We start from the raw sequence: 72,089 nt of genomic DNA on the forward strand, positions 1-72,089 counted from the left end.
TGTAACCTGCTCCTTCATACCTGTAGATGTGACTTTATTTGAAAATTGGTTCTCTTGCAGATTTAATCAAGTTGACACGAAGTCAGGATCATTAGAAAGTGAAAGTGAAGTCACTCAGTCCTGTCTGACTCTTTGTGACCCCATGGACTGTAGCCTTCCAGGCTCCTCTGTCCATGGGATTTTCCAGGCAAGGGTACTGGAATGGCTTGCCATTTCCTTCTCCAGGGGATCTTCCTAACCCAGGAATCGAACCCAGGTCTCCTGCATTGCAGGCAGACGCTTTACCATCTGAGCCACCAGGGAAACAAGATGATTAGAGTGGGCCCTAATTAAATATGATTGTTCAATTTGACTGATGTCTGTATCAGAAGGGAAAATTTGGACACTGCTACTGCTACTGCTAAGTCACTTCAATCGTGTCCGACTCTGTGCGACCACACCAGACATTTACAAAAGATGTAAAAACCCAGAGGGAAAACACCATGTGATGACACAAGAAGAGACTAGAGTTACTCATCTGCAAACAAGGAACGCTGATGATTGCCAGCACACCACTGGAAGCCAAGAAGAGGCCAGGAAGGGTGTTCCTGCTGGTTTTGGAGGGAGTGTGGTCTTGCTGACAACTTGATTTTGGACTTCTAATTTCCTGCACTGTGAAACAATAAATTTCTCTTGTTTTAAGACACCCAGTTGGTGGCACATTTTTACAGCAGCCCTAGGAAATTAATACAATCTCCTACTGTGTCTTATGCACCATAATATACTAATTTGTTTACATGCATATATGTGCAGTAGAGGGTAAATTTATTTTAAAGCTTTTTTTTAAAAAATAAAAATCATCATCCAATTTAATTAATTAAATATGTATCAGTGAAGTAAGGGGCTTTCTTACTTACTAGCAGGTGCTAGTGGTAAAAAACCTACTTGCCAATGCAAGAGATGTAAGAGATATAAGAGACGTGGCTTTGATCCCTGGGTTGGGAAGATCCCCTTTAGGAGGGCAACTCACTTCAGTATTCTTGCCTGGGAAATCCCATGGACAGAGGAGCCTGGCAGGCTACAGTCCTTGGGGTCACAAAGAGTCAGGCACGACTGAGTGACTAAGCACAAATATCAATGAAGTGAAGAACTTTGCCTTATATCATACAATTAGTCTGTCAAAGTCTGAAAGGTCCATCTAGTCACAGCTATGGTTTTTCCAGTAGTCATGTATGGATGTGAGAGTTGGACTATAAAGAAAGCTGAATGCCAAAGAATTGATGCTTTTGAACTGTGGTGTTGGAAAAGACTCTTGAGAGTCCCTTGGGCTGCAAGGAGATCCAACCAGTCCATCCTAAAGGAGATCAGTCCTGAATATTCATTGGAAGGACTGATGCTGAAACTGAAGCTACAATACTTTGGCCACCTGATGCAAAAAACCAACTCATTGGAAAAGACCCTGATGCTGAGAAAGACTGAAGGCAGAAGGACAAGAGGACAACAGAGGATGAGATGGTTGGATGACATCACTGACTCAATGGACATGAGTTTGAGCAAGCTCCAAGAGCTGGTGATGGACAGGGAAGTCTGGTTTGCTGCAGTCCATAGGGTCACAAAGAGTTGGACACAACTGACAGACTAAACTGAACTGATCTGATACAATTAGTCAGTAAGAAAGAGAGAATATTACCTCGGTCTCTTTGCTCACAAACTCATATTTTCCCCAGTATTCTAACTACTTTTTAGAGTTTTTTAGAGTTTTTATACGTTTAAAAAGAAACTTTTTATACTTTATTTCTTATGTTGTGGTATTATGAATATTAAATGATAAAAAATAAAACACTTTTCAAAATATCTCACAAATTGTGGGTCAAATTTTTAATTACCTCCTCTCTTTCTCACTAATCAGTTCTTTAATGCAACAGCTATTTATTGAGCTAGGCACAGTCCTAGAAGACTGTTGATTCCAGGTTAGAATAGCTTAAACTCAAAAGCCCTTTCAAAGGGCCTCCCTTTAGTCTTTGGTTTTCCTTTAGTTCAATAACCTTTCAACTAACTCTGTATAAATTGTCATGTAAATAAAGACCAATAATCTCTCATTATTCTCCAATTATGGTTTATGAGAAAGAAAAAATAACAGTCACATTTTATAAACAGTCTGGGAAAATCTTTGTCAAATCAGTGTTCTGCCTTGCTGCTGAACTCTGAGTTATTTTGGGTGAACAATAGGGTTGCCTTATGATCTAAAGTCCCAAAGCATCAGTCTTTTTTTCGTAGAAGCCAAAGAACTGACATTCTTCATAGCACAAGGGGTGGCAGTAGCTATAAGTGGGTTGCCATTTCCTTCTCCGAGTATCTTCCCCACTCAGGGAACAAACCTGCGTATCCTGTATTGCAGGTGGATTCTTTACCACTGAGCCACAAGGGAAGCTTTCTTTCTGTTATTTACAGACAGAAATAGACCCATTATGTATATATATGTGTATATATACATATATAATATATTTATATCATGTATATATGTATTTGCATCAAAGGTGTGTTTCCCCAGTATGAATTTTATTATCTGCCCAGAGACTTGTACATACCACAGAAAAGGATGTGACAACAAAAACAAACTTGCATCATTCTCATTCCATGGCCTCAATGACATGATGGAAAATCTCATTAATCTTTGTTGTTGCTGTTTTAATTTAATTTTTATTTTATATTAGAGTATAGTTAACTTACAATGTTGTGTTAGGTGTACAGCAAAGTGATTCCATTATATATATCCATTCTTTTTCAGACTCTTTTCCTACAGGTTATTACAGAATATCGAATAAAGTTCCCTGCACTATGCAATAGGTCCTTGTCAAGTATTGATTTTATATACAGCAATGTGTATATGTTAATCCCAAACCCCTAATTTATCCCTTTTCTCTACCTTTTCCTTTTGGTAACCATAAATTTGTTTTCAGTCTGTGAGTCTATTTCTGTTCTGCAAATAACAGAAAGAAAATGTTGTTAATCTTTTTGTCTTCTTAATTTAGGACTACTGTCACAGATTCCAGTGAAATGCTACGTGTCTTTATTGACAATGAATGTGGCATCATCAAAGACTACACGTTAAATGACTGCCCTCTATTAAAATATCTAGCCAGGTATAACATCTCATGGCTGTTCAAAATAATGGATGCATCCTTCATTGGATGAAGTCAATATCATGGAAAATTTCCCATTTTTAAGGATGAAAAAATGTGTTCAAAATCCCCAAGTATGCCACTTTTCCACTTCACTGTGCTCCATTAAGATTTTGAACAATTTGCTTTTTCCCTCCTAAAATTGAGTTGCTTAAACACTTGACCACAATCAACTTACTCCTTTTCTTTTTATGAAAGAAATAGTGGTATTATTTTTCACAGCACACTTAACAGTAGTTTTCCAAAGGACTGACAGTGAATTTAGCATTAAATATCCATTCAATTTATTTGATTGATTGTGATCATGTGAGAATTCAGCATAGATTCTTTTTTGGCACTTGATCTTGACTTTCCAAAATCATCAGCAAAGAAAACATGATGAAAACAACTGTTCTAACTCAAGACTCTTATTTAGATTCTTTAGGAAAATGGAACTCTGTCTGTTTGTTTGTTGTTTTTTTTTTTTTAATTTATTTATTTTAGTTGGGGGCTAATTACTTTACAATATTGTAATAGTTTTTGCCATACATTGACATGAATCAGCCATGGGTTTACATGTGTTCCCCTTCCTGGACCCCCCACCCACCTCCCTCCCCATCCCATCCTAAACAGAACTCTGTCTGTTTACCTTTATGTATTATTTGTTTGGGGCTTTTCAAATTTGTTTGTGTCAAAGGAAATACAAACCAGTGGGAAAACAATCAACGTTATTAGGATAATTAGGTTTTCTCTGGTAGCTGTCAACTTATTGGACCACAATTTCAAGATTAAATTTATAATACATCATCAACAAGACAAGGATTTTAATTATTTAGTGGCTATTAATTATTAGTACTAGAAAGATAACACAAAACAACAGTTTCATTGCTGATGAGCCAACAGGAATCATTTTTACATTCAAAACACAAACTGTGAATTTAAATTATGCATCAATTATTTCATGAATGAAATGAATGTTATAGGTATGAATGGTAGAAGTGTCAATATTATAAAGTTCATCTATCTAAGACATATGTAAGTAAGCCTTCAGAACTATAAACCTTTGATCCTTTAATGTGAAATGCCCTAAAATGACACAAATTATGTCTCTTCCTTCAGGAACTATCAGACACAGGATTAACCAATGTGAAACACACATGATAAAGAGGAAATTTCTTTGACCTACTGGGAAAAATAGATTTCAGACTTTTCATTTTTAAAAGCAGTAAAATTTCATTTGAAAGAAATACTTAGCATGAATTTTTTAAACATTCTGTATTTTTCTGAAGAAGCTAAACTAAAAGCCTTTTGCAAAACAAGTTATTCACAAAAATTAGTAATTTTAAAACACTTTCACATGCATATCTTCCTTTGTTCCTATCAATGACCCTCTCATTTTTGCTGAGAAATATTATTTTCTTCATTTTATAAATGTACTTTGCTTTTGGAAGTAGAGTTTTACAACTTTATAATTTATGAAAGTCTAAGGTTTTCTAAAATTTATATAAGCAAATAAAGAGATTTAGTGTGATTCATATCAGTTCACCCCAATTCAAATTATCTGAAGGAAATATATAAAAAGTCAACTTTTAAGAATCAAAATATTATAGTTAAGAATACAGTTTGGTTTCTCAACAGGATTTGGAAATCCATTTTCAATCCTTTGACCATTTTTCAGCAAGTCCTTTAGCTCTGTTTTTGAAGATTTTATTAGGTGATTTATTTGGATCACAAAATTCTATTATTTTTTTTTTTTATTTTAACAAATATTCGTTAAGCACCTCTCTGCATTTGGTATTATATTAGCATAAGGGGGTTCATACAGACCTTGCCATCAAAGCCTGTCCTATAACAGAAATATTAATTTTCTAGGCCACCAATCCACAATTAATATGAAGGACACTAACAAAAATATTCCATATTTCTCTAATCCAGCAAGCAATCACAGGACAACTCATTTTAGATCCAAATAAGCTATCTTAATAAAATAGGGACAATTGTATTTCACAAAATTTGAAACACTTAACTATTAAAGAACAGCATACATTTTTTCAGCATTTGAAGGTTAAGAGAAAATTTATTTTATTAAAGGTGATTTCCTTATCGATGTATTTGAAAGAAAAAAATCAGCAGTAACATGAAGACTATTTGAAGAATGAGAAATTATTTTACCAGTTTTATTTTCAATTTTATTTTAGCAAATAAATAAATAAGGCTAAATGATTTGCAAGTTCACCTAAAACCCAGTTTCCCCAATAAGCATGTGTAAGGAGATTCAACCAGTCCATCCTAAACGAAATCAGTCCTGAATATTCATTGGAAGGACTGATGCTGAAGCTGAAACTCCAACACTTTGGCCACCTGATGTGAAGAACTGACTCATTGGAAAAGACTCTGATGCAGGGGAACATTGAAGACAGGAGGAGAAGGGGACGACAAAGGATGAGATGGCTGGATGGCATCACCAACTCGATGGACATGAGCTTGAGTAAGCTCCAGGAGTTGGTGATGGACAGGGAAGCCTGGTGTGCTGCAGTCCATGGGTTCGCAAAGAGTCGGACATGACTGAGAGACTGAACTGAACTGAACTGATGTTAGAATTAAGTATGAAATCAGATCCTCCAAAAGCTCATCAAAAAAACCCTCTTGTGGGAAAAGGCAGTTGAACAAGAAACTATAATATAAATTGAACAGTGCTACTTTCATCTTTATTAAGAACTTGTTTGAAATATACACAAGAACTATCCAGACATGAGGAGAAATTTCAGTTTGTTATTTTGTCTTTAAATGTAATTGTCATATAAGAGCTTCCCATATCTTCTTCCATTTGTACCAAGTCCTTGTACTAATTTACAGAAAACATGCTCTTGAGAGTGCAAAGCATCTGAAAGCTACTGCAAAACATTGTTCATTGGGAAGACGGTGGGAGTAGAAAGTGATATCAAGCTTTGCTATAACAAATTGAAGAGACCTTGGATGCCTCCTGAAACAGTGATTTTCCAAGAAAGTTTTGACTAATAGAAAGTTTGAGAATGAAACAAACCTATTAAAAACAAATTATCTAAGAGTACACCCAAGGAAACTGAATTGTTACATCCACTACAGGAGTTTTCTATTCAGACAATCCCTGGGTTTACTTTTGAGAAAAAAATACATTTTGAGAAGTAAAATCCTCCCTCTATAGGTAGGAAAACAGGAAATCCAATTAAATAAATTAACTTGTCAAAGAAGTGTAGATTCATATGCATATATATGAAACGCAAAATGTGCTTATTTTAAGATACAAAATGACCTGATTATATAAAAAACACTCAGTTCAGTTCAGTTGAGTCAGTTAGTGTGTCTGACTCTTTGAGACCCCATGGACTGCAGAACCCCAGGCCTCCCTGTCCATCACCAACTCCCACAGCTTGCTCAAACCCATGTCCATCAAGCTGATGATGCCATCCAAACAACTCATCGTCTGTCATTCCATTCTGTTCCACCTTCTATGTTTCCCAGCATCAGGGAGTCAGCTCTTTGCATCAGGTGACCAAAGTATTGAAGTTTCAGATTCAGTATCAGTCCTTCCAATGAATATTCAAGACTGACTTCCTTTAGTATGGACTAGTTGGATCTCCTTGAAGTCCAAGGGATTCTCAAGAGTCTTCTCCAACACCACAGGTCAAAAGTATCAATTCTTCTGTGCTCAGTTTTCTTTATAGTCCAACTCCCACATCTATACATGATTACTGGAGAAACCATAGTATTGACTGATGGACTTTGTTGGCAAAGTAATGTCTCTTCTTTTTAACATGCTGTCTAGGTTGGTCATAGATTTTCTTCCAAGGAGCAAGCGTATTTTAATTTCATGGCTGCAGTCACCATCTGCAGTGATTTCGGAGGCCCAAAAAATAAAGTTTCTCACTGTTTCCATAATTTCCTCATCTATTTGCCATGAAGTGACGGGACCAGGTGCCATGATCTTTGTTTTTTGAATGCTGAGGTTTTGTTTTTTTTTTTTTTTATAAATTTATTTATTTTAGTTGGGGGCTAATTACTTTACAATATTGTAATAGTTTTTGCCATACATTGACATGAATCAGCCATGGGTTTACATGTGTTCCCCTTCCTGGACCCCCCACCCACCTCCCTCCCCATCCCATCCCTCTGGGTGATCCCATTGCCCCGGCCCTGAGCCCTTGTCTCATGCATCGAACATGGAATGGTGTTCTGTTTCACATATGATAATATACATGTTTCAATGCTATTCTCCCAGAACGTCCCACCCTCACCTTCTCCCTCAGAGTCCATAAAATTGTTCTATGCATCTGTGTCTCTTATTCTGTCTCGCATATAGGGTTATCGTTACCATCTTTCAAATTCCATATATATGCATTAGTATACTATATTGTTGTTTTTCTTTCTGGCTTACTTCACTCTGTATAATGGGTTCCAGTTTCATCCATCTCAGTAGAACCGATTCAAATGTATTTTTTTTTAATGGCTGAGTAATATTCCATTGTGTATATGTACCACAGCTTCCTTATCCATTCGTCTGCTGATGGACATCTAGGTTGCTTCCATGTCCTGGCTATTGTAAACAGTGCTGCGATGAACATTGGGAAAAGACAGCCTTCAGAATGGGAGAAAATAATAGCAAACGAAGCAACAGACAAACAATTAATCTCAAAAATATACAAGCAACTTCTGCAGCTGAATTCCAGAAAAATAAACGACCCAATCAAAAAATGGGCCAAAGAACTAAACAGACATTTCTCCAAAGAAGACATACAGATGGCTAACAAACACATGAAAAGATGCTCAACATCACTCATTATTAGAGAAATGCAAATCAAAACCACAATGAGGTATCATTTCACACCAGTCAGAATGGCTGCTATCCAAAAGTCTACAAGCAATAAATGCTGGAGAGGGTGTACAGAAAAGGGAACCCTCTTACACTGTTGGTGGGAATGCAAACTAGTACAGCCACTATGGAGAACAGTGTGGAGATTCCTTAAAAAACTGGGAATAGAACCGCCATATGACCCAGCAATCCCACTGCTGGGCATATACACCGAGGAAACCAGAATTGAATGTTGAGTTTTAAGCCAACTTTTTCACTCTCCTCTTTGACTTTCATCAAGAGACTCCTTAGTTCTTCTTCACTTTCTGCCATAAGCGTGATATCATCTGCATATTTGAGGTTATTGTTATTTCTCCTGTCAATCTTGATTCCAGCTTGTGCTTCCTCCAGCCCAGCATTTCTCTTGATGTACTCTGCATAAAAGTGAAATAAACAGGGTGACAATATACAGCCTTGACCTATTCCTTTCCCAATTTGGTACCAGTCTGTTGTTCCGTGTCCAGTTCTAACTGTTGCTTCTTGACCTGCATACAGATTTCTCAGGAGGAAGGTCAGGTGGTCTGGTATTCCCATCTCTTGAAGAATTTTCCATATTTGCTGTGATCTGCACAGTCAAAGGCTTTGGCCTAATCAATAAAGTGGAAGTAGATGTTTTTCTGGTATTTTCTTGCTTTTTTGATGATCCAAAGGCTGTTGGCAATTTGATCTCTGATTCTTCTGCCTTTGCTAAATCCAGCTTGAACATTTGGAAGTTCATGTTTCACATACTGTTGGAGCCTGGCTTGGAGGATTTTGTGCACTACTTTACTAGCGTGTGAGATGAGTGCAATTGTGCAGTAGTTTGAGCATTCTTTGGCATTGCCTTTCTTTGGGATTGGAATGAAAACTGACCTTTTCCAGTCCTGTGGCCACTGCTGACTTTTCCAAATTTACTGGCATATTGAGTGCAGCACTTTCACAGCATTATCTTTTAGGATCTGAAAGAGCTCAACTGGAATTCCATCACCTCCGCTAGCTTTGTTCGTAGTGATACTTCCAAAGGCCCACTTAACTTCTCATTCCAGGATGTCTGGCTCTGGGTGGGTGATCACACCATCGTGATTGTCTGGTTCATGATGATTTTTTTTGTATAACTCTTCTGTGTATTCTTGCCACCTCTTTTTAATATCTTCTGCTTCCATTAGGTCCATACCTTTTCTGTCCTTTATTGAGCCCATCTTTGCATGAAATGTTCCCTTTGTATCTTTAATTCTCTGGAAGAGATCTCTAGTCTTTCCCATTCTATTGTTTTCCTCTATTTCTTTGCACTAATCACTGAGGAAGGCTTTCTTATCTCTCCTTGATATTCTTTGGAACTCTGCATTCAAATAGGAATATCTTTCCTTTTCTCCTTTGCTCTTCACTTCTCTTCTTTTCACAGCTATTTGTAAGCCCTCCTCAGACAGCCATTTTGCTTTGTTGCATTTCTTTTTCTTGGGGATGGTCTTGCTCCCTGTCTCTTATACAATGTCACGAACCTGTGCCCATAGTTCATCAGGCACTCTGTCTATCAGATCTAGTCCCTTAAATCTATTTCTCACTTCCACTGTATAACCAGAGGGATTTGATTTAGGTCATACCTGAATGGTCTAGTGGTTTTCCCTACTTTCTTCAATTTAAGTCTGAATTTGGCAATAAGGAGTTCATGATCTGAGCCACAGTCAACTCCCCGTCTTGTTTTTGCTGACTGTATAGAGCTTCTCCATCTTTGACTGCAAAGAATCTAACCAATCTGATTTAAGTGTTGACCATCTGGTGATGTCCATGTGTAAAGTCTTCTTTTGTGTTGTTGGAAGAGAGTGTTTGCTATGACCACTGCACTCTTGTTAAATGTCTTAGTTAAAACGGTCTAAATCTGCTTAATAGCCTCTGTACGTGCATGCTAAGTTGCTTTAGTCATGTCTGACTCTTTTCGACTCTATAGATTGTAGCCCACCAAGCTCCTCTGTCCATGGGGATTCTCTAGGCAAGAATACTGGAGTGGGTTGCCATTTCCTTCACCAGGGTTCTTCCCAACCCAGGGATCAAATTCGCATCTCTTATGTCTCCTACACTCTGAGGCAGGCTCTTTACCACTACTGCCACCTGGGCAGAGCTTCCAGTGGCCCTGTAATTACATAACCTCAGATTGCTTTTCTTTTTAATTTGTATTCCACTGTCTTTCTACTGACCATTGGCAAAACCCAAGAGATTTTATCCATGGTGATCAGGGTATGGTCACAAACTCATTATTCGAGTGATTTCCAGATAGTCAAATTGAAGAAAAGAAAAGAAAAAAAAAAGTCCTTTCTTTTCTATTTTGGTTTTTGTTATTTAGTTTGTTTGAACTTTCCTTGGCATTTGCCCTCCTAACCAAGGCCGACTCGTCAGGGAAAATGACCTAACCTGAACTTTACTCCCACTCTTGACCACTTCAATCTCCCTGCCTAGACTAAGAGGGGGAAAATACAGAGTCTTCAGGGGTCAGAACTTCAACTAAACTTTTGGGTAACTCTATGGCCAGTGAAGACAGTAAGGGGTGTATACTAAAGAAACATTGCAATGTTAGCTTTGAGCACAAGTCCACTGAAATATTAAGATTTAATTATAAGATTATAGAATGATTCCTTTCCCCTAAACCTTATCATCACACCAGTGAGGGTCCAATATAATAGTGGGTTACAACAGAAAGAGCTACAAGACATAGACTCTCTCTGAAGGGCATTTAGAAATTCCAAAGCCAAGAGGAAACCACCTACCTGCGCTTATACCCCTGCCCCACCTAACTCAGTCCAACTCCTAGTCAGATTAATACAAATTCTCACACTAAAGACCTCTTGCCTCAATTCCCAGTACCCAGTAAATATATCTGACTTTCAACAGCAAAAAACTGCAAGGTATGCTGAAAGGTAAGAAGAAACACACTTAGAGAAAATCAATCATTAACATGTGTCAGATATGATAAGGATATTGGAATTAATAGGCTGAGAATTTGACAATCTATGGATATGATAGTATGCTTTTTCCATTTATTCTATTAATATATTGATTTCTGTTTATGATTTTCTAATGGTAAGGTTTTCTTGCATTCTTCAAATAAAGCTTGGTTGTGATATATTTTCTATTCCATTTCTTACTAGGTTAAATTTTCTTATATATTCTTAAGAACATGTGCTAATGAGAAATACTGGCCTGTACTCCCTGATAATGCTAATATATTTTTATTTTGAAATATTGTTGATTTCAAAATTCATAGCAGTATTCCCTCTTTCCTTATTCTCTGGAACAATGTTTAGAATTCACCAGTGGAACTATCTGGTGTTAAATTGGTATTTTGGGAAGATTTTTAATTATAGGTTTAATTTCTATATGAGAGAACTATTCATAGTTTTTTCCTCTTGGGCCAAGTTTTATAAATTTAACTTATTACTTTAATATATACTTGAGTTCAAGATAAATTATTTTGCTTTTATTTTAGACCTTTTATTTTATAAAGTATTTTGAATATATCCAAAAGAAGAAAGAATAAGTACTTCAAAAAACTCTATAGATTTAACGATTGTTAATATTTTGATATAATTCTTCCATGTTTATTTTCTCAAGAGTGTTAAAAAAATTTACTGCAAGCTAAAGTTTTTCCCTACTATTTTCTTTGAAATTAACATAATTTTCAAGAAAAAAATGAATTTAAAAAATAAACTAAAATGTGATTGTCATTACAGGGCCTCTTCAACCTTTAGATATAGAGTTCCTATGTATGGCTGGTGAAGAAAAAGATGCATATTGACTATAATGATGAGGAGGAGAAAGATCAAGGAGAAGATAAGGAAAAGGAGGAGAAGAAAGAAGTAAGGGAAAGAAGAAAAGAAAATAAAGAAAGAGAAAGATAATTATGAAGCAAAATATATTGGTAAAATTCTTAGCTATAAGAAGAAAATGTTACCATGATTGATGATTGAACTAACAGAATTTAATGTGATTAAAAAATTAAAATTTAAAACATATTTATGTGATTTTCTTGGTCATCAAGTGAATAAGACTCCGAGATCCCAATATAGAGGGCCCAGGTTCAATTCCTGGTCAGGAATTAGATCCTACAACTAAGAGTTCCCTTACCACAACTGAAGAATCCACTTTCCACAAGGAAGATCAAAGATCCTGTGTGCTGCAACTATGACCCGGTGCAAGCAAAAAAATAAATATTAAAATAAAACACATTTACTATGTCAGAAAAAGTTTATTGTTAGACAGTAAATGCTGAAAGACAAAGACTTGCAAGATTTGAATAACTCTTCCTCCTATAGAGCAGAAGAATCCCTCAGAGCACCACTACAGAACAACATCTAGTTCATCAAGTTTTCTTCATATTAATGTCAAAAGTCAGGAGGTCCAAATAACAGGTTCATCATCAAGAGAGGATAAATGAAGCATGTAGGCAATGGAAAAAAGTTTTCTAGATGAATCAGAGTTTCACAGAAGGTCAAGTCCACAAACTGTAAATCTTCAAATGTTTATTCAGTAGAAGCCAGAAGACCAGCATCTTCTATAGTAACATGGGCGGTAGCAGCCATATCCATAGCCTCCATAACCACAGCCATAGCCCAGCCTGCGGAAGCTGCCACATCCATAGCCATAGCCAAGGCCCAGGCCACCAAAGCCTCTGTTGCCGTAACCCAGGCCTTTGCAGGAAGTGCCGTAGTAGCTCATGGTATCAGGATGGTGTTTGACTTGCTGCTGCAGATCGGCTTTTTGACTGTGACTACACAGGAGTATTTATATAATATGTGCTGGTGGGTGTGGAAAGCCACACCTCTAAATATCACCCAATAGAGCACACTATTTGAAAACTCTGTCAACTATCTTGCTTCCTAACTTGAAACCATGCTTTCCGCTTGGTTGTGCCACTCCTTATTTGAAAGCTATGTGACCCATTTTATTTTCTGCTTTATTTGAATTCCTAGAGAAAATTATTTCACTGCTAATAATATACTATAGTGTTTATATCTGCTTACTTGTTTGGGTTTCTGAGTTTCAAACTCCATAAACAAACATCTATAGCTTTCAGTCTTCAAACTGTATCACCTGAGATTGCATTTACCATGTAATTGTCCCGTTCCCTTTGCCATTCCATGACTGTTGACTCCTTTCTAAGCATGAGTGTTATTTTTCTTCTCCCAAGAATTCTCATAAATTGAACCATAATTTTTCCCTGAAATACTGGCCCAATGAAAAACGACAATCAACTGACATATGTCTTAAAACAAAGCTTTTAAAGTCAGCTGAGAACCACACTTAGCAGTGCAATGCTATTTAATTTTTAAAAGAGCCGCAGATTGACGTCAAAGGAATTTCTCAAGCATCATGTTTCATGCAGAGTAAATGTGCTTGGTAGATACCATTGAAAATTGCTTAAGAAGAGTTCCTCCTAAGTTGCTATATAGGCCAGGGAGCCCAGCTCTGTGCTCTGTGATGACCTAGAGGGGTGGAATTGGGCTGGAAGGAAGGAGGGTTCAAGAGGGAGGGGATATGTGTACACATATGGTTGATTCACTTCATTATACAGCAGAAACTAACACAACCCTGTAAAGCAATTATCCTCCAATTAAAAAAATAAAAAACAAGCAATAAAAAAAGAGTTCCTCTTAATCATTATAAGTGGCTCCCTACCCATAGCAATATTCTTATTCCAAATACTAAATTCCATATTATCATAAATTTCATATGTTTATAAGATCGCAACATTTCAGAATTTTGAAAAAACTTGAGGCACCATTTACTTGTGTCTTTTATTACTTTTTTTTAACCAATGAGAAAACTGAAACTCAGATGAACAGAATTATGCAACAATGATCTTTAGTGATAGTTGAGGAAAAAAATCTTAGTTCATCAGGTAAATTTGAAATTTCCACATTACAAGTTAAGGAGTTTTACTCTCCCATAGTGTGCAGTTGCCTTATATTTTTGTTTATTCCCACTATTATTAGAAATAAATGCAAGTGACCTAAAATCAGTTAGCCTGTATATTCAACTGTATAGTCCCACTTTCCTAAAAAGCATAAAATAACTGAATATTCAAAAAGAGTATTGATGATTTTTGAACTTCATTTATACTTATTATGCTAGTTTCCCTACCAGTTAATTAAGAATATAATGTGATTAGGTACTCTATATTAGGTACTATATATATGTATATAAATACATATATATATAGATGGAGCTTTGCAAACTACAAATTGAAGAGAATTATTAGTGATAAAGAATTGCTCTATTTGAATCTACTTTAGTTAGAAGAATTTAGTTTCAATACAACTAGTCATTTTGCCTTATCTTCAATAACAGAGGTTCTCATAAGATTTAATGCGGGGATTACATTCTATGTTCTTCTGCTTTGACTCCTTAAAGAGAAGCAAAGCTCCAGCCTTAAGTTTTGTTTGTGCATGAAACACCAAGTTATCTGCCTCCTCTTCTCATTCTCAGCCAACACTACCTCCTACCTAGAACAGTAAGGACCAGACTCCCCATTCACTCTGTGACACTTGCTTTTCTTCCTGTAGAAAGACACTCTTCTCAGTCTTTTATTTTTCTGAGATACTTCTGCACATACATCTTGAGATTTTGGTAAATATCAACGTTAAGAACTCCTTTTATTTCTTAGAACAATTCTTTATTTTCTCTGTAATCTACATATATATTTAAACTATATTCACCTAAAAGTCAGTCTTATTTTGTGGTTTTGAAACAACCGTGAAAAAACCAAACACACAAATGGGTAAAGAGAAATCCCAATTCCTTCAAAACGTATTTCAACTCAACAGACTCTGGACATCAGCCAATTTGTCGAGGCAAAAATACATAAACTTTTCTGTTCCCATCATTGTGCCTCCAATAATTGCAGAGTATGTGCAGGAACTTATAGACAGTTTAAAAACTGCCACAGAACATTTACTTTGGATATTCAGAAAAAGGAATTTTGGGGGATAGTTCTCCATGAAGAATACACATGTAAATGACACACTGATGGGGAAATAACCAGATAGGATACTTCTAGGCCTCATGTGTTATCTATATTTTTATTTTAAAAGTAAACAATGCCTGGAGAATCCTGTGGACAGAGAAGCCTGGTGGGCTGCTGTCCATGGGGTTGCACAGAGTCGGACACGACTGAAGCGACTTAGCATGCATGCATGCATTGGAGAAGGAAATGGCAACCCACTCCAGTATTCTTGCCTGGAGAATCCCAGGGATGGGGGAGCCTGGCGGGATGCAGTCTATGGGGTCGCATGGTGTCGGACACCACTGAAGCAACTCAGCAGCAGCAGCAAACAATGATAATAGACAATATTTAATAGGTAATTGGTTTCCCAGGTGGCTCAGTGGTAAAGAATCTGCCTGCCAAGCAGAGACGCAGGTTGGATCCCTGGGTTGGGAAGATCCCCTGGAGAAGTAAATGGCAGCCCAGCCCAGTATTGTTGCCTGGGAAATCCCATGGACAGAGGAGCCTGGTGGGCTACAGTTCATGGGGTCTCAAAAAGAGTCAGACATGACTAAGTGACTAGACAACAACAACAAGCAATTGATCAGGGCCAGGCACTATCTGAGATTCTTTATATGCATTGAACTCCAACTCATAACAATTCTTTGTAGTACTATCACTATCCTGCTTAATTATCTGCATAAGGTCATGGAGCTAATTGATAACTGAGAGTAGTTTCAAAGCCAGTTTTCTGGCTCCAGAACCTGTGCTTTTGAACTTGCTATGTGGTCTGGCAACCCACTCCAATATGATTGCCTGGGAAATCCCATGGATGGAGGAGCCTGGTGGGCTACAGTCCATGGGGTCATAAAGAGTCAGATATGACTGAGCAACTAACACTTTCACTTTTTTCTTTTTTTTTTTTTTTCACACAAGGAAGTTATTAGCTACTAAAGGCAGCCTGAACAATCTTTTAGGGGTTAATCCATTCAGCAAATATTTACCTAAAGATTACTATATTTCAGGCACTAATATATTCAGGGCAAAAAAGGAAAGCTAGCCCATGAACTGCATGGACACTACATTCTAGCATAGGATGAGATATTAAATCACTGGCATACAAGTAACATATAACAAAAAGATTTTCTGTGAAAAAATGAAAATAAAATAGTTCTATTTGGAGGTCTGGGTAAGTGGCCTTGCCAGTGGTATAATCTGAAAGATAATCATGGGATATTGACTTGTTGGAAGACTGAGTCACTGTCCTTTAGCTGAACATCTACAGAACACTGTGTGATTCCACATTTGTGTTTCTATTTCTCCATTACCTCGAGGACATCTCGGTTTTTCATTGTTATTTCTTGGTATTTTCAAATGATTTGACATAAATACAATGATTTGTTTCTGTTAATCAGAATTTTTTCCTGCTGCTTCATCTTTCTGCACTTGAAAATTGTGTTTTGTTTTTTATCTATGTTTTCTATTTTAATGTGATATTTTTAATCAGTTCAGTTCAGTCGCTCAGTCATTTTCCTTCTTTATTGATCTTTCTCTTCAAAATGTCAGTGGGGTTTATACTAAAAACACACTTCTCTCTTTGGTTTCTTATTGCATCTTATGAAAATTGTAAATTGTTCCTCTACAAACATTTACTGGATGCCCGATATGGTTCAGACACAGGTTATATCTTTTGTATACATCAGTAAATAAGTTACCCTCACTCTCTGCTTTAAAGAATACCAGTAGTGTAACTTTCCAATTGTTACCTCTTTGGTTATTCTTTTTCCCTTCATATAATCCACAGTATTTTAGGAACTTCTACATCTATGAATAGATTAATATTATAAGGAGTTTCATGTCTTAGCACTGGCTGAAAAAATTATTTCTCACATACATACACACTATATTTAAAGAAAAACATTTATATTAATAAACACAAGTAGTGAAATATATTGGGCTTCCCAGGTAGCTCAGTGGTAAAGAATCCACCTTCAAATGCAGAAGTTCAGTTCAGTTCAGTTCAGTTGCTCAGTCGTGTCTGACTCTTTGTGACTCCATGAACCACAGCACGCCAGGCCTCCCTGTCCATCACCAACTCCCGGAGTCCACTCAAACCCGTGCCCATCGAGTCAATGATGCCATCCAACCATCTCATCCTCTGTCATCCCCTTCTCCTCCTGCCCTCAATCTTTCCCAGCATCAGGGTCTTTTCAAATGAGTCAGCTCTTTGCATCAGGTGGCCAAAGCATTGGAGTTTCAGCTTCAACATCAGTCCTTCCAATGAACACCCAGGACTGATCTCCTTTAGGATGGACTGGTTGGATCTCCTTGCAGTCCAAGGGACTCTCAAGAGACTTCTCTAACACCACAGTTCAAAAGCATCAATTCTTCATCACTCAGCTTTCTTCACAGTCCAACTCTCACATCCATACATGACCACTGGAAAAACCATAGCCTTCACTAGATGGACCTTTGTTGGCAAAGTAATGTCTCTGCTTTTTAATATGCTATCTAGGTTGGCCATAACCTTCCTTCCAAGGAGTAAGCGTCTTTTAATTTCATGGCTACAGTCACCATCTGCAGTGATTTTCAAGCCCAGAAAAATAAAGTCAGCCACTATTTCCACTGTTTGCCCATCTATCTGCCATGAAGTGATGGGACCAGATGCCATGATCTTAGTTTTCTGAACGTTGAGCTTTAAGCCAACTTTTTCACTCTCCTCTTTCACTTTCATCAAGAAGCTCTTTAATTCTTCACTTTCTGACATAAGAGTGGTATCATCTGCATATCTGAGGTTATTGATATTTCTCCCAGTAATGTTGATTCCAGCTTGTGCTTCCTCCAGCCCAGCGTTTCTCATGATGTACTCTGCATAGAAGTTAAATAAGCAGGCTGACAATATACAGCCTTGACGTACTCCTTTTCCTATTTGGAACCAGTCTGTTGCTCCATGTTCAGTTCTAACTGTTGCTTCCTGACCTGCATACAGGTTTCTCAAGAGACAGGTCAGATGGTCTGGTATTCCCATCTCTTTCAGAATTTTCCAGAGTTTATTGTGATCCACACAGTCAAAGACTTTGGCATAGTCAATAAAGCAGAAGACACAGGTTCAATCCCTGGTCCTGAAAGATACCCTGGAGAGGGAAATGGCAACCCACTCCAGTATTCTTGCCTGGGACAGAGGAATCTGGTGGGCTACATTCCATGGGGTCTCAAAAGGGTCAGACATGGCTTAGTGACTAAGCAAAAGCAAGTGAAATATATTAATCAGTTACTTTGGATTTATCTGCAGCTGAGGGAAAAATGTCATCACCTCAAAAAATTCTGAGGCTTTTATGATAAATGTGTTGTCTCTTATCTAAACTGAATGCTTAGCTCTGCCCATTATCCTGTTTATATTGGACCTTTCCCCCATGACCACAGTCATACCTAGCATCTGTCTTTCTTTCAGAACACCTTTTCACTCTCCTCTTCTCTTCCTCTGGTCCATCCCCACTTGATTTCACTAAGCAAGCTGCCACCATCAGGCAGTAACTCTGGCACCTCCTCACCTTCTTTTTTCCCCCCTTTTCCTGGTTTTATCTTAGCACACAGCTTCAAAAATCACCAGCTATCTAAGCCAGAAACTGGATTTATATGGGCTTCCCTCATGGCTCAGCTGGTAAAGAATCCACCTGCAATGCAGGAGACCTGGGTTCGATCCCTGGGTTGGGAAGATCCCCTGGAGGAGGGAAAGGCTACCCACTCCAGTACTCTGGTCTGGAGAATTCCATAGACTATATAGTCCATGGGGTCACAAAGAGTCGGACACAACTGAGCATTTTGTTCTTTTGTTCTTTGTTCAAGCTTTTTTCTACTTCCTCTAAATTCAACTTAATTTTCATTCCTTCATTCAATAAATAATAGAGAACATTTACCCACTTACCTTGGCAAAACAGCAGTAAAAAGAAAAACAAATCCCTCATCCCCAGTGGGCTAATGTTTTACTGGGAGAGAAAAACCATAAACAAATACAGACTTAACTGAGTCATTCATCAAATACTTACTGAATGGCTACTTTGTGCTCAGTATTTTTTTTTTTTTTTTTTTAGGCACTGGGGTATTTCATGATAGTAAACAAAGCTGACAAAAGCTCTGTATTCCTGAAGGTTACATTTTATTGGGGAAGAGGGCAAATGACTAATCAATCAGGCTGTCAATCAAAACAGTATGCTCCATAATAACATAAGAACAAAATATAAAGCAGAGGGGCAGACAGGCAATGGGCTATGACTAACAGGGGACTTGAAATTGTATATAGATTGGTAGGGAAGGCTCACCCTAAATAAGGATATTCTAAGTGAAGACTTGAAAAATGAGGGACTTCTCTGGTGGTCCAATGGTTAAGACTTCACCTTCCAAAGCAGGGGTTGCTAGTTTGATCCCTGATCAGAGGGCTAAGATCCCACGTGCCTCATGGCCAAAAAGCCAAACCAAACCAAAACAAAAAGAAGCAGAAACAATATTGTGATATAGTCAATAAAGATTTTTTTTTTTTAATGGTCCACATCAGAAAAAAATAAAAGAAAAACACTTCAAAAAAAGGACTATAAAGATGAGAACATGAGGCATGTAGCTACCTGGGGGAAGAGTGTAGTAGGCAGATGAAACTAAAGGCACTCTTAAGAGCACTATTTAAGAAATCATTTTACACAAATACCTAAAGAGATCATAGCAAGGGCTTTGTGGTTGCTATGAATCAGACTGGAAGTGGTTGTTCAGGATTGTGTGAGAACGTCTCTTGGTTAGGCAGTATGTGAAGATGGACCCCGAAGTCATCCCCCTTCCTGGAGTAAACACCCTGCACTGCTCCAGCACCACCAATATAATGGGTCTTACACCTCTGATTAGGGGCTGCCCCCGTGGCTCAGTGGTAAAGAATCCACCTTCCAATGCAGGAGTCCCAGGAGATGCAGGTTTGATCCCTGGGTTGGGAAGATCCTCTGGAGGTGAAAATGGCAACCCACTCCAGTATTCTTGTTTGGAAAACCCCACAGACAGAGGAGTCTGGCAGGCTATAGTCTATGGGGTCACAAAGAGTCAGACACAACTGAGCGATCAACACTCTCACTTTTGATGTTCAGACTACCTGTCCAGTAGTCATTCACTATTTAGTGGCTGAGCACACATCCCTGTGATTAGGCTATTTCATATGGCAAGGTTAAGAAATGGAGATCATCTGGATGGGCCTAATCTAATCACAAGAGCCCTATAAAAGTAGAGTTGGCTCTAGAGGAATAAGTCATAGGCTCAGAGCATGAGGAGGATTTGACATGTCTTTGCTGGCTTGAAAATGGAGGGGGCCGTGTGGCAAGCCATGTGGGTGACATCTAGTTATTGAGAGTAGCCCCCAGTTGACAGTCAGTATGGAAATGCAGCTCAAGCGTACAAACATAGGAACTAGTCAACACTAGTATGAGCTTGGGAGCAGATTCTTCTCCAAATCCCCTAGACAAGAACTCAGCCCAGCCAATGCCCTGTTTCACCTATAGGATACCTGAGCAGAGAACTTAGTGACCCCTTGGCTGACTTCTGATTCACAAAAATGAGAATAAAGAAATAGTGCTGTTTTAACTTGATATATTTATGCTAGTTTGTTAAGCAGCCATAGAAAACTAATAGAGTAACTTTAACATTTTTACCCTGAAAGCTCTTCACACCCAAATAACTAAAATTAAATCATAGCTATAGTCCTAAACTTCATCATGTAAGTTTTGTCACACATAAATTCAGAAGATTCAAGAAGAATTTAATATCATAGTAAATTTGGAATATTATTTATATTATTATAAATCTCAAAAGTAAATGTATTAGAGGCTGAGCTTTATGACTTTTTAGCATGAGTACAAAATAAGTGATCAATGCAAAGAAATAGAGGAAAATAATAGAATGGGAAAGACTAGAGATCTCTTCAAGAAAATTAGAGATACAAAGGGAACATTTCATGCAAAGATGGGCACAATAAAGGACAGAAATAGTATGGACCTAACAGAAGCAGAAGATATTAAGAAGAGGTAGTAAGAATATACATGCTAAGTCACTTCAGTCGTGTCCGACTCTGTGCGACCCCATAGACGGCAGCCCACCAGGCTCCGCCGTCCCTGGGATTCTCCAGGCAAGAATACTGGAGTGGGTTGCCATTTCCTTCTCCAGCGGATGAAAGGGAAAAGTGAAAGTGAAGTCGCTCAGCCGTGTCCGACTCTTTGCCACCCCATGGACTGCAGCCTACCAGGCTCCTCCGTCCATGGGATTTTCTTCATGACACAGATAACCACAATGGTGTGATCACTCACCCAGAGCCAGACAACCTGGAAAGCAAGTCAAGTGGGACTTAGGAAGCAGCAGTATGAACAAAGCTCGTGGAGGTGATGGAATTCCAGTTGAGCTCTTTCAAATCCTAAAAGATGATGCTGTACTCAATGTGCCAGCAAATTTGGAAAACTCCATAGTGGCCACAGACTGGAAAAGATCAGTTTTCATTCCAATCCCAAAGAAAGGCAATGCCAAAAGTTGTTCAAACTACCACACAATTGCACTCTTCTCACACACTAGCAAAGTAATGCTCAAAATCCTCCAAGCCAGGCTTCAATAGTATTGGAACCAAGAACTTCCAGATCTTGAAGCTGGATGAAGAAAAGGCAGAGGAACCAGAGATCAAGTTGCCAACATCCACTGGATCATCAAAAAAGGAGGAAAATACCAGAAAAACATCTACTTCCACTTTATCGATTATGCCAAAGCCTTTGACTGTGTGGATCACAACAAACTGTGGAAAATTCTTAAAGAGATGGGAATACCAGACCACCCAACCTGGCTCCTGAGAAATTTGTATGCCGGTCAAGAAGTAACAGTTAGTACTGGACATGGAACAACAGACTGGTTCTAAATAAGGAAAGGAGTACATCAAGGCTGTATAATGTCACCCTGCTTATTTAACTTATATGCAGAGTACCTCATGTAAAATGCTGGCCTGGATGAAGCGCAAGCTGGAATCAAGAATGCTGGAAGAAATATCAATAACCTAAGATAGACAGATGACACCACCCTTATGGCAGAAAGTAAAGAACTAAGGGGCTTTTTGATGAAAGTGAAAAAGTAGAGTGAAAAGCTGGCTTATAACTCAACATTCAAAAAATGAAGATCATGAGATCCAGCCCCATCACGTCATGGCAAATGGATGGGGAAACACTGGAAACAGTGAGAGACTTTATTTTGGGGGGCTCCAAAATCACTGTAGTTAAATCACTGAAATTGAAAGATGCCTGATCCTTGGAAGAAAAGCTGTGACCAACTTAGACAGCATGTTGAAAAGCAGAGACATTACTTTGCAGACAAAGGTCCATCTAGTCAAAGCTGTGGTTTTCCAATAGTCATGTATGGATGTTAGAGTTGGACTATAAAGAAAACTGAGTGCTGAAGAATTGATGGTTTTGAACTGTGGTGCTGAAAAAACTTTTGAGAGTCCCTTGGACTGCAAGGAGATCCAACCAGTCCATCCTAAAGGAAATCAGTCCTGAATGATCATTGGTAGGACTGATGCTGAAGCTGAAACTCCAATACTTTGGCCATCTGATGTGAAGAACTGACCGACTTGATGGACATGAGTTTGAGGAAGCTGCGGGAGTTGGTGATGGACAGGGAAGCCTGGCGGGCTGCAGTCCATGGGACTGCAAAGAGTCGGACACAACTGAGAGACTGAACTGAACTGAACAAAATCGGTACTGCCTTAATGCCACGTGCCATCTGTCAAATTTCAAAAAGAACACTGTTCCTTATCCAAAGAAAGTTTTATTCTCTGCTTATATCAGTAAACCAAAGTTAAACAATTTAGATTTTAGTTCTGGTTATGTCACTTAATGTGACATTGGATATTATGCTGAAATTGATTTTGAAAACTAAGATCAAAATGAGGATGTAATTCAAAAAGCTATTGTCAATATTGAAGAAAACACACAAGAAAGTGAACTGAAGAGAATACAACATCCTTTACTAAAATAAAACATCCTTAAAGTAATATTTCACTTAAGGAGAATCCAGTGAAAGCCTAAAGCAATATATTTCTGATTAAAATCTATGACCATCAAAATAACACCTTTCTAATACAATTGGTTCTAGAATCTTAATCTTCTTTAGACTTATAATGGTGCAAACCAGGTCACCGATTCTGCTGTTATCTCTCTTCAATTTCATATGCCCTCTTGCAGCCATTCCTAGATAACACATACTATAATTTTTGATGATGGTTGTCACCTATGACATCTTATGACAATCTAACTTCTCCTTCCAATTTCTAGTTTCTAAATGAATGTCTACTGGAAATGTTGAATACATACATGTCTACTAGAGAAACCTGCATCTGGATATTGGTTATGGGGAAACAAGCTGTCAAAAGTAATTAGGCTAACACAAATGGTATGCCCCAACACATTCTAAAGCCTCTCTTCTTGTTTATTTCCTTAATATTAATATCAGGCAATATCATTTTGGGGGTACTTTTACTGACAACACAGCTTGATTAAATGCTCCACCTATGGGATCGAATCATTCCCCAATATATAAATCTTTCTTAAAACTTAACACAGAGAATTGCAATTATATATTTACTATCTGAATTTACCTCTGACCTGTAAATTCATAAAGATCCCAGGAACCTCCTTTGTGTCTTTTTACCTCTGGTACTTAGTACAAATTGAGCACATAGTGATGATAATGTCTCTTGAGTGGATAGTTGAATAAATGCATGATTACATCTGTCTTGGGAGTTGCCAGTATGGCGTCACCCAGTATAGTAAAACTTTTTAATGTGAATGCTCTTGTTGACATAATTAGCAGACTTTTTTCTTAGATGTCCAAGTCTAGTTCATCTAAAAATGTTTTGAATTGTAGACTAATGTATAATTATTTTATACAGTTCATAGAGACTTTGGTGGGCCCTTGAACTTGTACTTCATGTGATATGCTGTATCTTATGTCTAATAGTTTTCACCAGTGCCTGTTCCTACTATTTTATGAGTCAGCAGCTGAAGGCAGGCATTATCAATACTTTTCCTTAAGCAGAGATACTGATTTATGTCATGACCATCCCATGTTCTTGAAAGAAATTAAATGTAGCATTTTCAAGGCTTTCCTACTTTTCTCTGGATTTCCTGTACCCTGTCTTTGGTTGGTTTGGTTTATGGAACCCAAAGTTAAGGATGCTACTGTCTTAAATTAATATACAAGTAGTTTGACTTAGGTTGTGGTTACAGATTGAATGCAGTTGTCTTTCAAGAGACATCACTAATTCAAAAATATTTTAAAAGAACTTTCTTTCTGACAACTGGAAAAGAAACTGCTTCAGAGTGATAATAGAGTTCCATCCAATCTCCATTTTTGCAGAGTTTTCTTATCATTGAAGCAGGTTGAATAAAAGGTGAAGGTACAATCTGGAGACACAAAGAATTGGTAAACACAACAACCAAGAACAATGCAGGCAGTTCTGGAAATCTAGGAGCAGAAATGATGCTTAATACACACACACACACACACACACACACACACACACACACACACACACCATGCACTGGAACTCTGGCTCTACAAACCAAATTACATAAGTGTAATAGGAGGAGAGGGGGCAACAGAGGATGAGATGGTTGGATGGCACCACCGACTCAATAGACATGAGTTTGAGCAAACTCAATGAGACAATGAAGGGCAGGGAAGCCTGGAACACTGCAGTCCATAGGATCATCACAGTGTCGGACTCAACTTAGCAACTAAACAACAACAACAACACATTTGTCTGATTATCAAGGGAATAAACCCAAGGTAAGACATTTTAAGGAGCAAAATTCTACAGTATGACAGGTGTCTCTTTGGGCACTCCATATAAGAACTTGCTGAGTCATGTATCCAATAACAGTTTAGAGCAATGGGTACCTGACAGCAAGGATGATAACTTAGCTAACCAATTGCTATGTGATTCTGAAGGTTGTTTGCACATCTTCAATTATTGTTTAGGGGCTCCCCAGGTGGCACAGCAGTAAAGAATCCACCTACCAATGCAGAAGCCCCAAGAGATGTGGTTTCAACCCCCGGGTCAGGAGAGTAGGAAATGGCAACTCACTCCAGTATTCTTGCCTGGAAAATGCCACAGATAGAGAAGTCTGCCAGGCTGTGGCCCATGGGGTCACAAAGAGTCAGACACAACTGAGCACACATGCTTCTAACTATTTAAATGAAGCCAAAAAAACAGCCTCAGTAGAAGAAATCCATTAAGAACACAGATTCCAACCATACAACAGAGTTGGGTCCTGCTTGGAAACAGTAAAAGACAGCAGGACGTTGAGTACCATCCTGGCAAATGATGTAGGAACGTTGCATAATGATCCCACTGTGAAGATATGAGGCTGGTGAAGAGCGGCAGCAGCTGTGTCCATATACTTTTAACAACATGTGAAAAGAATTGCTGGACAGTCCCTCTACCTTCATGGTCACACAGAATTACAGGCACAGCACCACCACTGGAGCTTTCGCAATGAACACACACACAGACTGCCGACAGACTCACGCACAAATTCACGCCCAATGCCCGTATGTATGGACATCCTATTTATGAGGGACAGACAACCAGGACACATTTAAAATACCAGACAAAGCAAATTTAATGAAAATACATTTTCACAGATCTCACATGAACAATTTAGAATCAGAGCTCTGCCAAAATATATGGGAGAATTGTTACCCAAACTGTAAATCCATCCACCCCTCCCCGGCCCAGCCCAAATTAGAATTGCAAGTTCAGATGATTTTTATCCCATCAGTCCTGGTAAGCTGAAATCTGAAGATCTATCAAAGTGACCTGGGATTGGCTCATCATAATTTCATCAGAGAGAAGCACCAATGGAGTAAAGTGTCCAGACAGCAGAATCTAGCAGAGGAAAGTTGGCTGATGGGTCTCTGTCACGTGTAAGGTTGAGTGCAGGGTTTCTCAGTAGAAGCTAGAGGACCAGTATCTTCCATAGTAACATGGGCGGTAGCAGCCATATCCATAGCCACCATAGCCAGCCCCGTAGCCACAGCCTAGACCTCGGAAGAAGCCATATCCACAGCCATAGTTGCAGCCCAGACCACCAAGGCCATAGCCCAGACCACCATAGTAGTTGCCGTAGTAATAGCTCATCTTGTCAGGTGTTGAAGATGTAGAAGACAGCAAAGCCTTTGCTTGCAGAATATGAACTGCCCAGCTCCCTTGAGGCCTTTTATACACCCGTGTAGTAGGTGTGGCAAACCAAAAGCCGTCGTGCCTTGCATTTTAACAGCTAATTTGCATGAAAACATCATTAACATTGTGTTCATTTAGAGGAGAGGCACTCACACCCATTAATGCTGGAATTCCTTTACTGCTGCCTCTTAAATTCCTGAAGGTATATCATATACTTTCAGAAATAAAAAAAAAAAAATAGTCTGTAACCAAGCTTCATGAGTTTGCATAACTTGAGAGCCGTACATATTATTTAATCCTGCTTTGAAATAAGAGTGTCATTCTTCTGCAGATGTGAAGCACAGATTCATAGAAACTCCAGGCCTCAATGAGATCATATCATTTAATCATCAACATTTTCTTTACCTTAGCTTTTGCAGAGAAACCAAATGTCTAGATAAATACTGCTTTTGCTTTGTTTTAGTGTTTTGACAGAATTGATATTGATATTCGATTGCAAATAATGTTTTTAGCCAACTGTTTGGAAAAGACCCTGATGCTGAGAAAGATTGAGGGCAAAGGGAGAAGAAAACGACAGAGGATAAGATGGTTAAACAGCATCATCGACTCAATGGGCATGAACTTGAGCAGACTCTGGGAGATGGTGGAGGACAGGGAAGCCTGAGGTGCTGCAGCCTATGCAGTTGCAAAGAGTCAGACATGACTTAGTGACTGACAACACTGACAACATGACATAGTGACTGACAAATATTGACAACAACAACAATATTTTTAGGCTAATTTATTGTATGTTTTTATGTGGTTATATGGTATTAACTTTTATGTGCGTCAACATTTCTTAATCATGAGATATCTTAAATGTATTTTCTAATAAAATCTAAGTATGTATATAACTTGGGTGTGTGTATAACACCTCTGTGTGTCATAGTGTAACACATGCATTATTTGAGGTATGTAAAACAAAATATTTATATTGAAAAGTATATTTTAGTACACGTGCATGCATACTCAGTTGCTTTAGTTGTGTCCAACTCTTTGTGGCCCTATGGATTGTAGCCCACCAGGCTTCTCTGTCCATGGGATTTCCCAGGCAAGAATACTGGAGTGGGTTCCCATGCTCTCCTCAAAAGGGGATCTTCCCAACCCAGAGAGTGAACCCTCATCTCCTGTGGCTCTTGCATTGCAGGCAGAGTCTTTACCAATGAGCTACCTGGGATACTCATATTCTAGCATACTAATATCTAAAATGGAGGTTGCCAGATGGCGCTAGTGGTAAATAAACTGCCTGTCATGCAGCAGACCTAAGAGACATGGGTTCAATCCCCAGGTTAGGAAGATCCCCTGGAAAAGGAACGAGCAACCCACTCCAGTAGTCTTGCCCAGAAAATTCTATGGACAGAGGAGCCTGGTGGGCTGCAGTCCACAGGGTCACAAAGAGTTGGTCACTACTGAGTACACTTTGCTGTTGTTGTTTGGTTGCTAAGTTGTGTCCGACTCTTTTGCAACCCTATGGACTGTAGCCCACCAGGCTCCTCTATCCGTGGAATTTTCCTGGCAAGAACATTGGAGTGGGTTTCCGTTTCATTCTCCAGGGTATCTTCTTGACCCATGGATCGAACCTACATCTCCTGTATTGGCAGGAAGATTCTTTACCAATGAACCACCAGGAAGAACTAGAATTATTACTGATAAGACAAATACTATGTTTGGAACAATAAAATGATAATACCTTAGATAATATCACAAAATCCTTTAGGTTATACATACATCTTACAATGTGCCAAACCATTAAAAATTGTGAATATTATTGTCACCAAAAAAAGTATATGAACACAGCATTTTAAATATAGTTGCAAGAAATGTATAGACTGCCAATAATCAACTCAAGGCACATAAAATTAATAAAATCTAGTTAAATGATTTCATAGACTACACATCTTGTATCCTAGTGTGAGACAGTCAAATTTCTAAGTTATTGAGATGCTAAAGAATTTCTTTATCAAAAAGCATCAATTTTACTATTTCTAATTTCCTTTCACCCATAGACAAAAGGACAATAGTAATTCTACATATTTTAAGAGTCAACTTTTGTAGTTATGTAATTACTTACAGAAAGAACTAAAGAAATTAACCATTTGAAAGCCAAAACCATGATTATTAAAGGAAATTCTTCTCATTTCTTGACAAGATTCACGCTGGAGTCTTATTATAGTAATAACTCTAATCAGTAAGGGAAGTATCAACTAGTTTCCCAAGCATGTGGTATAAAGCTAACCTACCAGAGTCAAAGTACTCACTTTGATATGATTTGACAGGGACTATCAAAGCTTTATTGAGGTTCTCTAGTATGTCATAGTTACATTGAGGGATACAAGTGTTCTTCAAGTCAAAGTGACATTAATATGGGACTTCACACAATTCTAGTAACATTGGGATGATTAAATACACTGCATGAAGAGTTTATTAAGTTATTTTAGTCTTACATCATTAAACATTTAGTTTATGTAACTCCCTATGTTCTGATTCTTGACCCTGAACACAATCTTTTGATTATGTTCAGTCTTACCATTCCTTAGAAGAAAAGAGTAAGCTGATTATATTGGGTTTAAGTCCTTTGGCCATGAAGACAGTGATATTTCAGGGTAAATTAACAAATTGGCTTCACATTATTATTTCATTCCCCATATAAAATAGAAATGGAGATAAAATGGACTTGGGGTATGTCTATTTCCCTGTAATAGAAATTTGTCTTTGTAAATTAATAAAATGATCAGATTATAATTCAGATTTCCATGTAGACTAACTACAAGGAGAATTCTCAAATCAAGCACACTCAATTACTATATTTCCTGCAAGAATTATTTATTTTCCTATCTTAATGAGTTGGCTTTATGTTTTATAGATGATCCACTTGAACTTGTTAATGTTCGTTGGCCCCTGAGAAATGGGTTTGTTCTCAGTGTACTGACTGAACTAAATCGTCTAACTAAGCCTATAAATAGAAGAGCTAGATTTTGGAGAGGGATAAAAATATCAGAGCAATTAATGTTTTTCTAGGAGACTTCTGGTAATTTGACTTTTTTCCTTGGATGAGTCCATGTACTTCTCTCTGTCCTCTGTGAGCTAAGCAGAATCAATTAAATAATGAAATTACTTTTATCAACATATACCTGGGACTAAACCCTATATTTATTGTGCTCCAGTAAACATACTTACTCAGCCCATTATTCTGAAAGTATGTTTTAATAGGCAGAAATTTTTAGGACTTAAGCCTGGAAGGCAGTATCTCAAGTAGCCCTGAGAGAACTGCTCCAAGGAGAGGGGAAGATCTAGGTTATACAGAAGTTTTGTAACAAAAAGTATGTAGTCTGAACTTCAAAAAATTATTGTTAATTAAAGAAAACCAGATATCCCAAGTTAAGGAATTTAGCACATTTCTATGTATGGGAAGATGCAAGAGTGTGAGCCCACTGAAATAATTCCTTTCATTTATATCTCAGCTACCCTAACACTAACCTTTATGGCAGAAAGTGAAAAAGAACTAAAGAGCCTCTTGATGAAAGTGAAAGAGGAGAGTGAAAAAGTTGGCTTAAAGCTCAACATTCAGAAAACTAAAATCATGGCATCTGGTCCCATCACTTCATGGCAGATAGATGGGCAAACAGTGGAAACAGTGGCTGACTTTATTTTGGGGGGGCTCTAAAATCACTGCAGATAGTGACTGCAGCCATGAAATTAAAAGACGCTTACTCCTTAGAAGCAAAGTTATGACCAACCTAGACAGCATAGTAAAAAGCAGAGACGTTACTTTGCCAACAAAGGTCTGTCTAGTGAAAGCTATGGTTTTTCCAGTAGTCATGTATGGACGTGAGAGTTGGATTATAAAGAAAGCTGAGCACCGAAGAATTGAGGCTTTGGAACTGTGGTGTTGGAGAAGACTCTTGAGAGTCCCTTGGACTGCAAGGAGATCCAACCAGTCCATCCTAAAGGAGATCAGTCCTGAATATCCATTGGAAGGACTGATTTTGAAGCTGAAACTCCAATGCTTTGGCCACCTGATGCAAAGAGCTGACTCATTTGAAAAGACCGTGGTGCTGGGAAAGATTGAGGGCAGGAGAAGAAAGGGACAACAGAGGATGAGATGGTTGAATGGCATCACCAACTCAATGGACATGGGTTCGGGTGGACTCTGGGAATTGGTGATGGACAGGGAGGCCTGGGGTGCTGAGGTTCATGGGGTCGCAAAGAGTCGGACACGACTGAGTGACTGAAATGAACTGAACTGATGCTGAGAAAGACTGGAGGTGGGAGAAGAGGATGAAAGAGGATAAGACGGTTAGATGGCATCACCAACTCAACAGACATGAGTTTGAGTAAACTTCCGGTGATGGACAAGGAGGCCTGGCATGCTGAAGTCCACGGGGTCGCAAAGAGTCAGACACGACTGAGCGACTGAACTGGACTGAACTGAAGGGAATGCTTCTATTAAAACATATGAAACATACATATGATCAGTAAGTTTGTTGCATATGAAAAGCATTCACCTAAAAGTCTTAATTGACAGAAGAAGAAAAACATATTTCCTTACTAGAGTAAAAGTAATATTCTCCCAGATAATTCTCTCAGCTGGATGTATCCACAGTGTGAGAGGATGTTATTTAAGCAGCTGGCATATAATGAGTTCAGACAGAATATTTGCTTAGAGAACAAACTAGTTACCAAGGAGGAATGAAATGGGGGAGGAGCAAGATAAGGGTAGGTGGATTAAGAGGTAAAAACAACTGTGTGTAAAATAAATAAGCTACCACCATATATTGCACAGCAAAGGGAATATAACCAATATTTTATAACTTTAAATGGAGTATAATCTATAAAACTACTGAATCACTATGTTGTACACTTTAAACTAATACATTTGATTGGCCAAAAAGTTCGTCAAGTTTTTCCATAACATGAAATTTTTGACCAACCCAATAGCATTTATTGTAATTCAACCATGTTTCAAAAAATTTCACTAAGCAGATCAAGAACACAAGACCCTCCCAGGGTTCTGAGCTGCCAGGATATTTAAGTGTAAGCGGACCAATGAGTTGTAGTAGACCAATGAAGACGTCAATAATCTTCCAATGAGAACTGAGGTTAGCCCTCGAACGTGAAATAACACAAAATTAGTAAACTGTGGATTCATTCATTCTCACATTTAATCATTCCGCAGATATACATTGTTTGTGAACTATAGAGTCTTGCATGAAGCTTGGGGGATAATTTTATGGAAAACAAATCGGGGGTCCCTGTCCTCAAGGAGCATGCATTCTTCTAGGTGAGAACAAATACAAATAGACTAGATGATGAAGAATTCTATGAAGGAAAACGGTGTACAGAAGGGGCTTAGAGTGTGCAGCCAGGAAGTTGAAGTTTTCAGTAAAGCAGATAGGGAAGCCTCACAGAGAAGAAAATTTTGAGACAACTGTCAGAGAATATGAGGAAGCAAAATGTGCCAATGTTTGACAGAAGAGCTCTCCAGTTAGAAGGTACAGCAAGTACTAAGACACTGATGTGTTCTGAAATACAGAGGAGTATCATGGGGAGAAGGGTACTGGGAGGTAAAAAAAAAAATGGAGGTGTTTTTAGGGGCCTCTGGAGGAATCTGGCTTTTACCCTGAATGAGACAACAGATAGCAGAGTGTTTACAACCAAGGAGTATATGATCTTACATGATTTATATCCAGTTTATCAGTTTCTGTTTCATAAAATAGTACAGCACCAGGTGGAGCTAGTGGTAAAGAACCTGTCTGCCAGTGCAGGAGACATAAGAGATGCAGATTTGATCCCTGGGTTGAGAAGATCCCATGGAGGAGGGCATGGTAATCTACTCCAGTATTCTTTCCTGGAGAATCCCACGGACAGAGGTGCCTGGAGGGCTATGATCCATAGGGTCATAAAGAGTTGGACATGACTGAAGCAGCTTAGCAGCAAGAAATTTTGAAATGGTTTCAACTTTCTGTGCTTGAACTACCAGGAACTTAATACATTGTATGTCTATGTTTACATATCTTGTCTCCACAGTGAGCTATCTTAGAAGGGGCACCACTCCAATGCAATAATATTTTACATATCTAAAAGCAGTCAAGATCTTTATGAAATATGTTCCAAACAGAAAACACATTCTACTTGTAGTTTGCAGAAAATGAACATCTGTAAACAAGATGTGGGTCATTACTTTGGAGTGTCAACCTAGTATCAATAATAAATGTTAATAAACCTTGAGCACTTACTGTATTCTAGGTACTACACTTAGTCTTTCATATACATATGTCATTTAATCCTCAAACCAGATCTCTGAGGCGGGGTGCATATTGAGCTTTCCACATTTTATGAAAGATGAGGTTGATGGCTGAATAGTAAATTTTTCCAAATTGCATAAACAGATAAGTGTTAGAGGTGGGACAGGAATCTAGTTGGTCTGGATCTAGATTTTCATTCTCCATCACTCCGTTCTATCACTTAGGAGGATAGAGAGAGATAAATCCAATAAAGAAGCATTGACTTTGACAATAATGACAAACATTATACATCCCTTACTCCTCTCTGTTAAACTATGTTACTTCCTTTCCAGTATTTTTAATTTTGTGAACTTCTACTCATCAGTCTCATTTTACTACGAAAATAAATAAGATGCATATGAGTAAATCAGTGAATTCTATAAAAGAAATAGGAGATGAGACTAGAAAAATTAGGCAAAAAATTTGTGGATGGCGTATATACCCTGCTAAGATGCTGAAGCACATGTCCCATCAGGAAACCTTTCTTGTCCACACAGCAGAGTATATGCGGTGTGTCTCTCCCTGCTGCTGCCTGCCCAAGCCACTGAGTCTGTCCTTGCGTGTGTAACCCTGGGCCTATTGCACCTTCTGTTACTACTATATTTACCTCCCCCCTCACGTTCTGATTTGGGGGTTGGAGGCATGTGGGATCCTACTTCCTCGAAAAGGAATCAAACTCTCGCCCCCTACATCAGAGTCTCAACCATTCCCTGGACCATCATGGAAGTTGCCAGATGAACTCTTGGTCTCCTCTGTGCTAAGTTGCTTCAGTCATGCCCAATTCTTTGCAACCCCATGGACTATAGTCTACCAGGCTCCTCTGTCTATGGCATTCTCCAGGCAAGAATACTGGAGTGGATTGCATGCCCTCCTCCAGGGGATCTTCCTGACCTAGGGATCGAACCCACATCTCTTATATCTCCTGCACTGGCAGGTAGATTCTTTACCACTAGATACTTGGGGAGCTATTGGATGAACTGGAAATGGATAAAGTTCTAAGTAATTTATGATATTTATGTTTTTGGTATGTTATGTTATATAAGAAGAATGAAAATCTGAAAATGATAATAATAGACATCTCAAAAATAGTTGTAAATACCATGCTTGGAATGTGTTGCCTCAAATCATGCTCCCTGCCACTCCCTGCAAAGTTATGATTTCACACTGCTTAATTAATTCATTCACAAATTACTTATTGAGCTCCTATTTTGTATAAGACACTGATATTTTAGAATCAGTGATACAGTGGGAAAAAAATAAAGACACCATTTTCATGGATCTTATGTACGCTGCTCTGTGAAACAGTTTGAAATGCTGTGAGTGAGGTGTAAGATGCGCTTTAGAAAGAACTCTGTATAAAAGAAGAAATATATGTGAAAAAACAGACAAGAGTGTATTACAATCGTCCAAATGCTGAAAACACATTAATCTTCAGTTCCACAGTGATTCCAATATTATGGAATTATTATTCCAAAGTATGATTATTTCAGTATTAAATCTCTCTTGCTCTATCCTTCTCTCTGAAGTCTGAGTCAATTCATGTTGAATGTCTTCCTATTATTTTAGCTCATGATATTTTCTATTTATCTCCTGTTTCTTCCTCCTAAAACCCCTATCACTCTTTGCCTTACTTCTTTGCATTTACTCACACATACACACATAGAACTTGTCTTCATCTTAACATTCTTCCCAGCCAAACTTCAGATGTCACTCCTTCCAGGAAGGCTTAGACTTTCCCATATATATTCTCAGGGTCGGACACGACTGAGCGACTGAACTGAACTGAACTGATCCTCAGAGTAAAAAATATCAAACTGTATTATAATTGTCAAATGGATTGACATAGATTGTACATACAAGAGAAGAGAGACCATCTCCATCTTTTATATCTTCATCTCTATGGTACTGGGTGATAACTTATACCTAGCAAGCAACCATTCCATAAATACCTGTGTCATTAAACCAAACTGGTGTAGAAACACCAACAATATCATTGGTCATGAAAATACAAGTAAAAAAAAAAAAACCACTAATGCAAAATGATTGTAATAAAAAATATAAATAAAGCCATTGTTGTAACATCATTTAATAGCTATTTTCAAAAACAGGAATTTCATCTCACAAGTAATTTTAATTGAGAACATGTGGAATTACTGAAATAGTACCACTTCAAAAGGAAAAAAGTAAACACTTGGAGGTACTTCTTGCTCAATCCAGATCCTGTGGATCGTGTTCCAAAGTAATTCAACTGTATCCCTGGATTGCTTATTTTTTGGTAACTGATGGGATGATGAACACACTGGAAAAACAGCTAGCACTTCTCAGAAGGTGAACACAATAGCTGAGTGGATCCAAGGGTTCCTCTGAAGCATAGACATCTGCCACCACAAGAAGAACAGCAGAGATTGTAACCATGCCACTCAGAGTCACAGCCGTAATCACCACAGATAGCCAAGTCAGCCAACGCCGTACCTATAGCCCAAACCATTGTAATAGTAACCTAATAGAACATGGTGTCAGGAGTGGAGGGCTAATTTTAAGAACAGTTATTTCCCTGAGTTTGAATATCATCTGCAATGACCTCTTGTATGTTCAGGAGTGGTTGCAGCAAAACACAGACATGCCTAGTCTCCTCATGGTATGGCCTGAATAACTTATCATTTCTAAATTCTTCTTTCCTGCCTTAGACAATCCAGCATGGCACATTGTAACATCCTGACATCTTAAAATGACACCTCTCTATTGCACTTATTTGCTTATATTCTTGTCTCATATAAGAAACTATGAGCTATTTCAGGGAAGATCCTATATTACTCATCCTTTCACCCCATTGTCTCACAGGTGGTTTGACACAAACAGATACTTAAATGTTTGCTGATTGAATTAATAGATGGATGTATGGAGAAGTAAATCAATTTGCATAAATTGTTAATTTCTCAGAATGGTTTTGGGCAAAGGTAATTTACACAGGATAACCCCAGTTTGATCCCAGGGACTGGAAGAAGAAAGAAGGGCATGGCAACCCACTCTACTATTCTTGTCTGGAGAATTCCATGGACCGAGAAGCCTGGCGGGCTACAGTTCATGGGGTCACAAAGAGTCACGACTGAGCGACTAACACTTTCACTTTCAACTCATATTAACAAGTTTCTACAGTAAAATTCTTCCAGTCCAATCAAGCCTACAATGAAATTATTTTCCTTGATTAAAAGTCATAGTCATTTAGATTCCAAATTTTAATCCATCACTAACTTTCACACCATCACATGTAACCTGCTAACCCCATTTTGAGCGCTTTGTTAATAATATTTGCAACAGAATCAGTTCACAGTTTAGATCACATGTTTTATTGGAAGTTCAAGGGAAGACATTCAAAGGATAATCTGACAACTTTGTTGTCTTAGGACAAAAATTGTTCCACAATCAATTCATTAATCTCCCCTCTCTTATACATTTTAATAGGTATTGACTAGTTGGCCTGAATTCTACGTATGTGAACTAATCTTTCCAGAAGTTTAAGGATTGATCAAAGACCTAAATGGCCAATATCTTTACACAGTAGCGATATATATTTAGGAATCTAGTAATGCTGACAATACGATGTCAGTCAAAGGCATCTTTATTATTGCTGTGAGTATTTTATGGTAATATTTCACATGGATAATAACATGTTTAGATAAAAGCATTACCTCACGCTCCCAGATCTTGTTCTAGGAGGAAAGTAAGAAGCAGGTATTTGTGCAGCAACATCTGAACAGCTTAGACACTTCAGTAAGCATGAAGTGTAATTATAGAAAAATAACCAGAGAAATAGCATTCAATAGGTTTTTTTATAAAAATAAAGCAACTTTTAAAAAATAAAAAGCCATATTTTTCCACTATTTTAAAGTGACTAATAATTGACAGAAAAGAAATGTCCAGGATCAATGTAAATATGATTATCATCACATATTTGTTCAATCTTTTCACTCTAGTCTATTTTCTGTTAACTTCTAAAAGAAATATTCTTTCTGATTCTAACATGCTGGTCAGAGCACAGATTTCTCTTCAACCTAGTTACTATATTTACATCACCAAATTTTACCAAGTATAGTTTTATTCTGCAAAGAACTTTCCCTCCAGAGGCCTCCTCGCTATGAGGCTTTGCTTGAATTTGTCACTGAGCACTTTCAGCCTGCCATTGTCTTCAGCAACCTCAATGACAAGGCAGCTCATTCTGGAAAAAAAAAAAAAAAAGAGGAAAACAGTCTTTTGCTTTAAGAAGTAGGACATATGAAACATCAGACATACATGTGCGTTATGTTGTTTGTAAATATAGAATCTGTAGCATAGCTTTTTTTTTTTTTAACAGTTCAATATAATTTAATTGCATAAGTCTCTTCCATGATCTAAGCATGGGTGAGAAAGTTGTTTGAATATAAACATATTCTTTGTTAAAGCAAGCACTTTGTCTCAAATGTTGAGAAGGATTTATCCTCTAAATTTAAGCCAATTCACAATTGAAGGTAAGAGTAAATACCGGTTGGTTTTATTACTTACTCTTCATTTACCCTGCTCCCCATAATAGCATTCCTCTATTTCCCTCTGAAAAGAACAACACCTCTCTCCTTTGTCACCTGTCTCCTGTGAAAGAGGCTTTGTGATCCAAGTCATCAGTTCAGTTCAGTCGCTCACTCATGTCCGACTCTTTGTGACCCCATGGACTGAGGCACCCTATGCTTCCTTGTCCATCACCAACTACCAGAGCTTACTCAAACTCATGTCCATTGACTCGGTGATGTCATCCAACTATCTCATCCTCTGTCGTCCCCTTCTCCTCCAGCCTTCAATCTTTTCCAGTATCAGGGTCTTTTCAAATGAGTGTAGCATAGCTTTTTATACACTCCACAAAACTCTAGGTCTGTGATATTCTCCCACTGGTGATGTATCGATATCAAATCCAAACTCATCTATCAATTCGCACAGAAGTCATGCTAGTGGAGCTGACATGCCAGTTACAATGAATCTCACTATTCAGCTGGTTTTGAACTTATTAACAACCTTTATCAACATCCAGAATTTTAGGGACACTAACATTTGGGGGCAGTAGTGTGGTGCTTCCCAGGTGGCACCAGTGGTAAAGAACCCACCTGCCAATGCAGGAGATGTAAGAGACGTAGGTTTGACCCCTTCGTAGGGAAGAGCCCCTAGAGAAGGAAATGGCAACCGACTCTAGTATTCTTGCCTGGAGAGTCCCAGGGACAGAGGAGCCTCGTGGGCTACAGTCCATGGGGTCTCAAAGAGTCAGACACAACTAAAGTGACATAGCACACATAGTTTGTATCTTATCTCATTAGAATGCCAAAAATCCAAAGTGACAAACCTAGCCTCAATTTAGCATATCAAACAACTGAGGCGCAAAGAGATTGATTAATTGGTCAAAAATCACATAAGCAGTAAATAGAAGAGTGATGGTTCAAATTCATATATGCCCAGTTATATGATTTCAACTTTGCTTTCTTTTGTTTTATATTTTTATTACCAGTGATATCACTTCTTCTACCCCTGGAGAAATTAAGAATTGATATAATGGGGTTTTTTCCCCAACACACTTCTTTGGACCAGACATGATCATAACATGTCTGGAAATTTACTCTGCTAGTCATTTATGAAGATGGAAATGGGAGCAACTGCCAGATAGTTTTCCAAAGTGAAAGTGAAGTCTCTCAGTCATGTCCAACTCTGTGACCCCATGGACTGTAGCCTACCAGGCTCCTCAGTCCACGGAATTTTCCAGGCAAGAGTACTGGAGTGGGTTGCCATTGCCTTCTCTAGGGAATCTTCCCAACCCAGGGATCGAACCCGGGTCTCCCGCATTGCAGGCAGCCGCTTTACCATCTGAGCCACCAGGGAAGCCCAGGCACACTAAAAATCAGCCTTCAATAAGGGAGTGCCACTCTAAGTGTGGACAAAAAAGCAAGCAGGCCAGATAGGAAACCATGAGACACATCCCATTTTTTTTTAATCCTCTTAAAGTTGAGAACAATAGCCAAAAGATGTGAAGTAGAAAGTATGAATTATATCCATGGAGAAGCTCAATATTAAATGATGTGACAGAGCTACCATATGATGGAAAGAGATCCATAGGTCAAAAATCAGGTTGGGGGAGACGGGGCAGGTGGAAATGGAGCTACCATTTTGGACAACTGGTTTTGCTATGACTAAATGAGATTTAAAGTTTATCATGATTAGGGATGAGAAAGTGTGAAAGTCTGTGAAAGTGAGAAAGTGCTAGTCGTTCAGTTGTGTCTGACTCTCTGTGACCCCATAGACTGTAACCCACCAGGCTCCTCTGTCCATGGCATTCTCTAGGCAAGAATACTGGAGTGGATTGTTATCCCTTTCTCCAGAGGATCTTCTTGACCCAGGAATTGAACCCGGGCCTCCTGCATTGCAGGCAGATTCTTTACTATCTGAGCCACAAGGGAAGCCCAGTGTCAATTACTGCAGTACCACGCAGAACTTGCTTCTTAGCAATGCATGTTCTGTAGAAAACAACTTTTGCTCATGCTTTGGTTTTTGGCTGCATCATCATCATCAACAGCATCATCACCCTCGTTATATATCCATATAGACATACCTATGTATATAACTTTTTTTGTTTTCTTTGCATTTATGTAGGAGACAGATCTCAGTTATAGAAACTTTGCTGATGATTAGAAATAAGCAAGGCAAAACAAGACATTTAAATAATTCATAATCACTGTACATATTTCTTGAATAATCGTGTTGTTTGTATATCTATGCCATTTTATATGCTACTCCCTCTGCCTGGAAAGACTTCTCATCTTGTTTTTGTCTGGATCCCTCATCATTGTCATGGAACACTCAGCCCATGTATCCTTACCTCTGGATAATTTACCTTATCATCAGCTGGTGTCTGTCTTTTATGCTCCCATGATGCCCCTGTAGCCAACTCTCTTGGAACTTCTACCTATAATGTAGACCCAACTGTCTACTTCACTAGGCTCCAAGCTCCTTCAGGGCAGGAATTAGGTCTTATTTCTCTTTTTATGATAGATATCCAGTTTATACAACATATGTGAATTAATGAGTTAATAAATCCTATAGAGGTAGACCTAAAATAAATAGCTACAAAATAAATATTAAGTCCTATAGTAAAGAAATTCCAGGGTTCTTTGGATGATAAGTGCAGAGATAATCTAGGTCTGCCTGACATGACTAAGTAGGTTGTGTGGGAGGCAGACAAAGAAACTCAAACGATGCACTGTTCAAGTTGAGAGTTAACAGTTGATTTAGATGCAGGCTGGCAGACAGATGGAAGAGGCATTATCACAGATGGCATGAGTTATCCACAGATAAGAAGGTGTAAGAATGCATGTCACGATCAGCAAAGTATAAGAAGGAAACGCAAGATAAAATGGTTATTGGTATATGAGAGAATAACTGGAAATGGCATTAGACACTAAAGTATCATGAAAGAATTTCATGTCCTGCTCTTGAGATTAGATTTTGTGTTTTTAGTGATATAGCCAAAGACCAACAATGGATTTCCAGCTCCCTTACAGGTAGCCTGAGAAGAAGCACCATGAAAGCAAGATAATCAAATTGGGAAAAACATCTAATGGAAACCAAGGAAAGAGGTGGTCATCAGTGCCAAATGCGGCAAAGCAGAGAGGACAAACATGAGACACGTCAGAGATACTGAGTATTTAATAGGTTTTTGGTAACCCAAGTAATGGTTGGAGACAAAATTTAATGAAAGTAGGAGACAGGTTAGAGTGGATTGAAGACAGAACGAGAAGCACCAGAGAAAACCATTTAAAAATCTTAGATGTCAAAGAAATTGAGAAAAAGCCAGTCAGGGATGATCTGGTGTTGAGACAGGCTTTTTAATTTCACAAGACTTGAGCATGTTTTGAGACTAAAAGGAAGGTGTCAGTGGAAAAAAAGAAGCTGAAAATATAGTAGACAGAGGGGATAATTTATCAAGCCAGGGGTTGAAGGAGACGGCGTTAAAAGCAAAGTGAAAGAATGATTTTTTGGACAGGACTGAGGACATGGTTTCCCTGGAGACTTAGATAAAAGGCTAAAAGACAGGTGCAAATGTAGGTAAGTGTGTGGGAAGGGAGTTGATAGAACTTTCCCCTGATAGATTCTCTTTTCTTCATGAAATAAAGCCCAACGGTTACAGACAGAGGAGGGAAGAGGCAGAAGTAAGCTCTGAATAAGAGGTTTTTGTGATACTTGTGAACAGTTGGCATTGAAGCAGTGAAAGTAAGAAATGAAGAGACCTGAGAACAACAGAGAGGATTATCAAGGAGCGCTGAGGACTCAGCCAGAATGAGGATGCTGAAAATTCACGGTGGCACCACTCCACACATTCTGGGATTTTCTCCAGCAGCTGCTCGGAGCCCGTGTTTGGAATAGAGGAGATTGGAATTAATGCAGATGAGAGTTTACAGCCTAGAAGGAGAAAAGAGCTTGCTGAAAAGAGTGTGATGGATAAAATATACAAAAAAGACAGGAGTCCATATCATTTACTGTCCAAACTAGTACACTTGAATGTTAAAGGTGGCATTATTAATAATCATGCCAGGACAGTGGATATAAACCATAGAACATATAGGAAATTAAGTGAATAACATAAAAGATTTGTTAAAAGGGAGGTTTTTAAGGAAAAACTGATTTTGTTTGTGTACTTAAAATGGCACAGCTTCAATAGACCTGTAAGGAACTGGGAGAATAAGAAATGTAAAGATATTACATTTCATTTTTAGAAAAGGAGCATCTTCTAATCTCAACATGTGTGGATCTGGGAGTTGTTTGCTAAAGTAGAACAGAGATGATGGGGGGCCAAGAAATTTTGAGTCAGAAGTGCTTAAATTAGTAGTCTACATAATTCAATATTCTAAATATAAGACTATAGTTTAGTACTCGCTGTTGTAGTCTTTGAAGCTTTTGACTTAGAGATTTTGATGGTGGTATAGTAACAGATATCAGAAAGTATGGGGAGTTGCTGGATCAAAAGATTGAGGAATTGGGGACCTAGAAGGGAAGTCTGATGGTACCCAGTGAAAGAAAAGTCATCTTTGTTTCCTGCCAGGAGGCCAATCCAGAGATGCCAGCTTTGACCATCTGCTAAGTACAGAAAGCACAAAGGCAAACACCCAAGTAAGATTTCTATAACCTCTTCCTTAAACTTGATTCGGTATGGAACCCAAAAAAAAAAACAAAAACAAAACCTGAAACAGCTAGTAACAACTAAAAAGGCTAGCTTTAAAAGTAGAAAATACAATCCTTATCATCCTCTATCTCCCTTTTCTACCCTAGGCTGCTAATCTAATTTGTTACTAAGCTGTTTTGTCTAAACCATTGTTTCTACATTTGCCCTTGGGTTTTTGCTTACCTGTAAAATGAAAAAGATATTCGAATACACTTTATAGGGTTATATAAGATAGTAAATAAGTTTATATATGTTCATCACTTAGAGATATGCACAGTACTTTTGTAGGTGATAGCATTCATCATCACCACTATCATCATCATATCATCATCATGTCATTAGAAGCTGAGAGCAGAGTCTAAAAGTCTTTCCTTCTCACTAACCTAAAATTTTGCATCTGTTACACACATTGGGAAGTGTGTTTGAATACCAAAAGTCAGTGTAGAAAGGTCTAGAGGATAAGGCAGAGGCAGGAAAATAGATTACCAGGAGGAGGCAGAGAAGAGACTGAGAAGCAGTGGAGGCTAAGATGACTGAGACATTTGCTCTACAAGTGGACACGAATGAAGCTTCTGTGTAAGCAAATCCCTCACCACTGTGCAAGGGCATTTAGATGAAACTTTCACCAGATCAGCATCAATGACAGCTCAGAAAGTTCCAGTGTGGTGAAGTATATTCTTATTCTCTCTCCTCTGTAAAAGGATTATATATTTCCATTTCCAAAACTCAACATTCAGAAAACTAAGATCATGGCATCTGGTCCCATTACTTCATGACAGATAGGTGGGGAAACAGTGGAAACAGTGACAGACTTTATTTTGGGGGGCTCCCAAATCACTGCAGATAGTGACTGCAGCCATGAAATTAAAAGACGCTTGCTCCTTGGAAGAAAAGTTATGACCAACCTAGACAGCATATTAAAAAGAAGAGAGATTACTTTGTCAACAAAGGTCCATCTAGTCAAGGCTACGGTTTTTCCAGTAGTCACGTATGGATATGAGATTTAGGCTATAAAGAAAGCTGAGCATCAAAGAATTGATGCTTTTGAACTGTGGTATTGGAGAAGACTTTTGAGAATCCCTTGGACTGCAAGGAGATCCAATCAGTCCATCCTAAAGGAAATCAGTCCTGAATATTCATTGGAAGGACTGATGCTGAAGCTGAAACTCCAACACTCTGGCCACCGGATGTGAAGAACTTACTCATTTGAAAAGACCCTGATGCTGGGAAAGATTCAAGGCAGGAGGAGAAGGGGACAACAGAGGATGAGTTGGTTGGATGGCATCACCGATTCAATGGACATGAGTCTGAGTAAACTCTGGGAGTTGGTGATGAACAGAGAGGCCTGACATGCTGCAGTCCATGGGGTCTCAAAGAAATGGACATGACTGAGCGACTGAAATGAACTGAACTGAACTGAACTGAATTCCACTGATATCAGGTTTGCTGCATGATGCATTTGGTCAAGGACTATGTGTGTATTACATTGCTTTAGTCACCTCCAACTCTTTGCCACCCCATGGACTGTAGCCCGCCAGGCTCCTTTGTCCGTGGGATTCTCCAGGCAAGAAGACTGGAGTGGATTACCATGTTCTCCTCCAGGGAATCTTCTCTACTGAGAGATCAAAACTGTGTCACTTATATCTCCTGGGCTGGCAGGCAGGTATGAGATCCTGTGATTTACATCACATGTGAACACTCTATTTCAGAGAAATTACAAGTTTTGCTGGTGATTCTGTTTTTCTTTTCTCTTTCCGAAAAAAAGGTTCTCAAGAGGTGTCCTTGCTTCTGCTTAGATCCCTGAATGAGAAAACGTGAGCAAGTAGACTCAAAGCCGTTGACCCAAACCTGGAAAGGGGGAGAAATTATGATTGGTTTTTGTAATGTGCTGCGATGTTGAAATTTTCACCTTGGCAAAGCTGACTACTAATGGAAACTGTTACAAGAAATAGCATGCTAGTCTGTAAAAAGAAGAAATTGCGTGACTGGATTCAGCTGTAGGTTATGGGCAAAGGGGAAAGTTATCAGTAGAGGATGAAAACATAGAGACCTGTGCTGTGTAGTGTGAAATATTTGGTAAAATTATTGTTTGCAATAATTTGGAAGACAAAAAATAAATTTGTGTCTTCAGAGGAAGAGGTTGTGGAGCAGAATGGGTTACGAGTCTGTTTTTTAGATTAATCAACTTCTTTGCAGTGTTTCAGAAATACAAGGAAAATAGTCAATAACAATTTTCTAGAAATGTCATAAATTATTAAGAATTAAATTAGAAAAAAGTATATCATTAACTTCATGTTTGCTTCATCAAATAAAATTCCCTATTTTCTATACAACTATTTCTTATGAAATGGAGGGGAGAGAATATATGGACCATATACATTTTAGTATCTAAATATTTTTTAACTTAAAATTCCTGAGGAAAATAAATATAAGAAAATAAATACATGAATGAAAGCTGACATCCGTTTTGCTGAATTCAGATCATATCAACTGAGAAAGTGGTATAGAATCAGTAGGAATGACCTCATTGAGGTGAGTGAGACCATGGTTCTTCCTGGAGTGGTATGTGTTTTAATTTTAATTCAAATAAATAGTTAAGGCTGATTTAGGACTACTTTGTCTTAAATGATATACTTTAGAATTAGTAAAATAGTATAGATTTATTTTAGAAAAATGAAAAATAAGTAAGAAAGAAAGCCTTTACAAATTGACATCATCTTACAATATTCAATACTGGTATGATTCTTATCCTTCATATATTAAAAAAAAAATCTTATTTTAACATATTTGAAATTATTTAAAATCTTTGAAAATTATGACACAGCTTTTTTAATTGGACCACCTGTTTGGTATTATTTACATGATATTTACTGATAGAATCAATCTTTTCTAAATTATCATGTTAGTGATGGTATAGAATTTCCAAACTATTTCATGTTTGGAATATGAAACACATGTTTCATGTATTTTCATTTTTTTAAATAAATTCTATATTGTGGAACATCATTATGTCTCAGGCCATAAGGAATATCCTTCTGGGAATAAAGACCTACTGTCATCATACTGGGCCATCTTTTTCTGCTTCATTTAAACAGATGAACATCTGTGACAATTTTCTGTTGTTGATTACCCTGCTACCTCAAGATGTGTATGTCCTGCTCCCAAAAGATAGAAGACTGAAAGAAGACGATGTAACACCTGCAGACTTTCTTTTTCTATTAGAGAATTTTTTAAATGCCTCTTCAAATACCAAATGAAACAAGAGTGTTGAAATTGGATGTCAACAAGGGCAGGCAGCATCTGTTCTAAGAGAACATGATGAGAAGGGTCTGACAAATGCCCCCCTTTTTTTTTTTTTTTAGGATATTCACTCACTAAACTTACCGAGACTCAGCTGCACAGGAGGAAAGTCTTTCCATTGACAGACTAACTAGTGAAAGCTACATCCTGTTCCTGGACACATTTGGAAGAGCCAATGTTCATGCAGAATTCTGGGTGTAAAGACCAAACTAGCTAAATATTGATGACAAATAATGTATTAAAGAAAAAGAAAAAAAAAACTTTGACTTCCCCCCTCTTATTCTAGGAATCACATCTCATAACCATTGAAGAAAGCAATCATTATATTACATCTCAAGAAATGTCAAAGATTGCCTGATTTTTCTTTACAAAAATGAGATAATTTATACATTATTATTGCTAAACTTGCTTTTTCACTTAAAATGTAATGTGATTGTTTTTTTTAATAGAAATCTATCTCATCATTTTTAAATGTACATAGAAGAAAAACTTTTTCTTCCACCTGTGTCAGAGTAACTAGTATTGGATTTGCCTTCTTATTATATTAAACTGAACAAAATATCCGAAACAACTGGTTTCAAAAATTGTGCACTGTAAAAGAAATAGTTCAGGATCAGAGTGCCTTAAGAAAAGGAAATGAACTATTTAAGCCTTACTTTAGCTTTTTGCCTATTAAAAAAAAATCTCTCAGGCCAACAGTTGAGGGACGAGAACTCCAGGAGATCATGAGGTTAATATTGTGCTGAGTAAAGAAAGATCAAATGTCAAAGTTGAGTGACAATAATAAAGAAAGCTGAGTCATGCAGAGAAAGAACTTAGAAATTTTCATAGGGTGCTCTTGTGTCTGCTTTATTGAACCCCTAGACATGAAAGCATATAGTGAAATTCCTTGAAGAGGGGCAAAGAACAACTACACATCTGTAGCTAAATAATCCCCAGAGATCCTACAAGACTGGGAAATACATGACTTCCAAAGTAGCCCCTAAAAAAAATGCTTTAGTAGTTAGGTAAACTAGCACTGAAGACTCTATTAAGTCCATGAAGTAATGAAAAAAATCAAGAGATATACAAGTAACTTAATTGCCTACCAAAACCAATGTTCACACTATGTAAAGAAAGGCAACAAAAAGCACATTCACAGCAACATATCATTAATATTTTATGGCGTGTGTTTTAAAAATTACTGGACAAGGAAAGAAGCAGAAAAACAATGTGATTAGGAAACAAGTCAATTAAAAAAAAAAAACTAAGAATCACATAGATATGGAATGAGCATAAGAGCTTAAAAGAGATGTCCTAAATGTGATCAAGAACATAAAGAAATACATAAATAAAAGACAATAACTGAAAAATAAAAAATGGAAAATCAGCATCTCAAAAATAAAATGTGTGAGATTTAAAAAGTCAATGGATGATGTTAAAAATCAAATTTAACCAAGAAAATAAGAAGAAAACTCACTACTAAAAGAAAATATTTGCAAAATACACACCTGATACACCAAATATCCTTTGCCTCATCTGATTCTTGTTCTAGCACCCCCTGCAGTGGCTGTTCTATCTGGCCTCCACCCACTTTCTGGCATGTGTAACTTGAGAATGCCTCACTTTGTGCCCCAGAGGTTACACCTCTCCTCCCCAGGTCAGATGGTAGCCTATCAATGTTGAGATGTGAGATAGTGAAACATCTCCCAGTACTTTTGTATGTGTACCTGAAAGTACAGAAGAGTTAATGCCCCCTGGATCAAATCTAAATTAGATTTGATCACATCTCATAAAACAGATTCATTCAATTTGTAGGTTACATCTGTTTCCTTACAGTTCTCTTGAATAGCTAGAGTCAAACCTTGGACAGAATTACTGAAAAAATTATTGTCTCTGAGAATCATGAGCTTTTTAAAAATGAGAATTGCTGTGGTAATGAGGCCCCAGAGTCTGTGCTGGGTGCTTCTCCCATTTTTGGTAGCATATAAATGTTCAGGGCAGGAGATAATATTGAGATTTAGAATCCTCCACCTGCTTCTCTAGCGAATTACTGAATCCACACCTCTCGACATGATGTGCTCCAATCTACTTCAGAAATACATGTGGTAGCTTTGGCCATGGTAGTGGCCACTGTTCTGGATATGGCTGTCTCATGGTCTGTGGATACATGTCTGGTTGTGGTTCTGCCTACTGCGGACAAGGGTCATTTTTATATGGATGTTTCCTGCAACTAGAATATAACTGCAATATATCTTTTCTTCTAAAACCATCATTGCAAAGTCATTTCTGTCTCAATGTTTCATAGTCACACCAGATCCCACCAAATTGAGTCCAATAAGAGCCATTGGGAAAGTGATTTTACTGAAATTCCTGTTTGTAATTGAGGGAGCCTGAGTTACTCCATAATGTTCCTGAAAGACTGAAGATCTCAGTTTGGTCATGATTCAAATATAAGCCCACTACTTCCTTAGTCTATGTTTCTATATTGGGATTATTTTTGAAATAAACATACTTTATTGGCCCTAAATAATTTGTGTATCTTTTATGTCAGAAATACTACTAACTATATTTTTGTCTTCTATTTCTGTGCGTTCCTCAGAGATTACCAGGGATAGTTCTCAGTTGTCCATTTCAATTGTGTGTGTATCTCTGGCTTCCACTTTGATTGGTCAGTACCCATGACATATTGAAAGTTGCATATCTGGAACTACACCCCCAAAATAATGGTTCATTATTGGCTGAAACTTGTGGTCTTAATTCATTCTACTTAAGGGTTTGTTGGAAGCATTTGTTTCCATGATCCTAGGTCTATCTATTTTCTTTCTTTCCATATTAATCATCACTCAGATACTTATCAACACATGCACACAATTACACCCAACAGAAAAATGTCTCAGAAAAAAATTCTTGGGAAAAGAGTAATGATGAAAAAAGTAAGTTGGAAGAAGAGAAACAGAAGTCTCAATATTTTGTTGTTGTCGTGTTCAATCACTAAGTCACGTCCAACTCTTTGTGATCCCATGGACTCCAGCACACCAGGCTTCCCTGTCCTTCACTACCTCCCAGAGTTTGCTCAAATTAATGTCCATTGAGTCGATAATACTATCTAACCATCTCATCCTCTGCTTCCCTCTTCTCCTTTTGTTTTCAATCTTTCCCAGGATCAGGGTCTTTTCCAATTAGTTGTCTCTTCACATCAGGTGGCCAAAATGTTGGAGCTTCAGGTTCAGCCTCAGACTCAATATTTAGGAATATAAATAACCTGGAGACTGGCTAACTGGTCCTGAGTATAGATGATGCCATAGATAATTAAAAAAATAGACAAGCATCAGAGAGATTGTGAAGGTAAATCTATATGACCTTAGACATCAGTTAGCAAAGGAGAAGAGATAAACATCTAGTTGTCATTCCCTTCCCCAGGGGATCTTCCTGACACAGGGATTGAAGCTGGTTCTCTTCACTGCAGGCAGACTATTTATCATCTAAGCCCCCAGGGATATTTCTGAGGTTAATGATATTTCTCCTGGCAATTTTGATTCCAGCTTGTGCTTCTTCCAGCCCAGCGTTTCTCATGATGTACTCTGCATGTAAGTTAAATAAGCAGGGTGACAATATACAGCTTTGACATACTCCTTTTCCTGTTTGGAACCAGTCTGATGTTCCATGTCCACTTCTAACTGTTGCTTCCTGACCTACATACAGATTTCTCAAGAGGTAGGTCAGGTGGTCCGGTAGTCCCATCTCCTTCAGAACTTTCTACCGTTTGCTGTGATCCACACGGTCAAAGGCTTTGGCATAGTCAAGAAAGCAGAAGTAGATGTTTTTCTGGAACTCCCTTGATTTTTCGATGATCAAGCAGATGTTGACAATTTGATCTCTACTTCCTCTGCCTTTTCTAAAACCAGCTCAAACATCTGGAAGTTCACTATTCACATATTATTGAAGCCTGGCTTGAAGAATTTTGAGCACTACTTTACTAGCATGTGAGATAAGTGCAATTGTGCAGTAGTTTGAGCATTATTTGGCATTCATGAAAATTCTTTGGCTCTTGATGAAAGTGAAAGAGGAGAACAAAAAAGTTGTCTTAAATCTCAACATTCAGAAAACTAAGATCATGACATCTGGTCCCATAACTTCATGGCAAATAGATGGAGAAAGAGTGGAAACAATGGCAGACTTAATTTTGGGGGGCTCCAAAATCACTGCTGATGGTGACTACAGCCATGAAATTAAAAGATGCTTGCTCCTTGGAAGAAAAGCTATGACCAACCTAGACAACATATTAAAAAGCAGAGACATTACTTTGTCAACAAAGGTCTATCTAGTCAAGGCTATGTTTTTTCCAGTAGTCATGTATGGATGTGAGAGTTGGACTATAAAGAAAGCTGAGTGCTGAAGAATTGATGCTTTTGAACTGTGGTGTTGGAGAAGACTCTTGAGAGTCTCTTGGACTGCAAGGAGATCCAATCAGTCCATCCTCAAGGAGATCAGTCCTGGGTGTTCATTGGAAGGACTGATGTTGAAGCTGAAACTCCAATACTTTGGCCACCTCATGCGAAGAGCTGACTCATTGGAGAAGACCCTGATGCCAGGAAAGATTGAAGGCAGGAGGAGAAGGGGATGACAGAGGATGAGATGGTTGGATGGTATCACCGACTCAATGGACATGAGTTTGAATAAACTCCGGGAATTGGTGATGGACAGGGAGACCTGGTGTGATGCAGTCCATGGAGTCTCAAAGAGTCAGACACGACTGAGCGACTGACCTGAACTGAAGCCACCAGAGAAGTCAACATCTAGAAGAGATAATTTCTAAAGTATTTACTTTTACTTAGCACTTAGAATTGTAGGGGATCAAAGTAGTGTACACAATTGCATATTTGAAAGACTTATATTGCAAAAGTAGTAAGACTAGGATCTCAGATGTGTTCTGTGTCCTTCTAAAGACGCTAAATGAGTTGGGGGAGAGGATAATAATGACATAAAACATTCTCAACATAAGAGCTATTTCAGATATGTGACACCATCTGAAACAAGCAGGAATCCCTTATTCAGTGCCCTACCACTGGGTGTATCTAAATCCAGGAAAGATCACCCACTACTAGAATTATTTGGGAGGGAAATTACAAACTCAAGAAGAAGGATGAAATTAACTGATCTTATATATCCAATCCCATCCCACCCTATTCTAGGAGACTACAAATTGGAAGTGAATTTGAGTTTTGGAGCCTGAAAAAAAATGGTGATGTTGATACTAGGGAAAATACATAACTGAAAACATGTATGATCCTATATCTGGGAAAAGAGGCCAGTTACAATATGTTTTCGCTTTAGAAATCCAATCTTCATATGGACTATAAAAAGACTATAGGAACTGGATCAAGATTCAACCACCCATGGCTAAATTGATTTATTGTTCCTAGAATCCCTTGAAACTTGAAAGAAATTTCAGTCTTGAGAACAGTAAAAGGAGATAGATGAATAGAATGATTGCTATTCTTGAAGGAATAGATTTCCTAAGAATTAGATAATTAGTAATCTCATTCATCAAACAGTTAACTTTTAATAGAAGATATTTCATTATATACTCAGAGCAGAGAATTTGAAGGACCTCTTGGTTTTAGCTGTTAAGAATAAAGTTACCATTAACCACTGTGTACAGGGGTTTTTTGGCTGACTTTCCAGTTCCTTCGGGTTGACACCAAGGAGTGAAATTGCTGGACCATATACTATTTTGCTTTACAAAGTATGAGAAAGACAAAAAATTCACAGGCTACAAAGATCAAAATATTACTATAATTTTTATACATAAAGTTGTTTGGTAAATAGAAAGAAAGAAGAAGAGAGGCCAGGACTAAGAGGAAGTAGAAAAAGGGTCAGTAGAAAGAATCTTTCTCAAAAAAGACAAACTTGAAGCTGAAATAGGAATAATGAATAGGAGTTGATCAATTACAGAAAAGGAGGAATAACTTTTGAGGCAGGAGAGGAGAATTATATTTCAGAAAGTGTCCAAATGCTAGAATCTTATTGCAATAGCTATCATCTATCCTGGAGAAACTATAATTACTGGTTGAGCTTAAGGAATAAATTCACAGATATAACTAGGCAGTATTCTAAGATGATCCGCAATGACATACACACTTGTCAGATCTTCTTGCCTTCAGTGTGAGAAGGACCTGTAACTTGTCTTTAACCTTGGCAAAGGTGATGGGATGTCACTCCTGTGATTATAATTATATTTGGGTCCTGCAAGGAAAACTCAATATAGATAAATCTGAATTTCAGATTTAAAAAATGACTTTTTTATTTTTTGTTCATCCAAATTCTGGGGCATACTTGCAAATCTAGAAACACTGGTTAATTTATACAGAAAAGATACTTTGAATTAACACAGAATTGTTTGTTAATTGGCTATACCCCAATACACAATAAAGAATTTAAAAAAATAAAAAGAGAAGATATTTTGCAGATGTTCTGGCTGATACCTTGCCTGCAATATTGTGAGATGTTGAGCTGAGATCCCAGTTAGACTGTGCTTAGACTCGTGATCCACTATGACCCTGCAATCCTAAATAAGTGTTGTTCTGAGCTGATAATTTTGTGGTAATAATTTACAATAGGCTTCTCCTACTGTTCTCTAATATATCTGGAAGGAGGTGTAGTTGACTTGATGACCAGGATGTCATACCTGCATAGAAGCAGAGACTAGGAGATTCCAAGGACAGGTCACTTTGGAGTGAAAGTGGGAGGACAAGAGGCCCTGGAAGCCAGACTTGATGGAAGGGGCATGTGAACAAAACATTGAAATACATTTTATTTAGAACCCTAAATGACATGGAGAATAATGAGAAACTCCGAAACATGGGTGAATTTTATAACAGGGTAATTTAAAAATGAAATGGATTGTCATAAAAAAAAAATAAGCCTCTTATTACAGCAAGTGTTCATGTCTTCGATGATTAGAAAGGGGCATTTTATGTAGCATGACAAAGAACAAATATTTGATATTTGTAATGTATTTGCTGTGGTCTTTTAGTAAATTTCCTAACCTCCTGTTATTAATATCTCAATTTCTTATATGCATATCCATTGGGATCAAATAGATAAAAAATATCTGAAGGAAATTTGTGATTTACAAAATATACAGCTGCTATTGTAAAGGATATTATTTTTTGTTGATGCTCTGGTTTGACTAAATGACAACATAGACGTAAAATTTTATTGAGGAATGGTTCTAGGGGTAATATATTATCTAAATATTATATTCATGGGTATTTGAATTCATAGGAACTCTGCAACAAAAATGTTAAGGACTTTCTGTATAGAGCAGCATTGTGTTCCAAAGAAATTCCCTATAAGTAAACTAGTAAAAGTAATTAGTCAAATTGGCTGCAATAGATGCATTCAGAACATAAAATCCCCTACCTCTCCCAGAGCCTTGCTGCTTAAAATATGTTTTTCTAATCATGTGTTCAGATGATTAGATCATTGATGGAAACTTTCCTTATTGATTTATACTTGGCTAAAACAGTGCCTGCTTGACAATAATCAGATACTATTTGATATGAAGCAGATGTATAGCTATGAATTTGATATGAAGCACATGCCTAGCTATGATATGACAAGTCTATAATTGTCAATTGAGAGCAGTGATTTGCACAGATTAAATATTAAATAAATATTTATTGCATAAATGACAAAATTGATGGTGTACTCTGGCCCTCTCCAACAGTATATAAAGATTTCAGGGTGGTAGGTGATATTTAAATTTCAGAAATATCCTTCTGTATCTCATTTGAAACTTCACCTTCTGCTACATGTGTTTCAACTATTATGGAAACTCCTATGATGACTGTGGATATGGTTTCAGCTAAGGGTGTGGGTATGAAAAAAGTAATAGCTATTGCTTCTTTATATTTTATTCAATTTTTAAAATATGATCAATAAATTATAGTTAAGAATATTAATAAATGAACAGAATAAAGATGAGAAGTCACCACAAGAAACTTCATTGAAAGGCACCTAAGATACCATCATTGAGACCATATTAGTCAGCATTCTTTCGGGTCAGACATGTACTTTATATGATGTTAGTCCATCCTTGTCACTGTTTTCTGATCACAGGGATTCTTCCAGGGGACAACCAGAGTGAGATGCAACTCAGAGACTCACTGAGATAAACCTTAAAATGAGATCTTTGCTCTGGGAAGACAGGGTTGGCAGGTATATTGTGTGTGTGCTCAGTCGCTTCAGTCGTGTCTGACTCTTTGCAACCGCACAGACTGTAGCCCACCAGGCTCCTCTGTCCATGGGATTCTCCAGGCAAAAATGCCGGCGCATTAACGAGCTGCGTATAAAGATTTTTATTTGTGAGTGAAAATGTTAAGTCTGAATACATGATGTAGGGGTGAAATTATATCTGTCTAGAGGCACACATTTAAATGTGGACTATCAGAAAGAGAAAATGGCAGTAAAAAATAGAATATTTGATAGCAGTAATGTTACTGTTTCTGCCAGTGACCTGAGTGAAACATAGAATTTTTTTTTAAATGGGACTTTCATAAGATCAATGTAGAGCATAGTCATTCTTGGTGCTACATATAAGAATAATTTTACACAGATGTTCATGGGAAAGAAATCATTAGCTATACCTTATCTGTTTTGCTTCATCCGTAATTTAAAGAGCCACAAAGTCAGTTTCTCTCTTTCTGTCTCTGTCTATCTCTTCCATCTCCTTCTCATACACACAGACACACACAAAAGAAGATGCAAATGATGGAGAGAAATGAATATATATGGTAGATATTGCATATTGTGAAAGTTATTAGCTTTATTGTGAAGCTAAATTAGAAATTTTCCCACATGCAAATTGTTAATGCATGCATGTGTGCTAAGTCACTTCAGTCATGTCCAACTCTGTGACCCTGTGGAATGTAGGTTTCTCCGCCTATGGAATTCTCCAGACAAGAATACTGGAGTGGGTTGCTGTGCCCTCTGCCAGGGGATCTTCCAGACCCAGGGGTCAAACCTATGTCTCTTATGTCTCCTGCATTGGCAGGTGGGTTTTTTACCACTAGCACTGCCTGGGAAGTCCCAAATTGTTAATATCAGCTGTAAAAAAAAAATAATAATAATGTGAGGATAACAAAGTATCACAGATTATTTTTCTCCTGATTGTTGGAATATCCCACCAATCAATGCAGTTATGACTCGTAGCAGTCAAAGATTAGATTTCATCAAATTTAGACATACAATAGAAATATTTGTATAACATTTCAAGAGTGAAAATTCCATTTCTTTTATGGAAAAATTTGCATTGATGTGATTAAAATATATTTACTAATAATGCCTCTTTAAGAAGGACACAGTAACATTTTGCCATAATAATGTATTTAAATATTTTGTTAATAAAAGCATACCTACATGACACATTCAGAGAAAGTAAAACATTTTAAATGAATAAAACATTGTTTCATTTATCAATTTGATTATATTAAAATCCTGTTCCCTTATTTGAATTTATTATCAAGGCAGATGATATCAGAAAAATAAATATTTTGTGTCCTCATATTTATTCAAATATTATTACCTCTGATAATAAAGTGAGAGCTTATTAAAATGCAGAGGATCCCCTAGATTATGCTTTACTTTAATCTTTACTTTATTCTATAACGTCAACACTGTTACATAAGTAGGACATCACTATTTGGGCTAAAATAAGGGTTAAGAACTATGTTATGGAAGGGTGCAAAATTTTAGGAGGTCAGGAACAAAAAGAATTAGTTGTGATCAACTGTAAGTCAAATGAAGCAATTGAAAATGCTCCCTTGTTTATGTAATATCTGGTTACAGAACGTTAAAGTGAAGACTTGTTATGGAAGATAGTTTTATAAGTGTGACTATACCATCTTATTAAAAGACTTCAGTTGGTTACCTCCATAATACCTTAAGGCATTATGCTCCAGTCTTGAAACAACACACTAATTATATTAGTCATAAAATTAGCCCACCCACACCTCCGGCATAAAAAGGCTGTCTGCAAAGGGAAATGTCCAGACTAAAGGAATGTACCCTCCTTGCTTACCCAAAGTGGAGCAGGGAACACCATGACTGGCTATTATGGAAACTACCCTGGGGGCTGCGGGTATGGAAGCTGTGGCTATGGAGGCCTGGGTGGTGTCTATGGCTCCTGCCACGGCTGCGATTTCTGCAGACTGGGCTGTGGCTCTGGCTATGGCTCTCGCTCTGTCTGTGGCTCTGGCTATGGTTCTGGATTTGGCTACTGCTATTGAGGTTGCAATGGAAGACTCTCATCCTGTACACCTGGACATCAGGATTCACCAGTTCTGAAGCCTTCATGTTCTGTGCCTTTCCCTTGGGTTACGATAACCCTGTATCATGGAAGTTTAGTGAAGCCTGTTGCTACCCTACCATCTAACCTATACATTCCCTGAATTTATTCATTAAATGAGATAAAGTGAAATTCACCTACCTTCAGAATTCTTTCCTGTTGTTATCTGTTAATCTAACTGGTCTAATGTGTCATTTAACACCACTGTTACCTAATCAATTTTTTGTCTGAATGATCTGTCCGTTGATGTAAGTAGGATATCATAGTCCCATATTTTTATTGTATTATTGTCAATTTTCCTTTTATGTCTTTTGATATTTGCTGCATATATTTAGTTGCTCCTGTATTAGTTGTATATATAGTAAGCAATGGTATATCCTCTTATATTGATTATGTTATTATGAAATAATGGCTCCTTTTTGTCTTGTCTGATGTGAGTATTTATACTCCAGTCTTCTTTATTTCCATTTGCATGAGATACATTCCTTCACTTTCAGTTTCTGTGTGTCTTTATCTCTGAAGTGATTCTCTTGTAAGCAGCATGTAGGCAGGTCTTGAGGTTTTTTGTTTGTATGGTTTTATCCATTCAGCCATCCTACATCTTTTATTGGAACATTTAATCCATTGATATTTAAAATTATTATTAATAAGTATGTACTAATTGTCATTTTGCTACTTGTTCTCTAGTTTTTTTGTAGTATTTCTCTGTACTTTTCTTCTATAAATTTCTTCCTTTATAATTTATGATTTTCATTAGTGATATATTTGTGTTCTCGTATGTCTAGTTTTTGTGTGTATATTGTAGGTTTTTGATTCGTGGTTACCATGGGATTTATATATGTTGGCCTATAACTACATGTACTTGCTTTAAACTGGTAGTCATTTAATTCAAACACATTTTAAAGATCTACATTTTTTCTTACTCTCTTCCCCAAATAATGTGTTTCCATCAATATTTCATATCTTCATGTTTATCCATTAGCTGTTTATTGTTTTTATAGTCTATTTTACAAATTTTTGTCTTTTAGTCTTTGTTGTAACTTATTTAACTGTTTGATCCATACCCTTACTATATATTTGCCTTTACTAGTGAGAATTTTCTTTTCCTATAAATTCTTACTTCTCATTGTAACCTTTTCTTTTCCATTTAGAACTGACCTTTTAATGTTTGTTTTAGGGTTAGTTTGTTAATAGTATTGATGAACCCTTTTAGATTTTGCTTATCTGAGAAGTTCTTTATCTCTCCTTTAATTCTGAATAATAATCTTGCTAGGTAGAGTGTGCTAGGTTGTAAGTTTTTCCCTTTCAGCACTTTAAATATGTCATGACACTCAGTTCTGGTCTATACAGTTTCTGCAGAAAAAATCAGAAACTGACAGCTTATGCCATATCAGGTCTCCCTTGTATATCACATTTTGCTTTTGCCTTGCCATCTTTAGAATTTCCTCTTTAACTTTTGCCGTTTAATTATGATGTGTCTTCATGTGGATCTTTGAGTTCATTTTGTTTGGGACTCTGTGCTTCCTGTGCCTGGATATCTGTTTCTTCATGCTTGAGTATTTTTCAGTCATAATTTCATCAAATTAATTTGATCCCCTTTTCTTTCTTTTTTCCTTCTGGGATCCATATTATGCATATACTAGTATGTTTGATTTATTGTTTTAATTTTTAAGTTGTTTTCTTATTTTCTGTTTTGACTATGTTATTCCCCTGTTTCTGTCTTCCAAATCATTTATGTGTTCTTCTGTATCATTTAGTCTGCTGTTATTTCTTTCTACTGTGTTTCTCATTTCAGTTATTGTATTCATCAGCTCTCACTGGTTCTTTTTTATATTTTATAGTTCCTCATTAAAATTATCATGGTTTGCATGCACTATTTTCCCTAGTTCAGATTCTATTCTTATTACTAATACCTTATTTTTTTGAGATTTTGGTGTGTATTTTTTTTTAATTTATTTATTTTAATTGGAGGCTAATTACTTTACAATATTGTATTGGTTTTGTCATACATTGACATGAATCTGCCATGGGTGTACATGTGTTCCCCGTCCTGAACCCCCCTCCCACCTCCCTCCCCATCCCTTCCCTCTGGGTCATCCCAGTGCACTAGCCCCGAGCACCCTGTCTCATGCATCTAACCTGGATTGGTGATACGTTTCACATATGATAATATACATGTTTCAATGCCATTCTCCCAAATCATCCCACCCTCGCCCTCTCCTACAGAGTCCAAAAGACTGTTCTATACATCTGTGTCTCTTTTACCGTCTCCCATACAGGGTTATCGTTACCATCTTTCTAAATTCCATATATATGTGTTAGTATACTGTAATACTTTAAAATATATCTGTGAATCATTTGTCTCTGTTTCATTAGTGATTTTTCTTCTGGTTTTTTTTTGTTGTTGTTGTTGCTTCATTTGAAACAAATTCCTCTGTTTTCTGATTTTGCTTAAGTCTCTATGCCTCTATGGAATTAGGTGAAATAATTGCCCTTCAAAGTCTTGAAGCTCTGTCTTTGTGTAGATATGTCAGTTTATAGTTTGTGTGTGCCCAGGGGCTTTGGTGGGAGAGCTGGATATGAAATGAGTCATGTCTTTCCCCAAAGTGTGCCAGCAGTTATCATCTTGATAGGAGGTGGGGCTAGAGATGAAGGGGCTAGAGTCAGGGCCAGGGGCAAGCAGAGGCTTCTCCTATATGCAATGTCCTACCCCACCCTATGGGGGCAGGATCAGGTTCCAAAGCCCAGAGGGTCAGATCTAAGCTGAGTCCATGCCCTCTAAGTGCCACCCCAGCATTGGTAAACATTTGCTCAAAAAGAGAACAAAACTGGAATAAGAGGGGCCAAAGCAGGCCCCTAGGATGGGCAGCAGCCCACTTTGGGGTGGTCCTAGCATACACGTCAGAGTTCTGATCTACCACCTTGAGAGCGCCAGCAATGTTTACTCCCATCCTGTTCAGATATAGTACTGGGTCCAAGCCAGCTCTACGCCCCTTCAATGGCACATTCTTCTCAGCAGTGGCAGCCTTCGCCTTAGTGGGGAACTGCCAGGCAGAGCAAGAGGGACTGGATCAGGAACTTTGTATGGGCTGGAGAGTACACTGCATTGGTCATGGGAAACCAGCCACAGTCCTAGGCACTCTCAATCTTATTTCATGAGTAAGCAAGAGTGTGCACCATCTTCACCAGCAGAGACCAGTTTTCTCACAACCCCACTGCCAGTCCCCCTGGCCTTCAAACCAGCCAGATGAACTCATTTTCCTGGTATCAAACGCCAGTGCTGGGTGCCCAGTGTGTGGTTCAAATTGGTTGGTCCTCAGGGAGAATCTATGAACCTGTGGTAACCACTCTACTTCTGTGTTCCCTCCAAGAGACACAGGTCCTGAACTAATTGCTTTGTTCCCTCACCTACCCAACCACTGTGGGTCATTCTTTACAGGCTTAATTGTATAAGATTCTTCCTGCCAGTCTCCAGTTGATTCCATTGAGAATTGTTCACATGTAGATCTGCTCTTGGTATGTTCCCGGGAAGAGTCAGGGTCCTCTGTTCTACCATCTTGATCTCCTCCTTGAGGTATGCATGATTTTAGTCTACCCAAGCCACTGCCTGATTATGAAACACAACAGATCTCTTTCCAAAACGCAAACAGAGATTGACCGACCCTTTCAAAGTTTCAGTGAAACAGACCATAAATTCTGTATTTTCTTGTGGAAAAATGAGAATGATAGAAAGCCATTCTCAGAGAAAAAGTGTACAGCTTCAATACATGAGTTCAAGTACATGTTCTCAGTGGAGAAAAGAAAAAGCAACAATATAAAATTAGAACAAAAAATTACACCTGTCCAGAGACACATTCAAATAGTAAGCATCAATAAAGAATAAGATACTAAAATAGTAACATTGAGTGGTAAGAAGAGGGGTACTACTTTCCCAAATCTTTAACCAAACGAGATATACCAAAGATATGGATTTGGTCAGATCAAAGTAGTTCACAGCAGTCCTTGGATATGCTTCAGTTCAGTCACTCAGTCATGTCTGACTCTTTGCAATCCCATGGACCGCAGCACACCAGGTCTCCCTGTCCATCACAAATTCCCGGAGTTTACTCAAACTCATGTCCATGGAGTCGGTGATGCTATCCAACCATCTCATCCTCTGTCGTTCCCTTTTCCTCCCACCTTCAGTCTTTCCCAGCATCAGGGTCTTTTCAAATGAGTCAGTTCTTCCCATCAGGTGGCCAAAGTACTGGAGTTTCAGCTTCAACATCACTCCTTCCAATGAATATTCAGAACTGATTTCCTTTAGGATGGACTGGTTTGATCTCTTTGCAGTCCAAGGGACTCAAGAGACTTCTCCAACACCATAGTTCAAAAGCATCAGTTCTTCAGTGCTCGGTTTTCTTTCTAGTCCAACTCTCACACCCATACATGACTACTGGAAAAACCATAGCTTTGACTAGATGGGTCTTTGTAGACAAAGTAATGTTGTTGCTTTTCAATATGCTGTTAAGTTTGGTCATAGTTTTTCTTCCAAGGATCAAGTGTCTTTTAATTTCATGGCTGCAGTCACCATCTGCAGTGATTTTGGAGCCCAAAAAAGTAAAGTCTGTCACTGTTTCCATTGTTTCCCCGTCTATTTGCCATGAAACACACATATTAGAAAAGTAATGGTCGAATATGTCTATTCATCCACACACAAACACACATACACACACATATTCACAAGAAACCTATATAATTATACACAAAAGCACAGTAGTGTGAAAAATTGATTACCTTTAATGAATAATGAATTTAGACATTTTCCCAAATGAAAATGATTAAGATTATTTTCATTCAATTATGTAAGAGTAATAAAAAATCAAATGAGTATTTTTTTAAATTGTTAGAAGCTCAGGCAACTCAATCAAAAAAGGTCTGATGTTGCATGGTAGTTTAAGATTTAGCAGTAACTGTTTAAACACAAGAACATATTTATTATAATTAATGCAGGAGGTAAGCATGGTGCCTCATAAGCTCATGTCTTGAATAGATGAGCAATCTAGAATTTCTCAGAAGAAGCCAGAAGACTAGTATCTTCCATAGCAGCAGGGACGATAGCAGGTATATCCATAGCCACTGTAGCCACATCCATATTCACATCCCAGGTTGCCATAACCATAGCCCAGGCCACCATAGTAGTTGCTCTGGTAGTTCATGATGTGATGAGAAGAAGGCTCAGTTGAAGAGCAGACTCTGTTTCAAGAGTTTTAAATTTATAATCTGCACAGCACCATGTATACCAACTAAGTGGTATGAGGGGCAACCCCAGCCACTGTTGCACTCACATTCCAAACTAACTGGCATTAAAACTATCTTAAGGATTCCTCATAACCAGTGTATCCAAAACAAGACATCTGTGCTCTGTGTCAGGATGCATGAATGAAATCATACTCTAATGAGAGGTTGATCTCCTAATTCAGTGGCTTGTTTATTTCTGATTCCAAATTTAACTGTGTTACTAACTACCATGAGATCATATAACCCATGCATAGCATACCTGCTGAAAACCTTGCTGTTTTTCAGTCATTAAGTCATGTCCGACTCTTTGCGGCCCCATGGACTGCAGCACTCCAGGCTTCCCTTTACTTTACTATTTCTGAGAGGTTGCTCAAACTCGTGCCTACTGAGTCGGTGATGCCATCCAACCATCTCATCCTCTGTTACGCTCTTCTCCTCCTGCCCTCAGTCTTTCCCAGCATCAGGGTCTTTTACAATGAGTCAGTTCTTTGCATCAGGTGGCCAAAGTATTAGAACTTCAGCTTCAGCATCAGTCCTTCCAATGAATATTCAGGGCTGATTTCCTTTAGGATGGGCTGGTTTGATCTGCTTGTTGTCCAAGGGATTCTCAAGAGTCTTCTCCAGCACCACAATTTGAAAGATTGAAAACCTTAGTTTCTTTTAATAATATCCTCTTTCTGTCTGCCCATGTGCAGTCTTAGAAGTATAACGATGGCTTGAAAGGGGAAGAGAAGGGTGGAGGGTTTGTGGGAGGAAAGACATGGTGTCAGAATTCACTTGTTTAACATTGAATAACAATGATAAGTGTTTTTTCATTTTTTGAAGACAATGTTATACACTACACTTTGGTTTATACTTCACATAGACATGTATCTATAATTTTACAATGGACACAAAACGAGGATAGAGAAGCTAAAGGTAAACCCTATTAACTACAGATATACAGAAAGGATGGAGCACTTATTCTATCAGAAATTTGAGTTTAAAAATGACTTTCAAAACTCTCAACGATTTACTGACTAATACGCTCCCTGATATGTTGCACTGAAAAGGGCACACTTCTTCCAGCGTTTTTGCTAAAAAAGGTAATTTCAGCCGAGGAACGAGAAAATGTCAGACAAACCCAATTTGTGAAATATTCACAAAATAGCTGACTCTTCATGGAATTTTGAAGGAAAGCAAGAGGAACTGTCACTAATTGGAAAAGACTAAAAACAGACACAACAGAAAATGAGAACTGGGACCTAGAACAACAACAACAAAAGACATCAATAAACAAAAATAGTAAAGCAAAAATCCATACTGAGAGTATTATGCAAAGTTAATTTCCTTAATTTGATGAATGTTCTATGGTTATGAAAGATGTTAACACGAAGAGACACTGAGCAATGATTATATGTGAATTTTTTTGTGTGCTTTTGGCAACAGTCAGTAAATCTAAAATTATTTCAATACATGAAGTTCAAAATAAAAAGTACTCTTCCATTTCACTAATTTGATCATTTATGACTTGTTCGTATATCAAACATTACTAAGAACTATTAAGAACTATACTAAGTGTATACTGGGCACTGATACAGCACTGGGGTTAGAGCAGTGAACGTGGAAGGCAAGGTTATGGAGTTTATATTCTAGATTAATCCAGGTTAGGAAATTCAAGACAGACAAATATTGAAAAAGTGATTGAGACCATTTCTGATAGCCGTGAGTATATATAAACATTTCATCAAGGCGAATTAAGGGCAACAACAAGAGTTATTGCTGAGGGATTACTTTAAACTAGGTAGTCAGAAAACATCTCTCTGAGAGAACCAATAGAGAAGGTAAGCTATTCTTTCTGTAAGTCAAAGAGCTCCGGGGCAGAGAGTTTATGGTAGAAACAAACTAGCTCCACTTGGAGAGCGGAAAAACCACTAAGATCTGTGAACTGTAATAAAGAGGAAGGATGTTACCAGATGAGAACAGGGACATGATCTTGATTGTGTTACACTGGATTAGGTTTGTCAGATTTTCTGTGCCAGATATAGCAAATGAAAATGCAAATCAATCATTAAACTTGAATGTCAGATAAACAAATTATTTAAGCATAAGAATTCCCCTTGCAATGTTTGGGAAACTCAATTTTCTGTATTTCTTATCTGTGTTTTAATATTCTGAAATTGAAATGTAACTGCATGTCTAGCATTTACTCTAGCAATCCTGATGTGGAAAGACATTGAAAGAGTATGTTAAAGGAGGTTCATGACTTGATCTGTGCCATACATGCCTTGAGATGTAGAAAAATAAGTAAATAAAACAGGCTAGGTAGTATAGAGAATCAAGAATGTATATATGTCTTGTTAAATTTCTAATGAATATTAATCTATGGAGATATCAGTGTTAATTTGCAGATATATAGAATAATATTGGAGATATATATGAAGTAATAGATTGAAAATGAAATTAAGATTGATTGGAGAAAAATAGTGCATCCTAAGTGTGCCAACTAAACAGAATTTAGGTAGAGACTAAGGACTGTACATGGGACAAACACGTCACTGGGCACTCCAACATTTGAGGACAAAGTCTGAGTAGATTGAAGATAGGATACTTCTTCAAATTCTTTTCCCATTTGGGTTATTACAGAATACTGAGATGAGTTCCCTGTGCTATACCGTAGGCCCATGTTGGTTAAAAAGAATATATACATGTATATGTATAACTGAATCACTTTGCTGTATACCTGAAACTAACACAACATTATTAATCAACTATACTCTAATATAAAATAAAAAGTTAATAAAAAGAGGATACTGAGAAGAAGCAGTTGCAAAGGCTAGAAATGAACCAAAGGTGTGTATACAGGGTGAAGCTAAATGTTGGAACCTTTTAGGATTGAAAAGAGAAGCTGGTGGACATAAATGTATTCAGAGGCTGAATGAAATGAAATTTGACCTGTGGATTTGACAATACTGAGGTCTAGAGGTCTTGATCTCTACATCTCAGTGGAGTAGCTTGAGGCCAAGACCAAAAAACAAAAAAAAAAGATTGAAAAGGTGAAGAAATATTAAAATGCCTCAATGGAAATACACTTGTGATTTTTTTTTTAATGAAGCAGAATATAACAACAGGAATTACTTGAAGGATATGCAGAGTGAAATAAAGCTTGTTTTCTTTTTAATTTTGGACTATGTTTGAAAATTGAGTATACTCAAAATGACACACCAGAAAAGAATGGGCAAAAAACAGCAATGCTGTACAAAGTTCTTACTGCTATGATCAGTTCAGTTCAGTCACTCAGCTGTGTCCGACTCTTTGCGACCCCATGAACCACAGCACACCAAGCCTCCCTGTCCATCACCAACTCCCTGAGTCCACCCAAACTCATGTCCATTGAGTCAGTGATGCCATCCAACCATCTCATCCTCTGTCGTCCCCTTCTCCTTCTACCTTCAATCTTTCCCAACATCAGGGTCTTTTCAAATGAGTCAGCTCTTCACATCAAGTGGCCAAAATATTGGACTTTCAGCTTCAACATCAGTCCTTCCAATAAACACCCAGGAATGATCTCCTTTAGGATGGACTGGTTGGATCTCCTTGCAGTCTAAGGGACTCTCAAGAGTCTTCTCCAACACCACAATTTAAAAGCTTCAATTCTTCGGTGCTTAGCTTTCTTTATAGTCCAACTCTTACATCCGTACACAACTACTGGAAAAACCATAGCCTTGACTAGACGGACCTTTGTTGACAAAGTAATGTCTCTGCTTTTTAATATGCTATCTAAGTTGGTCATAACTTTCTTTTCAAGGAGTAACCGTCTTTTAATTTCATGGCTTCAATCACCATCTGCAGTGATATTGGAGCCCAGAAAAATAAAGACAGCCACTGTTTCCACCGTTTCTCCATCTTTTTGCCATGAAGTGATGGGACCGGATGCCATGATCTTAATTTTCTGAATGCTGAGCTTTAAGCCAACTTTTTCACTCTCCTCTTTCACTTTCATCAAGAGACTCTTTAGTTCTTCTTCACTTTCTGCCATAAGGATGGTGTCATCTGCATATCTGAGGTTATTGATATTTCTCCCAGTAATCTTGATTCCAGCTTGTGTTTCATCTAGCCCAGCATTTCTCATGACGTACTCTGTATATAAGTTAAATAAGCAGGGTGACAATATACAGCCTTGACGGACTCCTTTTCCTATTTGGAACCAATCTGTTGTTCCATGTCCAGTTCTAACTGTTGCTTCCTGACCTGCATACAGGTTTCTCAAGAGATAGGTCAGGTGGTCTGGCATTCCCATCTCTTTCAGAATTTTCCACAGTTTATTGTGATCCACACAGTCAAAGGCTTTGTCATAGTCAATAAAGCAGAAATAGATGTTTTTGTGGAACTCTCTTGCTTTTTTGATGATCCAATGAATGTTGGCAATTTGATCTCTGGTTCCTCTGCTTTTACTAAAACCAGCTTGAACATCTGGAAGTTCCCAGTTCACATATTGCTTAAGCCTGGCTTGGAGAATTTTGAGCATTACTAAGATTAGAGAGGACAATTTAGTTCTTCAAGAGAAAGAAATTCACTCCTGAAAGTAAATATCAGGAGAGAAAACTTAGTAAGTGTTGTAATTTGGAACTTGTTTTGCAGACACACACAAAATGTATTCTCATCCTTTATAAGCAAATACAAAAAACAAGTTAATTATAGGTTTTATTTTTAATTAACTGCTGAAATTCACTCATCAAAATTAGGCAATGTTCTAAGACTTAAGTATTCTTGAAGAAGAATAATCATCATGTTGTTTCAACTAGTTTTTACTAAAAACATTGTTTGATTGACTCGGAACTGTGAGAGCTGAACCTACTATTAATTTCTGTATGAGAAATTTGTATATGATGTAGTGAAGAAGTCCTCTGCTTATAATATCTCGATCCAGTGATAGCGAACTGAACATCACAATAGTATGTTTACTTTACAAAACTGCACCTAACATGAAATACACATAGAAAGTACATTCAAAAATGCATAATGACTGAACAGATGAATGTGTTGGTTTGATCATTAGTAAGACATTTTTCTGTTTCATTAATATATGATTTTATTTTGACTTGTTTGAAATAGCAAAGATGTTAAATGAATCAAGCGATTTGAAAAATCTGTATCCATACTCTAATACTCTCCAGAGAGAGTTGATTAAAATGTAGAGAGTGTCTAACTTCTCAAACCACCTTCAGTTCAGTTCAGTCGCTCAGTTGTGTCCGACTCTTTGAGACCCCATGAATCACAGCACGCCAGGCCTCCCTGTCCATCAGCAACTCCCGGAGTTTACCCAAACCCATGTCCATCGAGTCGGTGATGCCATCCAACCATCTCATCCTCTGTCATCCCCTTCTCCTCCTACCCCCAATCCTTCCCAACATTAGGGTCGCTTTTCCAATGAGTCAACTCAAACCACCTTCATTGCAATGCAAACCAGCCCCAAATTCCACTCTCTAAACCATGTCTAAATCTAGGTAAAGAGACATATAAAAATATTTTGAATAACAATTATCACAGAATATCAGAAATCCAAGTAGATGTATAAACAGTGCTGGTTTCCCACATGCATTTTGCTAAAGATGCAGAAATACAATTTTAAACTATACCACTCCTACTTTGGCTACCCAAAATGTTGAGTTTTCACATTGATTTGAATGAAGATAGGGGGCTTCCCAGGTGGCTCGGTGGTAGAAGAATCCACCTGCCAATGCAGGAGACATGGAAGACATGGGTTCAATCCCTGAATTGGGAAGATCCCCTGGAGTAGGAAATGACAACCTATTCCAGTACTCTTGCCTGAAAAATCCCAAGGACAGAGGAACCTTTCGAGCTACAGTCCACGGGGTCACCAAGAGTTGAACATAACTGAGCACACACACTCACAGTTGGAATTCAAGTGTTATGCGAGAGAGCTCAGCACTCCCGGTTACAAAGCTTACTGATCGAATGTTTTGAGAAAGAAACAGTTTTCTATCTAATTATCATTATTAGCACAAAACACAGTGCTAACCCTATTGGATACTTATTTAGAATAATAACTAACCACTGTATACACAATTAGGAAATACAGAAATTGGATTCCAGAGAATCACTTCTATTTTGACATCCTTCAGTGGAAGCTGAACATAAAGGAAAGTTAGACTCATTTATTGATATAAGTAAGAAAGTAGAAGACATTTTGTTCAGAACTAATTGCCTTGAAATTTTATTTCAAGTAAGTTTATTAAAATTATTATCAATATTATGTCACGAAAGGCATAATACTGATTAAATATATAAAGACACTAAATATCTGAAGAAAGTAATAATTTTGATGACGAAAGAAGAAAAATTTATGAAATGATAGAAATATTATTCTTTGTGAAAGGTTATAAAATAATAAAATTATTTGAAAAGTCCTAACAAAGTCTTATTTGACATAAACGATGGTTCTAGAAGCTTAAAATGAACACATATAATACTTTGGGGCAGGATTGTGTAGGTGTGAGTGTGTGTCTCCTCTCATTCAAATGCTCAATTAAAGAGGAAACCAAACTGAGATGTCAACACAACAAGCCTGCTGAATTTCCCTGTTATTTCATGTTATGATTGTGAGCAACAAACTAATTAGACTGGTCATAAAGTTAGCCAATGGCATGAAGGTGTGGTAGGTCACACCCTCACTGAGGGCATATAAAAGGCCCTCTGTTGGGAGAAATGTCCACACTCAAGTGACACTTCTACTCTCCTTCTCTACCCGAGAACAACCTCAACAACCAACACCATGTGTGGCTACTACGGAAATTACTATGGAGGCCTCGGCTATGGAAGCTATGGCTATGGAGGCCTGGGCTGTGGCTATGGCTCCTGCTATGGCTCTGGCTTCCGCAGGCTGGGCTGTGGCTATGGCTCTTGCTATGGCTCTGGCTTCCGCAGACTGGGCTGTGGCTATGGCTGTGGCTACGGCTATGGCTCCCGCTCTCTCTGTGGCTGTGGCTATGGATGCGGCTATGGCTCTGGCTTTGGCTACTACTATTGAGGACGCCATGGAAGACTCTCATCCTCTACACCTGGATACCAGGATTCACCAGCTCTGAAGCCCTCATGTTCTGTGTCTTTCCCCTGGATGATGATTAGGCTGCATCATGGAAGTTTAGTGGGGTCTATTGTGCACCTACCATCTAACCTATACATTTCCCAGAACTTACCTCAGTAAGTGGATAAAGTGAAATTTGCCTGTGAACTCAAGAGTTCTTCTTTCATTAGAATGATGATATCATAGTAACTACCTTGATGTTTTCATCCTGGAGCTTGTTTGTTTGTTGATCTAATAAAATTAATCAATCCAAAGAGCAATCCTGGTTTTTAGGTCAGTTATTTGATGTTTAATATTACCTACAGACTTTTCTCGGGCTGAATTCCATTCTGCATGGTTGTGTAACTGAGGGGCTCAACACTGACTTGTTGGTGGGAGGCATTTGTAAGCTGACTGCTAGAGGCCACTCTCGGCTTCAGGAGGCTGCCTGTAGTTCTTCACATGTTTGCTTGTTTTTTCAAAGCCCGGAATGAAGGGAAAACACTCCAGTAAGATGGGCACTCTGGTGGTGGTGGTTTAGTCGCTAAATCCTGTCCAACTCTTGCGACCCCATGAACCCTCTGTCCATGGGATTCTCCAGGCAAAAATACTGGAATGGGTTTCCATTTCCTTCTCCAGGGGATCTTCCTGACCCAGGAGTTGGACCCAGGTCTCCTGCACTGCAAGCAGATTCTTTACCAGCTGAGCTATGAAGGAAGCCCAAGATGGGCACTATAATCCCATACAATTTTATGTAACATAATCACATAAACAGTCAAAGGTTTCATCACTTTTTCTGTATAATATTAGTTAGAAGTAATTCACGTATCTTGTCTATACTCAAGAAGAGTGCATCACACCAGGCCATTGACATCAAGAGGAAGAAATCATAGTGGCATCTTAATTGTTTACCTACCACTGATATCAATGCTATGCATCCCTTCTATTAGGACTCAAGCAGTTTTCCTCATTGGCAGTGCTCTGTAACAATTTATAGGACATCAAATCATCTTATCTCTGAAAATTTGGTAGAATTTCCATGCATAATTATCTAGATCTGGAATATTTTGTAGGGTATTTCTATAATGATTTTTTTCTGTTTCTCCTAGGGAAATCAGTCTCTTTATAACTCCTCAGTGTAAATGTATCAGTTCTAGTAATCTATATTCCCCTAGGAAATTATTCATTGCATCTGGGGTTCAAATTTATATCCACAAAGATCTGCAAAGTAGATTCATAACATTTTTTAAACTTCTTATTTACATGTTTATTTTTCATCATTTCTAATTTTGTATAGACTTTTCCTTTTTTTCTTTTTCTTTTTTCCCCTTTGATCAAATTAGCAAATGATTTATAAATGCCAATCTTTTCAAATGGTAATATTTTGAGGCATATTAAAAGCCAATTGCTTTTTTTCTGTTTTCTACTTCATTGATTTCTGCTTAGCTGTTTATTACCTCCTTCTTTGCACTTCCTTTGGTTTACTTAATAGTTTTTATTTAAGACTCCCTTAACCAAGATATTAATTATTTATGTTATTTCTTTCATCTTTCACTGACAAAGTGGTTAGTGTTATAAATTTTTCTCCAATTAATGCATGAATTTTTCATCAGTTTTCTTAATTACTATTTCCATTACCATTATTTATTTTGAGATTCTGTAATCTCAGATTGTATTTACTCTTTCACCTGAGAGATGTTTAATCACAGATTTACACACTAGGTGAACAGGATTTTCTGTCCCTTGTTTTTGTTAACAACCTCTAGCTTCAAAGCAAAGCTGTCTAAAAATGTTTTCTGCAGCATCTCTATATTAAAAATGGACAAATTGTTTTCCTTTTAATCAATTTTTATATATTTTCTGTGGAAACTTGAGAAGAAAGTTTTTTCTCTATTATAAGTATATAGAGGGACATATATCCATAAAATCTACCTTATAAATTAAATTGTAGGTGCTCTCTCATTTCACTTATTTTTTTCCACTTGATATGCTTTTTCTGAGAGTGGTATATTAAAGCTTTTCATAACTGATATGTTTCTATCTACATCTCCTAGGTAGATAGATAGATAGTTATGAATTCTGTGTTCTGGTACAATTAATAAAATATCCATGGGTATAGCATATCCCTTTTTAGGCATTGCTTTGGAGAATATATTTGAGGAAAGCTCCTAGACTACTATCTTTTTTTTAAGTTAACAATAAAAATGCGGTTTAAATATTTAATGAAATTTACCATTGAAGTCATCTAAACTTAGAGTTTATTTTGTGGAAAGCTGTCTTGAATAATGTATTCATTTTCTTTATTAGATGAAATGCTGTTCAGATTTGCTCATTAATTTTGATAATTCTTTAATTAAAAGAAACTTTCCATTTCATCCATGTTGTGGAATTTATTGGCATAACATCCTTTGTACTTATCCACTTATTATTTTTAAAGTCTGTTAGATTTAAAAGGTGTTGATTCTATCATTCTTCAGATTGGTAATTTGCATTATCTCTCCTATATTCTTGATCAATTTGACCAGAATTTATCAGTTTGACCTACCAAACTTGTGTATTATTTTCTTTATGGCATGTCCTTTTACTGTTGAATTGTTTCTACTTGTGTCTATTTTTCCTTCATCCTTCTTACTTTATAGTTAATTTTATATTACTTTCTAGCTGTTTGAATAAACTTAGAACATTGATTTTAAATATCCTTTTTTTGTAACATAATATTGTAAAACTATAAATTTCCCCCTAATCACTTCTTCACTGGTAAGCCATACATTTGGTACATTGCATTTCTTTATTAATCAATTTAAAATGTTTTCCAATCTTCCATGTGACCTATTTTTTATTAATATACTATTTGAAGGGAGTTTTTCTGAATCCTGAAAGACTTTGCCCTAGGTACCCTAGACTCTCCCATCCCATCCAAGATTCATCTTGGTAGTGAGGGAGGGAGGTGGGGAATCTCACATTGCCAATACTCCACCAAGAGACACACAGAGCCTGAGCCAGGGAACTTCTTCCTGCTCTTTCAAGCATTAGGAACCAGCGGGACAACCAGTGGTCAAGACAAACCAAAGACACCAGAATAACACTGCAGCAATTCTGAACTTTATGAATCATAGCTCACAGAACCCATGTGCTAAACCTGAACAAGCTGACTGCCAACTTAAAAAAAGAGAGAGAGAGATTTAAATAGAACCAAGATGCTCCAACAAACAAAATTTCTCTCATACCATTATATCAAGAATCAACAAAATGACAACTTGAATGGAAAAAGATAGTCAACTGACCTTAACACTAAGTTAAGCAAATTATCTGACACAGATTTTAGAGTAGCCATCATAAAAATGTCTCAATAATTAAATTCTCTTGAAATAAACACAGACAAATGCACATATATATACATATGCATACATATATGTGCACATGTATACATATATATAATGCAAATAGCTACCATTAGAAAGCTGGAGTACATATACCAATATCAGACTAACTAGACTTTAAAACAAAGAATTTCAATAGTGACAAAGATGGACCCTTTTTATGATAAACAGGGCAATCGGTCAAGAAGATGTAACAATTTAAAATTCATATGTACCTAACAACAGAGCTCCAAAATTCATAAATCAAGAATGGACAGAACTGAAAGAGACTGCAATAAAAATAGATGGTTGTTCTAACATCCCATTTTGAATATTAGATAAAATAACTATATAGAAGATCATCACATAAATGGTTGAAGAAAATTATAAACCAACTAGACCTAACTATCAAAAGAATACCCAACTACAAGAGAACACAGATTTCTTTCAAGTACACATATATAATATTCTCTAAGATAGGCCATGTGTGTGGAGTGTGTGTGCGTGTGTGTTAGTCACTCAGTCATGTCCGACTCTTTGCAACCCCATGGACTGTAGCTCACCAGGCTCCTCTGTCCATGGAATTCTCCAGGCAAGAATACTGCATTGGATTGCATTTCCTCCTCCAGGGGTCTCCCCAACTCAAGGATTGAACCCAACTTTCCTGCATTGCAGGCAGATCCTTTACTGCCTGAGCCACCAGGGAAGCCCCATGATAGACCATGTGTAAGGCCAAAAAGAGCCAATAAGTTTTAAAAAAATAAAATCATGTGCAGTTCCATGCATAATCTGTCTTCAACTGATGAAGGAAATCATACCCACACAATTCTTCCCTCTAAATACTTCCAAAAAATGTGCATTTGGGACAGTTTAAGATTTTAGCAGTCTCATACTTTGACCCTCTATTCAGAAAGTAACTGTGAACAGACAGTTATGCATATGTCATTTAAGCTACTCTAAATTCTAACATTAGTAAC

This window comes from Giraffa tippelskirchi, chromosome 2 (assembly GCF_054371585.1).
Source record: "Giraffa tippelskirchi isolate mGirTip1 chromosome 2, T2T-mGirTip1v1.2.pri, whole genome shotgun sequence".
Classification (NCBI taxonomy): Eukaryota; Metazoa; Chordata; class Mammalia; order Artiodactyla; family Giraffidae; genus Giraffa; species Giraffa tippelskirchi.